This window comes from Siphateles boraxobius, unplaced genomic scaffold, assembly GCF_051911475.1.
Source record: "Siphateles boraxobius isolate OS27281-9 unplaced genomic scaffold, OSU_SipBor_1 8, whole genome shotgun sequence".
NCBI lineage: Eukaryota > Metazoa > Chordata > Actinopteri > Cypriniformes > Leuciscidae > Siphateles > Siphateles boraxobius.
This window is the reverse complement of record NW_027509208.1, coordinates 28,981,753-29,053,841: the sequence shown is the minus strand read 5'-3', so window position 1 is coordinate 29,053,841 and position 72,089 is coordinate 28,981,753. Positions and strand designations below refer to the sequence as shown.

The following is a 72,089-nucleotide window of genomic DNA, read 5'->3' as shown; positions in this document are numbered from 1 at the left end:
ACAGCAGAAACAAACTTTGTTGCATTATTTTCCTGTTATGACTGTAAAGCTCCTTTGAAACAATCAGTATTGTAAAAAAGTGCTATATAAATAAAGGTGACTTGGACAAATACAGGAAATACAGCATGTAAATAGACAAGTGGTCGAGTGCAAAGACCACATATTGGTACAGGCCCTGTATATGAGAGCCATTTGTAAATCAGGAAACATTAAAATAAGTTACAGAATGAGAATTAATGTGACATTTATGTCAGGAAGTTCAAATCTGTTTAATTGAAATTACCTGTTGGGACATAAAAATGTTTAATTCTCTCATTGCAGGCCGCAGTTGATCTGCCCCATTAAGGTCAGAATGCCTCCTGGTGGTGTGTCATGGGAGACTCCTTTACATACGTTGCAGTACAAACACGCTCATCGTCTCAAGCTGCACAGAACCAACAGCACAAGGGAGAAACTACACATGCACCTCCTAATTAAGCAGCTGCTCAGAGCCATCATAATTGGCGTAAGGAAAGGTGGAACACGTGCGCTGCTGGAGATGCTCAATCTTCACCCTGATGTTTTCAAGGTCTCCAAGGAGGTCCACTTTTTCGACATTGACCAGAACTACGCTCGCAGCATTGACTGGTACCGCAAAAAGATGCCCTTCTCTTTTCCTCACCAAATAACTATTGAGAAGAGTCCTGCATATTTCAACACTGAGGAGGTGCCTGAGAGGATCTTTAAGATGAATTCCTCCATTAAACTGTTGGTGATTGTGGGTGAGCCCACCACCCGCGCTGTTTCTGACTACACACAGGTCCAGGAAGGGAAAGAGCGCAAGAACAAAATGTATGACAAGTTTGAGGAACTTGTGATTGATACCAACACTTCTGAGGTGAACACAAAGTACAAGGCAATACGGACAAGCATCTACACCAAGTACCTAGAACACTGGTTAAAGTTCTTCCCTGTGGAGCAATTTCATGTAGTTGATGGAGACCGCCTCATCATAGACCCACTGCCAGAACTAAAGCTTGTTGAGCATTTCTTAAACCTTCCATCGTGGATCAGCCAGTACAATCTGTACTTTAATGCCACATGTGGGTTCTTCTGTCTGTGACATAACTTCATATTTAACAAGTGCCTAACGAGCAGTAAGGGACGGATCCATCCGGATGTAGACCCTTCCATCAAGGAAAAACTGCAACGCTTTTTCCACCCATTTAACCAGAAGCTCTATCAGATCACTGGCAGGACATTCAACTAGCCCAGAGGATTCCAATAAAAACAGACTTTAAAGCAACACTAAGTCGTTTTTGCGGTTTTTGCTCTCGGGGTCCCCCTACAGTTGGGAAACAGTATTGTCTTCTACTACTGTCGTAAAATCTGTCATGGTTACACCAGGCGATACACATGTGCATTTGTTGACAAGCCGATACTGTCTTGAGTTCTCGCGGGCAGACTGCCAGCGTTGCATGTGAAATGTCTTCATCCCAGGTACATTGGCATATACACTCACCTAAAGGATTATTAGGAACACCATACTAATACTGTGTTTGACCCCATTTCGCCTTCAGAAGTGCCTTAATTTTACGCGGCATTGATTCAACAAGATGCTGAAAGCATTCTTTAGAAATGTTGGCCCATATTGATAGGATAGTATCTTGCAGTTGATGGAGATTTGTGGGATGCACATCCAGGGCACGAAGCTCCCGTTCCACCACATCCCAAAGATGCTCTATTGGGTTGAGATCTGGTGACTGTGGGGGCCATTTTAGTACAGTGAACTTATTGTCATGTTCAAGAAACCAAAATGAAATCATTCGAGCTTTGTGACATGGTGCATTATCCTGCTGGAAGTAGCCATCAGAGGATGGGTACATGGTGGCCATAAAGAGATGGACATGGTCAGAAACAATGCTCAGGTAGGCCGTGGCATTTAAACGATGCCCAATTGGCACTAAGGGGCCTAAAGTGTGCCAAGAAAACATCCCCCACACCATTACACCTCCACCAACAACAGCCTGCACAGTGGTAACAAGGCATGATGGATCCATGTTCTCATTCTGTTTACGCCAAATTCTGACTCTCCCATCTGAATTTCTCAACAGAAATCGAGACTCATCAGACCAGGCAAAATTTTTCCAGTCTTCAACTGTCCAATTTTGGTGAGCTCTTGCAAATTGTAGCCTCTTTTTCCTATTTGTAGTGGAGATGAGTGGTACCCGGTGGGGTCTTCTGCTGTTGTAGCCCATCCGCCTCAAGGTTGTGTGTGTTGTGGCTTCACAAATGCTTTGCTGCATACCTCGGTTGTAACAAGTGGTTATTTCAGTCAAAGTTGCTCTTCTATCAGCTTGAATCAGTCTGCCCATTCGCCTCTGACTTCTAGCATCAACAAGGCATTTTCCTCAGGACTGCCGCATACTGGATGTTTTTCCCTTTTCACACCATTCTTTGTAAACCCTAGAAATGGTTGTGCGTGAAAATCCCAGTAACTGAGCAGATTGTGAAATACTAAGACCGGCCCGTCTGGCACCACCAACCATTCCACGCTCAAAATTGCTTAAATCACCTTTCTTTCCCATTCTGACATTCAGTTTGGAGTTCAGGAGATTGTCTTGACCAGGACCACACCCCTAAATGCATTGAAGTAACTGCCATGTGATTGGTTGCACAATCACTATATTAATAATTGCATTAATGAGAAATTGAACAGGTGTTCCTAATAATCCTTTAGGTGAGTGTATATTTCAGCATGTCATATGAATATAATTTCATGGGTTTTATTTTTTTCAAACGTCAAAAGATCGCGTAGCTTACGTTTACAAGACAGTGTCATTATAGTAGCCTATTGTCTACTGTTTTACATAACGGATATTCTAATTCAAATCAATGTTTGTGTGGTAGGTAATAGCCATATATCGTCAATATTATAATATCAAGCTACCATAGATGAATCTGCAAATTTGAAAATCGATTTGCATTATAGCCAGAGGCAAGACACTTTCACCAGAAAAATAAATACACAAACATATTAGCCTGTAAACATTAGGATAGTTATCCTGAAAGATTATTTATTATAACCATCGTAAACTAGCATTTTAGTGTAGCTACCAGATTGATAATTCGCTACTCTACTAGCATTACTTGATTCATGAAGATAAATGGAGGACCAGATAGATTCCGTAACATGGCCAGGCCATGTTATTCAGCCTTTTACATTTCGTGCGATAGTCAGCTCCCTGACTCCCTGATTTATTTATAAATGTATAAAGACTTTACAGATTACTGACTGCTGCGCTTTGGACAGGGTGCATGTTACTGAAAGAATGAGCAGAGAGAGCCGGTCGCGCGCGCGCACACTCTCACCGTCTTCAAACTGTCTTGCTCTCCCTCCAATAGTGATCCTCGTCCGGTCTTTTAATTTGTCACTCTCTCTTTTTCTTCTTTTAGTGTCCTCTGACAAAACCTTTGCCTTCTTCCTTTTAGTTGTTGGTTCGGTCATGACAACAACATACAGACGGGTATCAAACGCTAGTTGGGCTCTCACGTCAGAATCTGAGGAAGTGGGGGAAGTGACGTATGCCATAAAGCAGTCGAATTTTGTAGGTTTTTTTTGTGCTTGGGTTCCTACCCGAAACCTGAAGTTACATAGTGCCAGTAAAAGCGATACAGACACTGTCAGGCTATGGCAGAGGTGTCATTTAACCTATTGTAAGTCAATGTACCCTCACAAGGGTCTTGGAAATATTTAATGAAGGTTGAAAAACGTCTCGGTTACGTATGTAACCCTCGTTCCCTGAGTAGGGAACGGAGACGTTACGTCGGATGACGACGAATGGGGGTTTCGCCTAGAAAGCCAATCATCTTCGTGTATTATAAAACAAGCCAATGGCAATGAAATGCCATTGGTCTGCAGAATTTGCATAGCGTATCTCCGCCCCACCGCGTGGGTATAAAAGGAGAGACGCCGGCAAAGGCAGATCATGTCTTCGCTGAGGAGCCGAGACTGAACTACCCAGCGGTACAGCGGAAGTGGCAGGGAGACGTAACGTCTCCGTTCCCTACTCAGGGAACGGGGGTTACATACGTCACCGAAACGTTCCCTTTCGTAGTCACTCCGAGTTACGTCGGATGACGACGAATGGGGGTCCCTGTGAAATCACGCCACCTTCACAGCTGTCTTCCAGTACCCTGCGAAAGTCTGATCCCCCTGTCTGGCTACATATGGAGGAACGCTGGAGTGACCAGCCCGTGGGGTGGCAACTTTCAACTCCAGGAGAGGCAAGGTGGCTTGCCGAGGGAAAGACACATGCTCAAGGAGGCTTACAGTGGGAATACACATGTGGGGGTTACTCAGGGGAGGAACCATGCACACGGAGGCACCTAGCCGACGCACAGGCAATAGACACTGGCGCCAGCGTCAACAATGCTGGAGGAACTCAGGGCTTCAGAGAGGAGGCTCACCTGAGGAATTATCGCACGTATCCAGTCCGTGGAGTGGAGTGGCGAGCAAGCGAAGACACCTGAGGTCCGCTACTAGCTGACTGGAGCGAGTACACGAGAGGACATAGGCTCCACTCGGAGATTATAAAATCTGGCGAATGTGTTGGGTGTCGCCCAGCATGCAGCTCTACAGATGTCTGCCAGCGAGGCGCCACGCGCTAGAGCCCAAGAGGAAGCCACACTCCGGGTGGAGTGGGCTGTCACACCAAGGGGGCACGGTCGGCCTTGCTGTTGGTAAGCCAAAGCAATGGCGTCCACTATCCAGTGGGACAACCTCTGCTTTGAGAGAACCTTTCCCTTCAGTCTCCCACCAAAACAGACAAAGAGCTGGTCTGAGGTCCTGAAACACTGCGTCCTGTCTACGTAAGCACGGAGAGCGCGTACTGGACAGAGCAGTGCCAAGGCTGGGTCTGCGTCCTCCAGGGGCAGCGCTTGCAGGTTCACCACCTGGTCCCGGAAGGGAGTGGTGGGAACCTTGGGCACATATCCAGGCCGGGGTCTCAGGATCACCTGAGAGTGACCGGGCCCGAATTCCAGGCACGCTTCGTCAACGGAGAATGCGTGCAGGTCCCCTACCCTCTTGATGGAGGCCAATGCAACCAGGAGCGCTGTCTTCATAGACAGGAACTTAAGCTCAACTGATTGCAGAGGCTCAAAGGGTGCCCTCTGCAAGGCATTTAACACCACTGAGAGGTCCCAAGAGGGAACGAAAGAAGGACGAGGAGGATTCAGTCTCCTCGCTCCTCTCAGGAACCTGACGATCAGGTCGTGCTTCCCCAGAGACTTACCTTCCACTGCTTCGTGATACACGGCGATAGCGGCTACATACACCTTCAGGGTGGAGGGAGACAGCCTTCGCTCCAGCCCATCTTGCAGGAAGGAAAGCACGACACTGACCGAGCATCTCCTGGGGTCTTGTCGGCGAGAAGAGCACCAGTTGACGAAGAGGTTCCACTTCAACGCATAGACATGTCTCGTGGACGATGCTCTAGCGGAAGTGATGGTAGCCGCCTCCGCTGGTGGCAGGGTACTCAAACCTGCCTCTTCCCGTCCAGGAGCCACACGTGGAGCCTCCAAAGATCGGGTCGAGGGTGCCAGAGGGTACCCCGTCTCTGAGAAAGGAGATCCTTCCTCAGAGGAATTGGCCAAGGAGGTGCTGTCGCGAGGAGTATCAGTTTGGAGAACCAGGTCCGGGTGGGCCAGTGCGGCGCAACCAGAATGACCTGCTCCTCGTCCTCCTTGATCTTGCACAAGGTCTGTGCGAGAAGGCTCACTGGGGGAAACGCATATTTGCGTAGGCCCCGCGGCCAGCTGTGCGTCAGTGCATCCGTGCCGAGGGTGCCCTCGGACAGGGAGTAATACAGGGCGCAATGGGACGAGTCGTGGGAGGCAAACAGGTCTATCTGTGCGTCCCCGAACTGGTCAGCTGGACCGACTGGGGATGCAGTCGCCATTCGCCGGAGATCCGTGACAGCTCGTCGGCTGCAAAGTTCCGATCTCCCGGAATGTGGATAGCACGAAGGGACCTCAGGTGCTTCTGACTCCATAAGAGGAGGTGGTGTGCGAGTTGCGACATGCGGCGGGAGCGTAGACCACCCTGACGGTTGATGTACGCTACTGTCGCGATATTGTCTGAACGGACTAGTACGTGTTGACCCAAGAGCAACGTGCGAAAAGGGTGCAGGGCAAAGCGTACTGCCAGCATCTCGAGGCAATTGACATGCAGAAGGCGCTGGGGTCCTGTCCAGGAGCCCGCGGCAGCATGTCCGTTGCACATGGCGCCCCAGTCCCGTGGAAGAGGCATCTGTGGAGACAACAACATGCCTGGAAACTCGTTCTAGGGGAACTCCGGCCCGTAGAAAACTGAGGTTCCTCCACGGAGTGAAGATCTGACGGCAGGTTGGAGTCACTGGGACTCGGAGCGTGCCATGATGCCATGCCCACCTCGGGACTCGATCGCGAAGCCACAGCTGAAGCGGTCTCATATTAAGCAATCCGAGCGGCGTTGCCGCGGCTGCAGATACTATATGCCCCAGGAGCCTCTGAAACAATTTCAGTGGGACCGCACTCTTGCCATCGAACTGTCGAAGACAAGTCAGCAGTGAGTGTGCACGCTCGCTAGTAAGCTGCGCAGACATGGCGACCGAGTCGATCTCCATACCGAGAAAAGAGATCCTCTGCACGGGGCAGAGTTTTCTCTTTTCCCAGTTGACCCGAAGGCCCAGACGGGCTAGGTGCCGGAGCACTAAGTCTCTGTGTTCGCAAACCTGATCTCGAGAGTGAGCTAATATTAGCCAGTCGTCGAGGTAATTCAGGATGCGAACCCCGTGTTCGCGTAGGGGAACAAGGGCTACCTCGACGACCTTCGTAAAGACGCGAGGAGACAGAGCCAACCCGAACGGACTCCAGACTCCTGCCCGCCTTGTGATGCCGCGATCGACATCGAGTCCTCCTCTGGAGCGCCGAATGAAACACGCGGGGCATCAGTAGATGGACCCGGTAGAATCACCTCAGAGCTCGCGGGTTGCAACACCGTAGAGGGGGGCGTGGTCCGAGGACGCATCGGTGGATTGTTCCACACCGTCACCCTCAAGTCACACTGTCCACCAGGCGAAGTACCACCTCTCGTGGAGGGTGTAGATCGGGGTGTGGATGAGGGGACTCTCTCTCGAATGAGATCATTGAGTCTCGACCTTAGTGTTGCAATGGCCATGTTCCCACAGAAGGAACATGAGTCATCCACAAGCGCTGCTTTAGCGTGCTCTAAGCCCAAATACGCAAAGCAGCGATTGTGCCCATCAAAGGAAGACAGGAATCGACCGCACCCAGAAGAACACGGGCGAGACATCTTTAAAAAGACGTGCCACGTGCAGCTCTTTTAGAGAGGAAAAACTCAGCGGTGCTGAGGCGACCAGGGAGAAGCACACAGACTGGCAGATCACTGCTCAGATCGCAGGCAATGTGAAACTTGCTGGGTACCGCCGTCACACCAACATCGGAGAGTTCGCTCGTCTCGAAGAAGATGATGTCACAGAAAACTCAGGATTTGGCTTGTGGAGTGAAGAGAAGCTCTTGGCTCCGAAGTGAAAACATGATCTGCCTCTGCCGGCGTCTCTCCTTTTATACCCACGCGGTGGGGCGGAGATACGCTATGCAAATTCCGCAGACCCATTGCATTTCATTGCCATTGGCTCGTTTTATAATACACGAAGATGATTGGCTTTCTAGGCGAAACCCCCATTCGTCGTCATCCGACGTAACTCGGAGTGACTACGAAAGGGAACTACATAGTGTTACTTTAAAACACTTAGCATTATTTTTCTGTAATGTGTTTTTATTATTATTATTTTTATGCTTTTTTTGCATGGAAATGTGACAAAATGTGTCAAAGAGCATTGCAGTAAAGAATTCTTGAAAAAACAGTTTGGGTTACCACTGACTTCTATTGTATGGAGAAAAAACATTGATACATTTCTCAAAATATCTGATTTTAAGTTCCACAAAAGAAATAATGGAAGGATAAAGGATTGGAGCAACATGAGGGTGTTCATTTTTTTTTTAACTATCCATTTAGTTGTAGAATCTGTATAGATTTAGTTGGTTTATTCTGTATGTGTGCATGCTATTGGACTATAGTATGGCGCCAGTATGTGTGGCTAGCCGTCTGCTGCTCCCGGTTGTATGGATGTTTGTTTTGTTTTTATTGTCCATTTTAAATACCTCAAAATCTCTTCTAGTGTACGATCGCCATACACTTCTTAGCGTTAGATCGGCTTTGGATAATACGCCGATCCATATTGTGAACCGGGCAGGAACAAACAATTCTCCCCCCCCCACCATTCCTTCGTGGATTACCTGCCTACCTCCGCCGAACCCCATGCTCTCTCGGGAGGAAGAAGCGGTTCAGACGCAATGGTAAACGAGGTGGTCTGTTGGTTAAAATAAAGTCTTTAATGGCTTTGTTCCCGAATGCCGACCCTCGCTGCATTTTTGGAGATCTTGACGTGGACTGTCGTCGGTACGCGCTTCAACGCGTTGGGGATTCTGCGTATAGGTGATTGGTACCTGTGACTGATGTGGATGTGGTCAAAGAGCCTCCGGTCATAATTTATCAGGCATCCCGTTTCAAAAGAGGTGTGGACGCAACTCTCAATCAGTCTTTGGTCCGTGATTCTCCGTCGTTGAAAGACACAACTCCTGTGAGGATAGCCGTGGTAAATGCTAGGTCACTAGCTAACAAATCCTTCATTTTGAATTACTTTTTTATTTATAAGGACTTGGACATGTTGTGTGTGACTGAGACCTGGATCGGTGTCGGTGAGTCAAGTGTTTTTTCTGAAGTCCTAACTCTGAACTGTTCCCATTTTAACTCTCCACGGATTACGGGCTGAGGAGGTGGAGTAGCAACTATTTTTAAAAAACATTTAAATTGTAGGCGTTTGCCTTCTTCCTCTTCCTCTAGCTATGAACTCAGTGTTTTTGAATTAAGCCCGAGCTATCCTGTGTTGTGCATTGTTGTTTATCGCCCACCCATATATAACAAAGACTTTATTGATAATTTTTCTGATTTTTTAGCCGGTATCATGACTAAATATGACCGGGTCTTAATTGTGGGGGATTTTAATATCCATGTGTGGTAATATCCTAGCCTTTGGTCAAAGCTTTTCTAAACCTTGTGGAGTCTGTTAATTTAACTCAGTTTGTCGTTAGTCCCACGCATATGTGTGGACACACACTAGATTTGGTTTTGACATATGGCTTGCCTATTAGTAATATTAATGTATGTGATGCCACTTTCTTTGATCATTTGCCTGTTTTATTTGAGATGTGTATTTCTCGTGATTCTAAAGTGACTGCTCCAAAACGTTGCTGTCGGGCGATTAATCCATCAACTGCTCAATTATTTTCTGAGGCTTTTAATGCAATTGAGGTTGATTATTTAATGCCCTCATGTAAGCTAAATACCGAAGAACTAACCTCATCGTTCTTTTTAGCTTGCCAAAGTATTTTGGATACAGTTGCCCCTTTTAGGACGGTTCAAGAAAAATGTAAAGTTCAACTGTGGCTGAATGTGACTAGTCAAGCTATAAGGCTGGAATGCAGAAGGGCGGAACACCACTTGAAGAAGGACAAATTACAGATCTCATTTGATATTTTACAGTACAATCCGTCTAAATGTCAAAAAAGTGTAAGATCTGAGAAATCAAAGTATCTCTCTAATATTATCTGTAATAACTCCCATAAACCAGCTGTGCTGTTCATACTATTAATACTATTTTGAACACTCCCTAAGTTACCTGTCTAGAGTCTTCTGCCGAACTGTGTGAACATTTTTTACACTTTTTTATTGATAAGGTTGAAGCTATTAGATCAAATATATCCCCTCCTTTGACTTTTTGTGCTCAGCTGTTTTTAATCAGTTTGTGCCAGCTTCTCTTGTCTCACTGAGGGAGATCTTTGTTAAAATGAAATTATCCTTATGCTGCATGGACATTGTTCCTCCACGTCTTCTAAAAGACTCATTTGAAGCTATTGGTCCTACTCTTCTTGTGATTATTAATAGTAGCCTGGCCTCGGGAGTTGTACCTAAGTCTTTTAAGCATGCAGCAGTGGAACCAGTACTCAAGAAATCTAACCTGGATTAATCAGTCTTTGCTAATTTTAGACCTATCTCGAAACTTTTGTTTCTTTCGAAATTACTGGAGAAGGTTGTATTTGGACAATCGAATGCATTCCTAGAACTATATGGTATCCATGAGGTGTTTCAGTCTGTTTTAAGTCTTTGCATAGTACTGAAACTGCACTGTTGAAGGTCTTTAACGACTTATTACTCACTACTGACTCAGGGAACTGTGCGATTCTAATTTTATTAGATCTTTCGGCTGCATTTGATACCATAGACCAGGGATGTCCAAACTCAGTTCTGGAGGGCCACTGTCCTGCAGAGTTTAGCTCTAGCCAGACTCAACACACCTGCCTGGAAGATTCTAGCCTATAAGACCTTGATTAGCTAGTGGTCCAGGTGTGTTTAATTGGGGTTGGAGGTAAACACTGCAGGATAGTGGCCCTCCAGGACTGAGTTTGGACATACTTGCCACAGACCATAAGATCTTGATTTCATGCTTAGAAAAATGTGTTGGTATTGAGGGTACTGCGTTGGCATGGTTCAAATTGTATTTGTCTGAAAGAACTATCTCAGTTCGCCTTGGAGAATTTGCCTGCTCAACGGCTTCTTTCACCTGTGGGGTACCCCAGGGCTCCATTTTGGGGCCTATTTTGTTCTCCTTGTATTTGCTCCCTCTGGGACATATGTGACCCGTCACAGAAACCAGGGACACAAGTCGGCAGCACAACTTTCGAGCAAAATGAGAAAGAAGAGTTTTTTTTCAAAATTGGTGATTTTCAATTTTTTGGAGAATCTGTTAATTGAAATCACGAAGAAGCCTCTCCATGTTTGAGATAGCAGTATTGGTATATTTAAAAGCTTACTTTTGAGGTTGAAATCGGCTTGTTTTCGGAGATTCTAGCATGCAGTAGGGGCGTGGCGTGTCATTGTCTGTGTGTATTTCCATACTGAATAACCCGGCGCTTTTGCCCCCGCCCTCCAAGTCAACCACATGGCTACTTATTATGCTGTGCTCTGGCCAGCTCTCTCTGATATCAAAATTCAATGAAGATGGATGCCGCAAAGATTGTCGCAGACGAGATGAACCGTCTGGCAGTTACACCGAAAATGTTTTCGCCGCACTTCGTGGGCTCGGGAAACTGAACCGGAGGTATGGGCGCAGCGCGCTCGCCCTCAGTGCTTCAATACGGCGGCTCGGCTCGCTGACAGCGGTGGCTGGCTGTTTCATATGTGACGGAGAATCGAAATAGAGGATGCAGTTAAGACCTTTGCTGCTGCGATGAAGGCCTGCCGTGCGTGTTTCTGAAATGTAAGTTAAGCTTCATTTGCTCTTTAGTCGTTATTTAAGATGCTGAACCTGCTGATATAATGTGCTTGCGGACATTTCATTTGTGTGTGTATACGCACATAAGAAAGTGGTGTAAAGAGATTTGCAACAGTAATTTGAGGAGGTGAAATGTGATTATTTGGAAAATTGCAGAAATGACTGCTTAAAGAAAAATGCCAGTAGGCATTTGCCTCCTACATAAACTTTAATATTGTTGACATTTTGGGCACACGAGCGTTGCGTACTATTTGCGCTATAGATATGTAGGCCTATGGCTTATTGGTCTTTGTTTGTTGTTGTTGGTTTTGCGTTATATGTATATGGCATATTGGTCTTTGTGTGTTGTTGCTGGTTTTGCGTTATACTGTATGTATATGGCATATTGGCCTTTGTGTGTTGTTGCTGGTTTTGCGTTATATGCAGGCTATATGGCATATTGGTCTTTGTGTGTTGTTGCTGGTTTTGCGTTATATGTATATGGCATGTTGGTCTTTATGTGTTGTTGCTAGTTTCGCGTTATATGCAGGCTATATGGCATTATTGGTCTTTGTGTGTTGTTGCTGGTACGTTGCAAATAGAGGGGCAGCACAATTGTTTTTCGCCTAGTGCGGCAGAAGTGCACTCATTCGAAGTGTAAAAAAAGCTGTAAAGCACATGGAGGAGCTTTACAGGGGGTATGGCTTATCTAAATGAGATGTAAATGAGCCCTATTGTCACCCCCAGCAGCAGAGACAGGTGAGAACTGCACAATCTTTAGCTCGTTTTCTCCTCTTTGAGCTTTTTTAAGTGCCTACTTTAAAATGGCCACAACTTCTCCAAATATTATCAGATTTCCACATGTTACACATCGTTGGAAAGCTTGGATATTACACTCTCAGAATCTATGAATAACTCAAAATGCCCCAGAACCGACTTGTGTCCCTAGTTTCCGTGACTGGTCACATATTTTTAGGAAATTTGGTATCTCTTTTCATATCTATGCAGATGACACACAAATGTATCTGCCTTTGAAAAGAAAAGACACTTCTATGTTAGCGCCTCTAAGTCATGCTATTTACGCCGGGTGGCACTTATGAATCTTTACAGCTGGATCTTGGGGAATTGAATCCACTAGTGAAACCCCATGTTAAAAATGTAGGTGTTATCATGGACGGTGATTTTAAATTGGATAAACAGATTAACTTGGTAAGATCCCTCTTGCTCGATTGCTCCTGTCTGCCTTGCTGTCTTGCTGCTGGTTTGTGTATGTAGCTTCGTATATATTTCTGTTTTTAATCATTATTTACTACATTTCCCTGTTGTTTATACTGCAAAATACAACTTACCCAACATCACATATTAACCTGACATCACTAACTTCAATCTTAATCGTTGCTAGACCAACAAGTTACTAATTCGCTAGCCTGTTAGTGTGCCATCCGTGCGCTCTTTATTTATTTATTTAGCTCGCGTGCTCGTGCCTTTCACAAATCCATCAAAGCTGTGGTAAGTAGAATCAGTCAACAAACACAGAGATGATGACATGACTCACCTCTTATTGTCACTTGCACTTCATGTAACATGCATAGTATAGCCTTCTCCGTCTGCATAGGATTTACATGTGATAAATGCAACCGGGATAGTCAGGCTGACGGAGAAGATTTCAGAACTAGATACACGCATCCAAACTTTAATTGAGGTTAACTGTAAGAGTGCAAGGGCTTTAGATACTACTTTGGATGCGATTAGCTTAGAGAACACTGTACATTGTTCGGTTCCGGCTGAAGTAGAGCCTGTGCAGCAGGGCAATTGGGTGACTGTGAGGCGCTGTAGTCGCGGGACAAAACACCGCTCTTCCATTCCGATTACAACATCAAACAGATTCTCCCCACTCAGTGAAACACCCACTGAGAATCCTGTTGAATGTGGTCTAGTTATTGGCGATTCTATTACACGGAACGTGAAAATAGAGACACCAGCCACTATAGTAACATGTTTGCCGGGAGCCAGAGCGCCTGACATCAAAGCAAATTTAAAAGTGCTGGCTAATGCTAATCATAAATTCGCTAAGATTATTATTCACGTCGGCACTATTTGATGTTCGACTTCGCCAGTCGGAGATCACTAACATTAATGTTAAAGAGGTGTGTGAACTCGCAAGTACGATGTCAGGAACTGTGATTTGCTCTGGCCCCCTTCCTGTTCGCAGGAGTGATGAGATAGTTAGCAGATTGTCATCACTCAATGGCTGTTTGTCTAAGTGTTGTCCGCAAAATAATATAGAATTGATAGACAATTGGAAAAGTTTTTGGGGCAGACCTGACCTGTTGAAAAGAGATGGTATTCATCTCTCCTGGGATGGCGCTACTCTTCTCTCTAGTAAGATGGCACATAGTCTTAGAGCTGAAACATGACAATCTGGGGCTCAGGTCAGGAAGCAGACAAACTGGCTAAACTGACCGTCTGCCAGCTGTCTCACGTCACCAAGGTCAGATAAATCCCATCACATAGATGCTCTTTCACCTAGATATCATCATATAGAGACTGTGTTCCCCGAATTAGGAAATACAAAAAACTTCCAAACCCATTGAAGGGTAAAAATGTAATTGATGTTCAACAGATAAAATACAGAAATAATACAAATGAACAAATGATAAAGCTTGGGTTGCTGAATATTCGATCCCTTACTTCAAAAGCACTTATTGTTAATGATAGGATTACAGACTACAACCTAGATGTGCTGTTATGACAGAAACCTGGCTAAAACCAAACAATTACATTATTTTAAATGAGTGCACCCCGCAAGATTACTGCTATAAACATGAACCTCATCTGAAAGGCAAAGGGGGAGGTGTTGCTTTAATTTATATTCATATTTTCAAAATTACTAAGAAGTCTAGTTTCAAGTATAATTTTTTTGAAGTGTTGGTGCTAAATGTAACAATATATAGTGCAAATGATAAATCACGTTTAAGATTTGTGCTGGCTACTGTTTGCAGGCCACCAGGGCACCATACAGACTTTATCAAAGAATTTGCTGACTTTTATCAGAGTTAGTACTGGCTGCAGATAAAGTCCTAATTGTTGGTGATTTTAATATGCATGTAGATAATGAAAGAGATGTATTGGGATTGGCATTTAAAGACATTCTTAACTCTATTGGAGTTATACAACACGTGTCAGGACCTACTCATTGTCGTAATCATACTCTAGATCTAATATTATCACATGGAATCAATGTTGATGCTGTTGAAATTCTGCAGCAGAGCGATGACATCTCAGATCACTATCTAGTCTCGTGTAAACTTCATTTAGCCAAGGCTGCAAAGCCGACTACGTGTTACAAATATGTTAGACCTATCACTTCTGCCACAAAAGAATGCTTTATTAATAATCTTCCTGATCAGTGTCATCATCTCAGCATCCCAGATAGCGTAGAAGAACTCGATATTGCGACAGAAACTTTAAAACTCTCTCTTTTCTAGCACTTTAGACACAGTTGCTCCGTTGCGCTTAAAGAAGATTAAAGAAAATAGATCAACGCCGTGATACAAAGAGCATACTCAGGCCCTAAAGAGAGGAGCCAGGAAATAGAGCGAAACTGGAAGAAAACAAAACTAGAGGTCTTTCGCATTTCATGGAAGTGTCACGGGTGACAAAAACGCGTAGCGAGCGGAACCCTCTTGATGAGTCATGAGCTTCCAGAGGGAACGATTTGTGCGCGACACATCCCACTCCGGTTCCGGGTGTGGCAGAAACATTGTTCGGCCTGAGAGGAGCGGTGTTCACACAGGCTTCCGGCTTCACAAGCCAAAGATAAAAGGGCTATTCAGAGAGGTTTCAGTGTGCTGGTTTTCTTTTGGAGCAGTTTCGGGCACAAGCTTACTCCGGGAAGTTGTCTGGGTGTGGAAGTCTGCTGGATCAGAGTTTGTCTGTGGGAGTCTGCTGGACTGATTTATAAATGGAATCTGCGCTCTGAAGGGAGAGAGAAAGATAAGTGAATTGATTTCATCTTGCGAACATTTGAAAAACTCGAAGAGGATGCAGTGAATGTAAATCGGACTGTTGGGGAAGCTGTGTGTTTCGGAGTGTGCTGAGGAGGAACTGAGGATTAAATATCCCCCACGGGAGTGTAACGAATGGATTGAGGCCTCTGATCAGCCCTATCGTGTGAGTGAATTGCAGTGCTTTTGCTGTATTTATATATATATATTGATTTATGGCTGTGGATTTGAAGTGAACACGAGTGTGGTGTGGTTTTGCTGAGAAGCGGCCCCAACCCCTGCTTGCACGTTTGTGAAAAGTTATTATATCTGCTCTCCATCAGAAGCCCAGAGTGATACAGCTGAGTCTGGAAGTATACAGCATCGCTGGTGAAGTAAGCTTTTAAACCACTGTCTCACAATTGTGCACTGACAAAAGTGTCCTATACTGAGCAGAATCCTTATCTTCCTACGTACCGTTTGAGTCTAGAAGTATGCAGCATCACTGGTGAAGTAAGCTTTTAAATCACTGTCTCACTGCTGTGCTATAACGAAAGTATCCTGTACTGAGAAAAATCCTTAACTTCCTACGTACCGTCTGAGTCTAGAAGTATGCAGCATCGCTGGTGAAGTAAGCTTTTAAACCACTGTCTCACTACTATGCACTGACGAAAGTATCCTATACTGAGAAGAATCCTTACCTTCCTACTTACCATCTGAGTCTGGAAGTATGCAGTATCGCTGGTGAAGTAAGCTTTTAAACCACTGTCTCACTACTGTGCACCGACGAAAGTATCCTGTACTGAGAAAAATCTTTATCTTCCTACGTACCGTCTGAGGTTAGAAGTATGCAGCATCGCTGGTGAAGAAAGCTTTTAAATCACTGTTTCACTACTGTGCACTGACGAAAGTATCATTTACATTACATTTACATTTTTTCTTTTAGCAGACGCTTTTATCCAAAGCGACTTACAAATGAGAACATTAGAAGCAGTTAAACTAACAGTAGGAGAACAATACGCACGTGCTATAACCCCTCTCAGTTTAACTTTAGTGCCTTTTTTTTTTTTTTTTTTTTTAGAATAGAAGAGAAGAGAAAGTGTTAGTACTACTGAATCAAGTGCTGCCGAAAAAGGTACGTCTTCAGCAGTTTCTTGAAAGTGGCTACTGACTCAGAAGCTCTGGTTGAGTTAGGCAGATCATTCCACCAACAGGGAACAGTCATGGTAAAGGTCAGTGAAAGAGATTTTGTGCCTCTTTGAGATGGTAACACAAGACGACATTCGCTAGCAGAGCGCAAGTTTCTGGATGGCACGTAAGTCTGAAGAGTATCATAAGATGGCATGGCACGTAAGTCTGAAGTATCATAGACTGAGAAGAATTCTTACCTTCGTACTTACCGTCCGAGTCCTGAAGTGAGCCGTATCATTGGTGAAGTCGCCGTCAGGGCGAAACTGTTACGTTCGATCAGTACCTAATCGTAGCCGAAGAAGACCTTGAGGACACTGAAGTCTATCATGTTTGTGCTCGTTGATATATTGTGTTCAATAAAGATTGTTATTCCTTTGAACTTATCTCTGGTCTGCGTTGTCCATCTGTTTAAGACCAGTGGTTTCGGCTCCTCACGGTGGTGTCTAAGTCAGGGTTGGCTGGTCATCCGAGTCCACCCCGGCAAACACCAGTGACAGAAGGAGAGCTCGATTGCATACAGAGAGACCTTAAAAACTGCTAGATCTGCTTATTTTTCGACCCTATTAGAAGAAAATAAACAAAACCCAAGGTACTTATTCGAAACCGTTGCTAAACTGACAAAAAATAAAGTTTCAAGACCAGAAGTTTGCAAGCAGCACAACAGTAATGACTTTATGACCTTCTTCACTTATAAGATTGATAATATCAGGGAGAAAATTATATCTATGCAGCCGTCTACTACAGTATCGCATCAGACAGTGTAGTCTCACTGACAAAAAATTTGATTTCATTTATTGCTATTGGAGAGGAAGAATTTTCTAAACTTGTTAAATCATCTAAATCGACAACATGTATGTTAGACCCTATACCGACTAAACTATTGAAAGAGATGCTTCCAGAGGTCATAGATCCTCTTCTTAATATCATTAATTCATCTTTGTCATTAGGATACGTACCAAAAACTTTTAAGATGGCTATGATTAAACCGCTTGTTAATAAAACGCAACTTGATCCCATAGAATTAGTCAATTACAGGCTGATCTCGAATCTACCTTTTCTGTCAAAGACACTAGAAAGGCAGTATCCTCACAACTATGTTCCTTTTTAGAAAGAAATGGTATCAGCGAGGATTTCCAGTCAGGATTTAGACCGTATCATAGTACTGAGACAGCTCTCATTAGAGTTACAAATGATTTGCTCTTATCATCCGATCGTGGTTGTATCTCGCTATTAGTGCTACTCGATCTTAGTGCTGCATTTGACACTATCGACCACAACATTCTTTTAAATAGACTCGAAAATTATGTTGGCATTAGTGGAATTGCACTAGCATTGGTTTAAATCATACTTATCTGACCGTCATCAGTTTGTAGTAGTAAATGAAGAGATGTCTTATCGGTCAAAAGTTCGGTATGGTGTACCACAAGGCTCAGTACTAGGACTGTTACTGTTCACTCTGTACATGCTACCCTTAGGCGGCTAAATTACGTCATATGCTCTCAATGAAAAATGCGAAAAATTGGTTCATGCGTTCATGACATCAAGGCTAGATTATTGTAATGCTCTACTGGGTGGTTGCCCTGCACGTTTAATACATAAACTACAGTTGGTCCAAAATGCAGTCGCTAGAGTTCTTACCAGTACCAGGAAGTATGACCATATTAGCACGGTTCTGTCAACACTGCATTGGCTCCCTATTAAACATCGTATAAATTTTAAATTATTGCTGATTACTTACAAAGCACTAAATGGTTTAGCTCCCCAGTACTTGAGTGAGCTCTTAACGCATTATACTCCTTCACGCCTATTGTGATCTCAAAATTCTGGCCAGTTGATAATACCAAGAATATCTAAATCGACTGCTCGCGGTTGATCCTTTTCCTATTTGGAACAATCTTCCTAACATTTTCCGGGAAGCAGACACAGTCTGTCAGTTCAAATCTAGACTAAAAACAAATCTCTTTGGCTTAGCATACACATAACACATTATAGAATTCTATAATTCAATTTTAGGCTGCATAGTTTAGATCAGCTTGAACCGGGAACACTTCCCATAAATCCTGATGTACTTTGCACATCATAAGAAGGATGGCGGGTGTCTACGCTAATATTAGTCTCTCTGTTTATCCCGAGGTCTACTGCAAACTGCCGGATCCAGGCCATATCCAGATCTGATGAAGGACCTGCGCCTGGACACGACGACAACACATCCCTGAAGTGCCAGCCTCATCAACCCTGTGACGGCCTCATGGACACCTCAACAAACCCGTCTCCATACCGACGTGATGACTCCAACCCAACCAGATGAACTGGATAAATATTGTGAAAGTTCTTATCTCATCTGACTTCTGACCTGATTATGCCTGAATCATAATCATACACTGTTCGTTCATTTGCCAAAGGAGGACTGGCCCCCTGACTGAACCTGGGTTTTCCCAAGGTTTTTTTTCTCCATTCTGTCACCTGACTGTCACATGCCTGTCATGTCTTGTGTTGCACATGAGTGTTTTGTTATTTTGGGCCATGTGCTCTGGTCGTTGTCTGATCCCTCCCCCTCGTTACCTGATTATTGTTTGATTTCTTCCACCTGTCCCCTCTTGATTTGTTCCCTTCTTAAGTCTCCTCTTGTTTGCAGTCTTTGTCGGATCGTTTGTTTAATGTCTCCTGTTCCCCGTGATTCCCCATTCCCCGTGATCTGCTTCATGTTAAGTTTCAGTTGTTTAATTTTCATTCATTGTGTTTTTCCCCCTTGTGGGTTTTTGCTTTGTGTTTGTTTATTTTTGTAATAAATTACCATTCTCTTGCATTTGAGTCCTCACACCTTTTTTGCCTTGCACGTTCTGTGACATAACGATCTGACCTCATGAGGACTCAGCGGAGAAGAGGGGCCATGCCAGGGACTGTTCACGTCACGTCTGCCCAGCGAGAGACTGTTCACGCATGTCTGCCCAGTCTGAAACTGATCCGGAAATGCCCATTTGTGTGGCCGCCAAGGCACTTACGGACTATCTGGAGCGTCTGGCTCAGATCCTGGACATGCCCGGGTCTGCTGTTCCAGAGCCGGAGGCAGAGCCAGTGCCCGTTCCAGAGCAAGGGGGCAGAGCCAGTGCCCGTTCCATAGCCGGAGGCTGAGCCAGTGCCCGTTCCATAGCCGCCGGAGGCAGAGCCAGTGCCCGTTCCAGAGCCGCCGGAGGCAGAGCCAGTGCCCGTTCCAGAGCCGCCGGAGGCAGAGCCAGTGCCCGTTCCAGAGCCGCCGGAGGCAGAGCCAGTGCCCGTTCCAGAGCCGCCATAGGCAGAGCCAGTGCCCGTTCCAGAGCCGGAGGCAGAGCCAAGGCCGTTCCAGAGCTGGAGCCAATGTCTGTTCCAGAGCCAGTGTTTGTTTCTGTGTTTGTGTCTGTTCTTCTGACTGTTACAGTTCTTGTGTCTGTTGTTCCTGAGCCGGTGTATGTTGTTCCTGAGCCGGTGTCTGCTGTACCTGAGCCGGTGTCTGTTGTACCTGAGCCGGTGTCTCCTGAGCCGGTGTCTGCTGTTCGTGAGCCTGAGCCACCGCCCTGGCCGCCCGAGGGGTCTTCACCGCCCTGGCCGCCCGAGGGGTCTTCACCGCCCTGGCCGCCCGAGGGGTCTTCACCGCCCTGGCCGCCCGAGGGGTCTTCACCGCCCTGGCCGCCCGAGGGGTCTTCACCGCCCTGGCCGCCCGATGGGTCTTCTGGTTCGCCCTGGCCGCCCGATGGATCGCCTGGTTCGCCCTGGCCGCCCGATGGGTCGCCTGCTTCGCCCTGGCCGCCCGATGGGTCGCCTGCTTCGCCCTGGCCGCCCGATGGGTCGCCTGCTTCGCCCTGGCCGCCCGATGGGTCGCCTGCTTCGCCCTGGCCGCCCGATGGGTCGCCTGCTTCGCCCTGGCCGCCCGATGGGTCGCCTGCTTCGCCCTGGCCGCCCGATGGGTCGCCTGCTTCGCCCTGGCCGCCCGATGGGTCGCCTGCTCCGCCCTGGCCGCCCGATGGGTCGCCTGCTTCGCCCTGGCCGCCCGATGGGTCGCCTGCTTCGCCCTGGCCGCCCGATGGACTGTCTGCGTTCTGTCCCTCCCGTCCCGCCCTGGTCTGTCCCTCCCGTCCCGCCCTGGTCGGTCCGTCCCGTCCCGCCTTGGTCTGTCCCTCCCGTCCTGCCTTGGTCTGTCCCGCCCTGGTCTGTCCCTCCCGTCCCGCCCTGGTTTATTCATTGTGTTTTTCCCCCCTGTGAGTTTTTGTTTTGTGTTTGTTTATTTTTGTAATAAATTACCATTCTCTTGCATTTGAGTCCTCACACCTTTTTTGCCTTGCACGTTCCGTGACACTGACAGAATTCGGCTTGCTTAGTTGGGGACATTTCATTTTGTATTTAACAATACTATTACAACATTATTTTCATGTTATCTCTGTAAAGCTGCTTTGAAACAATCTCTATTGTAAAACGCGCTATATAAATAAAGGTGACTTGACTTGGTAGTTAAATCTAGTTTTTTCCAATTGAGACAACTCACCAAGTTGAAATCCTTCCTGCTGTTTTTAAATCTAATCTAAAAACCTATTACAGTCTGGCATTTGACGCTATGTGAGAGTTTGTTTTATTGCCTTTATTGCTCTTATTTTTGTGTTGTTGGTTGTTTGTATGTATCATTGATAGAGGATATACGTGTAAGGCACTTTGTTAAACACTTGCTGTTTTTAAAAAGTGCTTTATAAATAAACTTTGACTTGACTAGAATCCAAGGGTATAGTGATGTTGTGGACGACTGAAAAGTTGACTAGTGTCACAGATTCTCTATTTCTCTATGAGGAACTTTGAGCTCAAGTGCTTTGTTCAGCATTTTAGTTACTAATCCCAAAGCTTTGTTGTCTTTTTTGTCAGATCAGACTTCATTTTACTGAATATAATCCTGACTTTAATCCTAAATCTTTGGGCCCTATTTTAACGATCTAATCGCAAGGCCGAAAGTACATGGCGCAAGTGCACTTAGGGCGTGTCCGAATCAACTTTTGCTAGTTTATTGACCTGAAAAATGGTTGGCACGCCCAGCGAATGGTCTAAAAGGGTTGTCTCATCTCCCATTCCCTTTAAAAGCCAGTTGCATTCGCACCAGGTCGCATTTGCTATTTACATGGTGGAATTGGAAGCAGAAAGACTGAACGTTAGCCTGACAAGCCAGACCGACATCAAGATGTTGGGCCTGGCTACTTCAGTTTGTTCACTTTGTTCTTTTCTCAAAGAAAAGCTTAACTCCAAGTTGTGAACAGTAATGTTTTGCTGATTTGAAAGGCCGCTGTTCGACAGCAGATGCAGCCATCTTCTTTGTTTTCAAGTAGCAGGGAATTCACGTGGAACCGTCGCAACTCTGCCGTCATTATGTTAAGCCCGCCCACCGACTCTATACAAAATGTGATTGGCCTGACTAGAGTTTGGTTTTTCCAGCTCGCAAGCCAACGGAGAATTGCTGGCCGTTTCCAGATCTGACGAAGGACTTTCGCCTGGACCTGATGACAATGCAATGCTGAAGTGCCAACTAGCCTCTCCCTATGGAGGATCCCTATACCACTCTACAGATAAAGCGTTGTGGAATTTTTCGGTTTGCGTACCTACCCAAAGTGATAAGATAAAATTAAATTCTGCATCAAAATTTATAGACAAGACAAGTAGTTTGTTTAGGCATGGTTTGTAAGGAATTACAAACCTGCGCACATATATTCAAATGCACATAACTATAGAATCAATTCTTAATGCGCATGTGAATGCCATCAGCGTCTATCACAGGTTCATGTTTAAAGTCTGTTTAGAGAGAACGGTGTCGTCTTAGCGGCCCCTTATTTAATAACAAATTATCATTTAGAGGGAAGTGAATCAATCAAAACTAACTTTAGCTGGAATTTTTTTTTCAAGAACCACTATAAAACCAAACCAATCTCTGTTACCTTAAATTATATGTTTATCTCTGTAAAGCTGCTTTGAAACAATCTACATTGTTAAAAGCGCTATATAAATGAGGATGACTTGACTTGACTTGCTAGACGACACTGGCTGCAAAATAAAATTCGCTGCCGCTAAAGTGCGTCTACATTTCTAAGATAACTGAACGTGTCTCCAGAGCACAAACTGATCTGCTCATGTGCGAGGTTAAAGAGCACAAGCAGACCATCTACAGGACAAGCCGGATTCCACCATATCTTTATGTACACAATAATAATCTTTTACATTGTAATCATTTTATTTTTAATATTTGGCTAGTTTGTGTGCTGCTGGGCGTCCCTGTGTGTGTAATAAATAAGTGTACGCGCGTTGTGCACCCGCCTATAGACGCATAATACTAACGTTTCAGAACAGCCACCCATGGGCGCACAGATGGGCGTAAATGCATTTGCTATTTAAACAATGTGGCGCAGGACGTGAAAATGATAACTGCGTCGGGCTGAAACTATCAAAATACACTCGCTTGGTGAAACATTGCACATGATAGGGCTCTTAAAGTTATTAGCATAAATGTAAGGGTAAATTTGGACACTTGGTGGTGCTAGAGGGATTTAGTAAGGGACTCCAAAATTGCTGTGTTTAATGTTGAGACTGTCCTCTATATACCATACTGGTCTACTGGCTGCTATAGACTCAAGAGCAGAAGACGACGAAGAAGAATACTAGAAGGTACAATGGGTACCTATTCGCACCTTTGTTGCCTGGCCCATAATTAGGATTTCTGCAATGTGTGGGTTTTGTTATGAGTAATAAAAGGTTAGCACATTATTTGAATATTTTATCTTGAACTTGATGTGAGCTGCAACCGGAAAACAGTGCAGTTCAACAGCGGTGTGACATTGGCTCTTTTAGGTTCGTTGAAGACCAGTTGAGCCGCTGCAGTCTGAATCATTTGAAGAGGTTTGATTTCACATGTTGTAAGTCCAGGCAGAAGAGCATTGCAATAGTCCAGGCCAGAAATAACAAGGGCCTGGTCGAGGTTGTACATTGCAAACTTGCATGATCGTGCTGTAGTAGCAACATGGTCTTTGAAGGTCAACTGGTCATGAAAAATTATTCCAAGATTCCTGGCCAAACTCTATGGGATTATTGTTGCTGAACCTAGCTGGTTGTTGAAATTGTGCTGAAGTCTAATGAAGTACTAATGAAGTCAGTAGGAAGACGAGAAGCTCTGTCTTTGCTAGGTTGAGCTGTAGGTGATGTTCTTTCATCCATGCCGAGATGTCTGCCAGGCGATCTGTGCAGCAACTGTGGGATCGTCTAGTTGAAATGAAATCTGTCATCAGCATAGCAATAATAGAAGAAATGTGCCTGAATAATTGGTCACAGAAGAGGAGGGGTCCCAGGACTGTTCCCTGAGGTACACCGGTGACCAGTTGATGTGTTTTGGATACCTCCCCTCCCTAAGTTCCAGTGATGCCCAGTCATGAGAGGGTGGACAGAAGGATCTGATGATTAACAGTGTCAAAAGCTGCAGATAGATATAGCAGAATGACTGATGACTTGGTATCAGATCTTGCAATCCATAGAGCTTCAGTAACCGGCAGCAAGGTAGTCTCATTTAAGAGGACGCTTTTAAATCCTGATTGGTTATCGTCCAGCTTGTTGTTCTGTGAAAGGAAATATGATACCTGAATAACACATTCAAGTGTTTTCACTGTGAATGGGGGAGAGAGATGCCATAAAATGTCTCTAAAGGTTGAGCTAGGAAGAGACTGATGGATCTGAGCGGGCCCCTCTCAATGTTTTGATGGTGCCTGAGGGGCTCAATGTTGTACACTTTTGGGAAGATAAACCCATGAATGGCACACGAATAGTAGTCAATTAACAATAACTTGGGTTAAGGGAATGTATTTTACAAAAAAAAAAACTTACATACTTTAAACCATTAAACATCCCCAATATAAGTTTGCATTTCCTTCCAAAAATCTTTAAATCTTTCCAAGGCATGCTTGACAAAAATAGATTGATGTTTGACAATATGATTTGATGTGATCCCACTGCTTTTTCTCAAACTACCTCTGGCATTTAAAAAAATAATAATAATAAAGGGGCATGTGTGTCAACTATTAACAAGAAGAAAGTGCTTGTGCAGTCAGTTGGTGGTCACACTGCTGTGGTATGTGGAAGAATAAGCAAGGCTTAATTTGAACCCAAACTGAAAATACAAGGTTATTAGTGCCCCCATGTGGTGGAGATATAAAACATAGTCCAAGATCAATAATAAGAATTAACGTTTTATTTCACTAAGTGAATACACATATGTAAACATTATTCATGTAGTGAATTACTAAAAATATATTAAATATATATTTCAACCTTCAATTACAAATGCCGATTGATTTAACCTACATAATAGTTGTAGGCCTACTTTTTTGGTCTGTATTTGTATAATTGTACACATACAATTGAATTGTAAAACATTATTAAAATTTAAATAACTGTTTTCTTTTCATGATGGCATAGCAGAATTTTCAGCATCATTTCTCCAGTCTTCAGTGTCACATGATCCTTCAGAAATCATTCTGATTTGCTGATCCCAATAAATTATAAACAGTTTGTCTGATTATTATTTTTATGGAAACTCTGAAAATGTAATAGTTACTGTTCCACAATTTGGAATGGTAGTGTATATTTTATCCTTTTATAAAAAAAAAATAGAAATAGAATCACAGTCTGTAAATTAACCTCAAAGAAACTATTTAGATCTAAACATATTTTAAAATCACTATAACTGTACAATACATCTAATAATTACAGTCTTCAATAAGCCCTGAATGAGAGTCTAGACTCAATGTGCCTTTACTGTCACAGAAAACTTAACGCTGTAAGCAAATGTACTCTACGTAGTGGATTCTGAGCATTCCTCCTTCTGAGCCAGTAATGCTGTAAGGCCGTCAGGCAGTGACTCATTCGCTGTTCAAACTTAATGTACAACTGGTTAATCCGGCTACGCTGCTACCTGATCCATATATGCGTCGCCCAGACTCTATATAATGATTCCTCAATAGTTTCAGCTTCATCCCAGCATGAGTGCAAGTAAAGTGACACTAAACTACCATGATTTCGCTGGCATACAATATACGCACAGAAACAGATAAAGATATGGCTACATAGATTGAATAGAAGAAAAAAAAAACACTATCAGAAGGCTCAGAGTATACATATGATTTAAGCTGAATTGTGTTGTTGTTTGTGCAAAATTGGTTTCAATAGTTTAAAAAAACAGAACTACATACATTCTGATTATTTTCTAACAACACCCATCCCACTCCTTCACCAGTTTTTCACTGGTTGACAGAAAAGATACTACCGCCACATACTCATGCAATTGATCTGTCTGTTTAAACCAACAGAAGTTTCCAGGCAAATCAACCAATGAAAGGGTTACCTACAGTTGTCTCTGCACATTAATCTGGGATGGGAGGAAGTATATAAACATCTAAATAGCTTCACGAATCAGCTTAAACCAATGCCGTTTGTTCATAAAAAGACTCAATGATAAGTACACTGAGTACATTAAATGTGTTCATTGAGAATGCATAAAGCCATTTTGTTCATTTTATACTACAATGGCATCTCAGGCTTGCTTGTCGAAACCCAGGACTTGACTCATCTGCGGTTATATTAAGCTGCTAAGTGTAGAAGTAGCAGTGTCTTTTAGTAGCGGCTTGCATCATCGTAAGAGCTGACATCAATATCAAAGAAGTCCTCGAGTTTCCACTGCAGAGTTTCAAAGGTAGGTCTGTCAGCAGGGACATCCTTCCAGCAATCGCACATGATTTCATACAAACATTTTGGGCAATTTGGAGGGCATGACATCTTGTAGCCTTTTTGCAACTTTTGTACCACCAGAAAGTTTGACATGGCTGGAAAAAGAGAGAACATCAACATCATTACTCTTCAATACTTTGACAAGGTCCAACATGATTATAGTATGTAACAATAGTTCTCAGTGGGGTGGGGGGTGTTGATATTGTCAAGGTCAAAAGGGGAAAAATTAGCAATGCTAAATGCAAATAATAAAATGAAACTAATCAAATAGAGAGACTTATCAACTTTTTAAAAGGAGGTGAAAACACTCCCTGTCTCTTGTTGTTGACGTCAACGGAAATGCATCCAATCAAACTCTATAGTATATTTTGGTACAAATTAATCTGTCACATGGTACAGGGCCAGGCTAGCCAAATGAAGTAGATGGACAGCATGATATGTCCTCAAAACACATGTACAACATCCCGATCACATTTTTTGTGATGCCAAAGTCGCAAGAGTGTTCACACCATGAGAGAGGCGGATGTGAAAAGCTCAGCAGTGGCGGCAGTGTCTCAATCTTCACCGGACTAGAGTAAAATAATAATGCTGGTACAAGGTATGTGTAATTCAAACTATTTTATTAAATAACTGCTGACTAGTGCTTGACATTAAAACCCGCCAACCCGCCAGATGCGAGTGTATTTCAGTGGTGGAGTGTAACGCAGTCACTCCTACTTGCCCCTTTGGCGGGTTGAATTTTATATGATATACATTTTTCAATTGTAGTCTTTTAAAAAGGCATCTAAAATAATAAACTAAGTGCAATGTAGTGTTGTCAAAAATATAGATTTTTCTATACATATCGATACTGAAAGATTTGAAACTCTTTGTTTCAGGATACACAATACCAGCTGCTCTTTTTCTCTCTCTCATCTCTCCGACAGTGAGTGACACACAAACACGCGTCCCTTACTCACTCGTTTCATTTGCTCCGGATGAATATTGTTGGTAATAAAGAACAGGTCCCAGGCACTCAGTCAGGTTAACAATGAGGAGAAGGTTAAAGTAAAAAAGCCTTTATTAAATATGGTTTAAATCATAATAAAAGTACACAAGCCAACATGTTTCGACCAACAGATGGTCTTCTTCAGGGCAGAGTAACGCACGAAATGAGAATGGCAGCAAATTATAAGTTAGGTCCCACCTCTAATCAGAAAGAGTTCAATTAGCCTAGTAAGGATTAATACAAACAATTAACCCAATAAAGCAATCAGGTCTAACAAGATAGGGGAAACCAACATAATGAGTATCTAAACAGGTGACACTCAAAAACCAAAGAAAAAAACATAATATAGAAAATTATCTCCAAAGCAATCTCCCTCAACGTAGGTTAACTGGAGAGAAAAATAGAACAAATAACATGTATTGAACATAAACAAAAAACAAAACATAAGTATAAGACAAAAACCATATCATAAGAAACACTTAAACTCAATGTCCTCATTAAGACCTGGATAACAGAGCGCATCCAGCTGATGAATCAAAATGACTCACGCTGGTTGAGTTTGTGGATCCTATCCCCACCTCTATCCAAAGGTTTGACATGCTCCAAGACATTTTGGATTCATCAGCTGGATGCGCTCCGTTATCCAGGTCTTAATGAGGACATTGAGTTTAAGTGTTTCTTATGATGTGGTTTCTGTCTTATACTTATGTTTTGTTTTTTGTTTATGTTCAATACATGTTATTTGTTCTATTTTTCTCGCCAGTTAACCTACGTTGAGGGAGATTGCTTTGGAGATAATTTTCTATATTGTTTTTTTTTTGGTTTTTTAGTGTCACCTGTTTAGATACTCATTATGTCGGTTTCCCCTATCTTTTTAGACCTGATTGCTTTATTGGGTTAATTGTTTGTATTAATCCTTACTAGGCTAATTGAATTCTTTCTGATTAGAGGTGGGACCTAACTTATAATTTGCTGCCATTCTCATTTCGTGCTAGCCTGGCAAGCCAGACCTACATCAAGATGTTAGGTCTGGGAACTCACAATTGGCATACCTCAATCCGAGGGGCGTGATTAACGGTTGTCTTTCAAATTCCCTCTGCACGCAATAGGACAGCGCTACAACCAACCAGAGCAACGGACGGCTGTGGCTGAGTGAGTCCAATGTGTTTTTCCACCAGCGGAGCTAGTTGATACATTAAACTTTTGCCGTATCCGGTCGTTAAAACTCCGAACACATCTTCCTTTTTTAAGAATGACTTAAGTGACATGCTCATAACTCCAAGTCATCCAGAGTCGCGCCCAAAGCCGATTCGAAAGACCACTGTGCACCAGCAGCATCTTCTTTGTTTTCAAGTAGCAGAGGGAAATCAACTATGGAAATCACGCCGAACCGTCACAACTCTGCCATCATTATGTTAAGCCCGCCCACCAACTCTATACACGATGTGATTGTCCTGACCAGAGTTTGGTTTTTGCAGCCCGAATGCCAACGGAGAGTTGCTAGACCACACTTTGCTGCAAAATAATTTTTGCTGCCGCTAGGGTGCGTCTAGATTTCTAGGCTAATTTCGTGCGTTACTCTGCCCTGAAGAAGACCATGTGTTGGTCGAAACATGTTGGCTCGTGTACTTTTATTATGATTTAAGACATATTTAATAATGGCTTTTTAACTTTAACCTTCTCCTCATTGTTAACCTGACTGAGTGCCTGGGACCTGTTCTTTGTTTCGTTGGATCTTTTCCCTACCCCAAGAGCACCTATCATGGACTTTATATACTTCACCTGAGCGCCTGGTTGAACCTCTTACAGTTTATTGTTGGTAATAACTAATAGGGCTTGAATTTAAGCGAGGGATTGTGCATATTGAGCATAATTTTACTCCTGCAGATTTTGTGCTCACACCCAAAGTGCGCGCACATTAAGACAAGTATATTGGCTTATTAATACAAATTATGAGATGATATTAAAAATATCGGTAACACTTTACAACTAGAAAAAAAAGTTTGATGAGACAAACTTTAAGATGGCTTGAGAAAGCCGGACCAGAGAGTTTGAATAAGTTTAAAGTAGTTTGAAGTTTAAAGTAGTTTGAAGTTTGATAGATGGATTAGTTAGAAAGAAAGAATAGTTAGAAAGAAAAAACGATTGGTTAGAAAGATAGATAGAAAAAAAGATTAGTTAGAAAGAAAGATAGATGGAAAGAAAGATTAGTTAGAAAGACAGAAAGATCGATTTGAAAGAAAGATCAGTAAGAAAGAAAGGAAGAAAGATAGAGTAGTTAAGAAAGAAAGATAGATTAGTTAGAAAGATTAGTTAGAAAGAAAAAAGATAGATTAGTTAGAAATAAAGAAAGATAGATTAGTTAGATAGAAAGAAAAATAGATTAGTTAGAAAGAAAGAAAGGATTAGTTAGAAAGAAAGATGGATTTGTTAGAAAGAAAGAAAGAAAGGATTAGTTAGAAAGAAAGAAAGGATTATTTAGAAAGAAAGATGGATTTGTTAGAAAGAAAGATAGATAGATTTGTTAGAAAGAAAGAAAGATAGATAGATTAGTTAGAAAGAAAGAAATATTAGTTAGAAAGAAAGAAAGAAAGATTAGTTAGAAAGAAAAAATATAGATTAGTTAGAAAGAAAGAAAGATTAATTAGAAAGAAGGAAAGATAGAATAGTTAGAAAGAAAGATAGATAGATTTGTTAGAATGAAAGAAAGACAGATTAGTTAGAAAGAAAAAAGATAGATTAGTTAGAAAGAACGATAGATTAATTAGAAAGAAAGAAAGATAGATTAGTTAGAAAGAAAGATAGATAGATTTGTTAGAATGAAAGAAAGACAGATTAGTTAGAAAGAAAAAAATAGATTAGTTAGAAAGAACGATAGATTAGTTAGAAAGAAAGAACGATAGATTAGTTAGAAAGAAAGAACGATAGATTAGTTAGAAAGAAAGATAGATTAGTTAGAAAGAAAAAAGATAGATTAGTTAGAAAGATAGATAGATTAGTTAGAAAGAAAAAATATAGATTAGTTAAAAAGAAAAAATATAGATTAGTTAGAAAGAAGGAAAGATTAATTAGAAAGAAAGATAGATTAGTTAGAAAGAAAGATAGATAGATTTGTTAGAATGAAAGAAAGACAGATTAGTTAGAAAGAAAAAAGATTAGTTAGAAAGAAAGATAGATAGATTTGTTAGAATGAAAGACAGATTAGTTAGAAAGAAAGAAAGATTACTTAGAAAGAAAGAAAGATAGATTTGTAAAAAAGAGATTAGTTAGAAAGAAAGAGATTAGTTAGAAAGAAAAAAGATAGATTAGTTAGAAAGAAAGATAGATAGATTAGTTAGAAAGAAAGAAAGATAGATTAGTTAGAAAGAAAGATAGATAGATTAGTTAGAAAGAAAGAACGATAGATTAGTTAGAAAGAAAGAACGATAGATTAGTTAGAAAGAAAGAACGATAGATTAGTTAGAAAGAAAGAACGATAGATTAGTTAGAAAGAAAGATAGATAGATAGATTAGTTGATAGAAAGATAGATAGATTAGTTAGAAAGAAAGATAGATAGATTAGTTAGAAAGAAAGATAGATAGATTAGAAAGAAAGAAATATTAGTTAGAAAGAAATATACATAGATTAGAAAGAAAGATTAGTTAGAAAGAAAGAACGATAGATTAGTTAGAAAGAAAGATAGATAGATAGATTAGTTGATAGAAAGATAGATAGATTAGTTAGAAAGAAAGATAGATAGATTAGTTAGAAAGAAAGATAGATAGATTAGAAAGAAAGAAATATTAGTTAGAAAGAAAGAAATATACATAGATTAGAAAGAAAGATTAGTTAGAAAGAAAGAAAGATAGATTCGTTAGAAAGAAAGAAAGATTAGTTAGAACGAAAGAAAGATTAGTTAGAAAGAAAGAAAGAAAGATTAGTTAGAAAGAAAGATGGATTTGTTAGAAAGAAAGAAAGATGGATTAGTTAGAAAGAAAGATTAGTTAGTTAGAAAGAAAGAAAGATGGATTAGTTAGAAAGAAAGAAAGAAAGATGGATTAGTTAGAAAGAAAAAAAGAAAGAAAGAAGGAAAGAAAGATGGATTAGTTAGAAATAAAGAAAGATGATTAGTTAGAAAGAAAGAACGATAGATTAGTTAGAAAGAAAGAACGATAGATTAGTTAGAAAGAAAGAAAGATAGATAGATTAGTTAGAAAGAAAGATTAGTTAGAAAGAAAGATAGATAGATTAGTTAGAAAGAAAGAAAGATTAGTTAGCAAGAAAAAAAGATTAGTTAGAAAGAAAGATGGATTTGTTAGAAAAAAAGACAGATTAGTTAGAAAGAAAGATAGATAGATTAGTTAGAAAGAAAGAAAGATGGATTAGTTGGAAAAAAGATGGATTAGTTAGAAAGAAAGAAAGATTAGTTAGAAAGAAAGAAAGATAGATAGATTAGTTAGAAAGAAAGATAGATTAGTTAGAAATAAAGAAAGATAGATTAGTTAGAAAGAAAGAAAGATAGATTAGTTAGAAAGAAAGAAAGATAGATTAGTTAGAAAGAAAGAAAGATTAGTTAGAAAAAAAGAAGGATATATAGATTAGTTAGAAAGAAAGAAAGATTAGTTAGAAAGAAAGAAAGATTAGTTAGAAAGAAAGAAAGATAGATAGATTAGTTAGAAAGATATATAGATTAGTTAGAAAGAAAGAAATATTAGTTAGAAAGAAATAAAGATTAGTTAGAAAGAAAGATTAGTTAGAAAAAAAGAAAGAAAGATTAGTTAGAAAGAAAGATAGATAGATTAGTTAGAAAGAAAGAAAGATATATTAGTTAGAAAGAAAGATAGATTAGTTAGAAAGAAAGAAAGATAAATAGATTAGTTAGAAAGAAAGAAAGATTAGTTAGAAAGAAAGATGGATTTGTTAGAAAGAAAGATGGATTAGTTAGAAAAAAAGAAAGATAGATTAGTTAGAAAGAAGGAAAGATTGATTAGTTAGAAAGAAACATTGATTAGTTAGAAAGAAAGATAGATTAGTTAGAAAGAAAGAAAGATTAGATAGATTAGTTAGAAAGAAAGAAAGATGGATTAGTTAGAAAGAAAGATGGATTAGTTAGAAAGAAAGAAAGATTAGTTAGAAAGAAAGAAAGAAAGAGAAAGAAAGATAGCTTAGAAAGAAAGATTAGTTAGAAAGAAAGAAAGATTAGTTAGGAAGAAAGAAAGATAGATAGATTAGTAAGAAAGAAAGAAAGATTAGTTAGAAAGAAAGATAGATTAGTTAGAAAGAAAGAAAGATAGATAGATTAGTTAGAAAGAAAGAAAGATTAGTTAGAAAGAAAGATGGATTTGTTAGAAAGAAAGATGGATTAGTTAGAAAGAAAGAAAGATAGATTAGTTAGAAAGAAGGAAAGATTGATTAGTTAGAAAGAAAGATAGATTAGTTAGAAAGAAAGATTAGATAGATCAGTTAGAAAGAAAGAAAGATGGATTAGTTAGAAAGAAAGATGGATTAGTTAGAAAGAAAGAAAGATTAGTTAGAAAGAAAGAAAGAAAGAGAAAGAAAGATAGCTTAGAAAGAAAGATTAGTTAGAAAGAAAGAAAGATTAGTTAGGAAGAAAGAAAGATAGATAGATTAGTAAGAAAGAAAGAAAGATTAGTTAGAAAGAAAGATGGATTTGTTAGAAAGATGAATTAGTTAGAAAGAAAGAAAGATAGATTAGTTAGAAAGAAAGAAAGATTAGTTAGAAAGAAAGAAAGATTAGTTAGAAACAAAGAAAGACAAATAGATTAGTTAGAAAGAAAGAAAGATTAGTTAGAAAGAAAGAAAGAAAGATGGATTAGTTAGAAAGAAAGATGGACTAATTAGAAAGAAAGAAAGAAAGAAAGAAAGATGGATTAGTTAGGAAGAAAGAAAAATTTGTTAGAAAGAAAGAAAGAGAAAGAAAGATAGATAAGTTAGAAAGAAAAAAAGACAAAGAAAGATAGATTAGTTAGAAAGAAATATAGATAGATTAGTTAGAAAGAAAGATAGATTAAGTAGAGAGAAAGAAATAAAGAAAGAAAGATTAGTTAGAAAGAAAGAGATTAGTGAGAAAGATAGATTATTTAGAAAGAAAGAAAGATTAGTTAGAAAGAAAGAAAGATAGATTAGTTAGAAAGAAAGATAGATTAGTTAGAAAGAAAGATAGATTAGTTAGAAAGAAAGAAATATAGATTGGTTAGAAAGAAAGAAAGATTAGTTAGAAAGAAAGATTAGTTAGAATGAAAGATAGATAGATTAGTTAGAAAGAAAGATAGATTAGTTAGAAAAAAGAAAGATAGATTAGTTTGAAAAAAGATGGATTTGTAAGAAAAAAAAGATTAGTTAGAAAGAAAGATAGATTAGTTAGAAAGAAAGAAAGATGGATTAGTTAGAAAGAAAGATGGATTAGTTAGAAAGAAAGAAAGAAAGATTAGTTAGAAATAAAGAAAGATAGATAGATTAGTTAGAAAGAAAGAAAGATAGATTAGTTAGAAAGAAAGAAAGAAAGATTAGTTAGAAAGAAAGATAGATTAGTTAGAAAGAAAGATTAGTTAAGAAACAAAGAAAGATTGATAGATTAGTTAAAAAGAAATAAAGATTAGTTAAAAAGAAATAAAGATTAGTTAGAAAGAAAGATGGATTTGCTAGAAAAAAAGAAAGATTAGTTAGAAAGAAAGAACGATAGATTAGTTAGAAAGAAAGATAGATAGATTAGTTGATAGAAAGATAGATAGATTAGTTAGAAAGAAAGATAGATAGATTAGTTAGAAAGAAAGATAGATAGATTAGAAAGAAAGAAAGATTAGTTAGAAAGAAAGAAAGATACATAGATTAGAAAGAAAGATTAGTTAGAAAGAAAGAAAGATAGATTCGTTAGAAAGAAAGAAAGATTAGTTAGAAAGAAAGAAAGAAAGAAAGAAAGAAAGATTAGTTAGAAAGAAAGATGGATTTGTTAGAAAAAAAGAAAGATTAGTTAGAAAGAAAGAATGATAGATTAGTTAGAAAGAAAGATAGATAGATAGATTAGTTGATAGAAAGATAGATAGATTAGTTAGAAAGAAAGATAGATAGATTAGTTAGAAAGAAAGATAGATAGATTAGAAAGAAAGAAAGATTAGTTAGAAAGAAAGAAAGATACATAGATTAGAAAGAAAGATTAGTTAGAAAGAAAGAAAGATAGATTCGTTAGAAAGAAAGAAAGATTAGTTAGAAAGAAAGAAAGATTAGTTAGAAAGAAAGAAAGAAAGATTAGTTAGAAAGAAAGATGGATTTGTTAGAAAGAAAGAAAGATGGATTAGTTAGAAAGAAAGATGGATTAGTTAGAAAGAAAGAAAGAAAGATGGATTAGTTAGAAAGAAAAAAAGAAAGAAAGAAAGAAAGAAAGATGGATTAGTTAGAAATAAAGAAAGATGATTAGTTAGAAAGAAAGAAAGATTAGTTAGAAAGAAAGAACGATAGATTAGTTAGAAAGAAAGAAAGATAGATAGATTAGTTAGAAAGAAAGATTAGTTAGAAAGAAAGATAGACAGATTAGTTAGAAAGAAAGAAAGATTAGTTAGCAAGAAAAAAAGATTAGCTAGAAAGAAAGATGGATTTGTTAGAAAAAAAGACAGATTAGTTAGAAAGAAAGATAGATAGATTAGTTAGAAATAAAGAAAGATGGATAAGTTGGAAAGAAAGATGGATTAGTTAGAAAGAAAGAAAGATTAGTTAGAACGAAAGGTGGATTTGTGAGAAAAAAAAACAGATTAGTTAGAAAGAAAGATAGATAGATTAGTTAGAAATAAAGAAAGATGGATTAGTTGGAAAGAAAGATGGATTAGTTAGAAAGAAAGAAAGATTAGTTAGAAAGAAAGAAAGATAGATAGATTAGTTAGAAAGAAAGATAGATTAGTTAGAAATAAAGAAAGATAGATTAGTTAGAAAGAAAGAAAGATAGATTAGTTAGAAAGAAAGATAGATTAGTTAGAAAGAAAGAAAGATTAGTTAGAAACAAAGAAAGATATATAGATTAGTTAGAAAGAAAGAAAGATTAGTTAGAAAGAAAGATGGATTAGTTAGAAAGAAAGAAAGAAAGATTAGTTAGAAATAAAGAAAGATAGATAGATTAGTTAGAAAGAAAGAAAGATAGATTAGTTAGACAGAAAGAAAGATTAGTTAGAAAGAAAGATAGATTAGTTAGAAAGAAAGATTAGTTAAGAAACAAAGAAAGATTGATAGATTAGTTAAAAAGAAATAAATATTAGTAAAAAAGAAATAAAGATTAGTTAGAAAGAAAGATGGATTTGTTAGAAAAAAGAAAGATTAGTTAGAAAGAAAGAACGATAGATTAGTTAGAAAGAAAGATAGATAGATAGATTAGTTGATAGAAAGATAGATATATTAGTTAGAAAGAAAGATAGATAAGTTAGAAAGAAAGAAAGATACATAGATTAGAAAGAAAGATTAGTTAGAAAGAAAGATAGATTCGTTAGAAAGAAAGAAAGCTTAGTTAGAAAGAAAGAAAGATTAGTTAGAAAGAAAGACAGAAAGATTAGTTAGAAAGAAAGATGGATTTGTTAGAAAGAAAGAAAGATGGATTAGTTAGAAAGAAAGATTAGTTAGTTAGAAAGAAAGAAAGATGGATTAGTTAGAAAGAAATAAAGAAAGATGGATTAGTTAGAAAAAAAGAAAGAAAGAAAGAAAGAAAGAAAGAAAGATGGATTAGTTAGAAATAAAGAAAGATGATTAGTTAGAAAGAAAGAAAGATTAGTTAGAAAGAAAGAAAGATTAGTTAGAAAGAAAGAACGATAGATTAGTTAGAAAGAAAGAAAGATAGATAGATTAGTTAGAAAGAAAGATTAGTTAGAAAGAAAGATAGATAGATTAGTTAGAAAGAAAGAAAGATTAGTTAGCAAGAAAAAAAGATTAGTTAGAAAGAAAGATGGATTTGTTAGAAAAAAAGACAGATTAGTTAGAAAGAAAGATAGATAGATTACTTAGAAATGAAGAAAGATGGATTAGTTGGAAAGAAAGATGGATTAGTTAGAAAGAAAGAAAGATTAGTTAGAAAGAAAGAAAGATAGATAGATTAGTTAGAAAGGAAGATAGATTAGTTATAAATAAAGAAAGATAGATTAGTTAGAAAGAAAGAAAGATAGATTAGTTACAAAGAAAGATAGATTAGTTAGAAAGAAAGAAAGATTAGTTAGAAACAAAGAAAGATATATAGATTAGTTAGAGAGAAAGAAAGATTAGTTAGAAAGAAAGAAAGATAAGTTAGAAAGAAAGAAAGATAGATAGATTAGTTAGAAAGATAGATAGATTAGTTAGAAAGAAAGAAAGATTAGTTAGAAAGAAATAAAGATTAGTTAGAAAGAAAGATTAGTTAGAAAAAAAGAAAGAAAGATTAGTTAGAAAGAAAGATAGATAGATTAGTTAGAAAGAAAGAAAGATAGATAGATTAGTTAGAAAGAAAGAAAGATATATTAGTTAGAAAGAAAGATAGATTAGTTAGAAAGAAAGAAAGATAGATAGATTAGTTAGAAAGAAAGAAAGATTAGTTAGAAAGAAAGATGGATTTGTTAGAAAGAAAGATGGATTAGTTAGAAAGAAAGAAAGATAGATTAGTTAGAAAGAAGGAAAGATTGATTAGTTAGAAAGAAAGATAGATTAGTTAGAAAGAAAGAAAGATGGATTAGTTAGAAAGAAAGATGGATTAGTTAGAAAGAAAGAAAGATTAGTTAGAAAGAAAGAAAGACAAAGAAAGATAGCTTAGAAAGAAAGATTAGTTAGAAAGAAAGAAAGATTAGTTAGGAAGAAAGAAAGATAGATAGGTTAGTAAGAAAGAAAGAAAGATTAGTTAGAAAGAAAGATGGAGTTGTTAGAAAGATGGATTAGTTAGAAAGAAAGAAAGATAGATTAGTTAGAAAGAAAGATAGATTAGTTAGAAAGAAAGAAAGATTAGTTAGAAACAAAGAAAGACAGATAGATTAGTTAGAAAGAAAGAAAGATTAGTTAGAAAGAAAGAAAGAAAGAAAGATGGATTAGTTGGAAAGAAAGATGGATTAATTAGAAAGAAAGAAAGAAAGAAAGAAAGAAAGAAAGAAAGATGGATTAGTTAGGAAGAAAGAAAAATTAGTTAGAAAGAAAGAAAGAGAAAGAAAGATAGATAAGTTAGAAAGAAAAAAAGACAAAGAAAGATAGATTAGTTAGAAAGAAATATAGATAGATTAGTTAGAAAGAAAGATAGATTAAGTAGAGAGAAAGAAAGAAATAAAGAAAGATTAGTTAGAAAGAAAGAGATTAGTAAGAAAGATAGATTATTTAGAAAGAAAGAAAGATTAGTTAGAAAGAAAGAAAGATAGATTAGTTAGAAAGAAAGAAAGATTAGTTAGAAAGAAAGATTAGTTAGAAAGAAAGATAGATAGATTAGTTAGAAAAAAGAAAGATAGATTAGTTTGAAAGAAAGATGGATTTGTAAGAAAAAAAAAGATTAGTTAGAAAGAAAGATAGATAGATTAGTTAGAAAGAAAGAAAGATGGATTAGTTAGAAAGAAAGATGGATTAGTTAGAAAGAAAGAAAGAAAGATTAGTTAGAATTAAAGAAAGATAGATAGATTAGTTAGAAAGAAAGAAAGATAGATTAGTTAGAAAGAAAGAAAGAAAGATTAGTTAAGAAACAAAGAAAGATTGATAGATTAGTTAAAAAGAAATAAAGATTAGTTAAAAAGAAATAAAGATTAGTTAAAAAGAAAGATTGATTTGTTAGAAAAAAAGAAAGATTAGTTAGAAAGAAAGAAAGAAAGATTAGTTAGAAAGAAAGATAGATTAGTTAGAAAGAAAGATTAGTTAAGAAACAAAGAAAGATTGATAGATTAGTTAAAAAGAAATAAAGATTAGTTAAAAAGAAATAAAGATTAGTTAAAAAGAAAGATTGATTTGTTAGAAAAAAAGAAAGATTAGTTAGAAAGAAAGATGGATTAGTTAGAAAAAAAGAAAGATTAGTTAGAAAGAAAGAAAGAAAGATTAGTTAGAAAGAAAGGAAGATAGATAAGTTAGAAAGAAAAAAAGAGAAAGAAAGATAGATTAGTTAGCAAGAAAGGAAGAGAAAGAAATATACATTAGTTAGAAAGAAAGATAGATAGATTAGTTAGAAAGAAAGATAGATTAAGTAGAAAGAAAGAAAGATTAGTTAGAAAGAAAGAAAGATAGATTAGTTAGAAAGAAAGATAGATTAGTTAGAAAGAAAGATAGATTAGTTAGAAAGAAAGAAAGATAGATTGGTTAGAAAGAAAGATGGATTAGTTAGAAAGAAAGATAGATAGATTAGTTAGAAAGAAAGATAGATAGATTAGTTAGAAAGAAAGATAGATAGATTAGTTAAAAAGAAAGATAGATAGATTAGTTAGAAAGAAAGATGGATTAGTTAGAAAGAAAGAAAGAAAGAAAGAATGTTGGATTAGTTAGAAAGAAAGATTAGTTAGAAAGAAAGGAAGAGAACGAAAGATAGATTAGTTAGAAAGAAAGAAAGAGAACGAAAGATAGATTAGTTAGAAAGAAAGATAGATAGATTAGTTAGAAAGAAAGATAGATAGATTAAGTAGAAAGAAAGAAAGAAAGATTAGTTAGAAAGAAAGAAAGAGATTAGTAAGAAAGATAGATTAGTTAGAAAGAAAGATAGATTAGTTAGAAAGAAAGAAAGATAGATTGGTTAGAAAGAAAGAAAGATTAGTTAAAAAGAAAGATAGATTAGTTAGAAAGAAAGAAAGATTAGTTAGAAAGAAATAAAGATTAGGTAGAAAGAAAGAAAAAAAGAAAGAAAGAAAGAAAGATTAGTTTAGATTAGTAAAGAAAGATGGATTAGTTAGAAAGAAAGAAAGAAAGAATGTTGGATTAGTTAGAAAGAAAGATTAGTTAGAAAGAAAGGAAGATAGATAAGTTAGAAAGAAAGAAAGAGAACGAAAGATAGATTAGTTAGAAAGAAAGATAGATAGATTAGGTAGAAAGAAAGATAGATAGATTAAGTAGAAAGAAAGAAAGAAAGATTAGTTAGAAAGAAAGAAAGAGTTTAGTAAGAAAGATAGATTAGTTAGAAAGAAAGAAAGATAGATTAGTTAGAAAGAAAGATAGATTAGTTAGAAATAAAGAAAGATAGATTAGTTAGAAAGAAAGATAGATTAGTTAAAAAGAAATATAGATAGATTAGTTAAAAAGAAAGAAAGATTAGTTAGAAAGAAATAAAGATTAGTTAGAAAGAAAGATAGATTAAGTAGAAAGAAAGAAAGAAAGAAAGAAAGAAAGAAAGAAAGAAAGAAAGAAAGAAAAATTAGTTAGAAAGAAAGAAAGATAGATAGATTAGTTAGAAAGAAAGAAAGATTATTAGATAGATAGATAGATAGATAGATAGATAGATAGATAGATAGATAGATAGATAGATAGATAGATAGATAGATAGATAGACAGATAGATAGATCTAGTTCATCAGTACATATAGAATGGTTGTTTAATTGAATCTAGGGCTTCAGGGAGTTTAGATTTGAGTTTTTGTGTTGTACACTACTGGGCCACCGTAGCCTTGGCTCAATTTGAACTGTTGCAATGAAAGTCAATGGGATTTTTATGGTTTTTAATATTAATTTTTAAGAAAACTGAAAGTCAAATCAGTCTGAAAAGATATAGCAACTCGAGTCTGAACGTCTGACCCGAGTTTGGAGTTTGTAGAGTTAAAACTCTAGGAGGAGTTAGAGTCAGAAAATTTTGGTTAAGAAAAAGAAGAAGAAGAAGAAGAAGAAGTTTAAATAGGATATCAGTAAGTTGGCTTTCACAAGCCAACTTAATAAGGTTCATTAGTTAACATTAGTTAATGCATTAACTAATATGAACTAACAATAATCAATACATTTGTTACTGTATTAGTTCATCTTTGTTAACGTGAGTTAATACAAATATAGCTGTTCATTGTTTATTCATGTTAGTCACAGGGCATTAACTAATGTTAACAAATACAACCTTTGATTTTAATAATGTATTAGTAAATGTTGGAATTAAAATTAACTAAGATTAATAAATGCTGTAGAAGTATTGTTCATTGTTCTTAGTTCATGTTAACTAAGGTAGTTAACTAATGTTAACTAATGAACCTTATTGTAAAGTGTTACCAAAATATCTATATGGCAGTTTTTCCCCATGGTATCGATGTCAAAATTGTGGCCAGTGAAAATACTGAGTGGCTAGTTATTTTGGAAAACCACTAGCCACAGTGGCTGGTGAGCAAAAAAGTGAATGTCAAGCCCTGCTCCCGACCAATCGGCATTAACCTTAGCTACTCTTTAGTCTGCATGTTAATCTCATTAAAGTTCCCGGTGAACGGTTGCCAGATCACAAAAGAGTATCCTCTAATAAATAAATTGATCCCAGTTATTGTGCTTTGGGCGGGAGATAGTATTTTTAAAATACGCCTTAAACGCAATATAATATGCAGACATGGCACAACTGACCCAGGAAAACCAATGTAAGAGAAAATAATTTTTACCAATATCCTACAAAAATGTTAAGCCAGGAAATGCAATTTACATGTATTATACAATAATTCATTATGAAATATTTACATATTATTACAAATAAATGGATGAAATCTAAAGAATAAAATTACATAAATTATTAGTTTATTTGGGCTTTAACTTTAATTATACCTATGGGCTGTATCGTTTATAAATTTGATAACTGCAGGGGTGATGAGGACCTCAGGGTTTATTATATTTTAAGAGGGGGCTTCAAGACCAAAAAGTTTGAAAAGCACAGTATTTGAAAATAATAATAATAATAATAATAATAATACATTTAAGAATACACCACAAATTATTTCAAGGGGCCTTTTAAGGGACTTAATTTTAATTTACATGCTGTTAGTAGTTTCAATATGCCATTAATGGAGTGTCTATTTAAACCAAGAGCAAATAGCCCGTCTTGTTGACAGGCAATTTACACAAACCCTGGACAACATTTGTCTGATTGAGCCAGACAAAATGTCAAAAGAAACCTATCTGATAGTAGGAGCAGTGGTCTGGAGAGTAAGGATTTAAGGATAAAATTGGAATCGTCCTCACGTTGATCGTACGGGCTGGCACATTGACTGTGATGCGTGCAGCTCATATCAAACATGCTCTAAACAATGACTCCCATCCTGGACCTTCAAAAACACCTTTACTGATCAGCAGCTTCAACATGGTTAGGGTTAGGGGTCGGTGTAGGGGAGGGCTTTGGGGATAGGGACAAGTAATGTCAGAATATCACAAATCTAAGGAGTCAAATAAATATATCTAATTTCAGAGATGAATCAGACTTATGTATGTCTGAGTCCGTTTTTTTATACAAGACTGTATTATTCCAACAAAACTTTGCCTCAGCATTATCGACACCCCCAAATGTGCAATAATATAGCATAAAGACGTACTTGGGTAAGGCATTTGACCAAAAGTCACAATTTCATACAGTAGGATCCCAAAAGACCAGATGTCAGATTTGATGGTAAATTTGTTCTCGAGCATGGCCTCTGGTGCAGTCCATTTCACTGGAAACTTGGCTCCTTCTTTGGCCTCATAAACGTTCTCACCACTCTCCTCATTGTCCATCTAAAGGGAACATGCAGGGGGGAAATTTAAAGTACAGTTTCTTTGTATTCTTTATATAAAATCAGGGCATACACTATTGCAGTGGTTCTCAACTGGTTTGCATCAGAACCCAGATTTCATATTGGACATCAATTGGTGGTTTGTTTAATGTATAAAAGTAAACAATAATATCCTTCAAAAGAATTGGATAGAGCCAACAGCATGCAAATTTATTGTAATGACATAAGCTGAATAGGGAAATTAACCGTTTTGTAAATGAATGAACAGCAGAATTAGATTAGCACTGGGCCAAATATTGAAATATACAACGATGTCACAGCAAAAGGTTTAGGAAGCATTAACTTTCCTTTTTAAAAGTTGCTAAAGTTATTAATATTCCTATGAATTAGTTGCTTGTTATTCTTTGCATGTACCCTACATTTCTATTTTCCCTACTGTCCGCGACACTATCATGACAGACGTGTGAGCCATTTGAGGTTAGTCATGGCCTAATGGTAACAGAGTTGGACTGGTGAGCCAAAGGTTGCTGGTTCGATTCCAGTACCGGCAGGAATATGACTGAGGTGTCCATGAGCAAGGCACCTAACCCCCAATCGCTCCCCAGGCGCCACTCAATGCTCTGGGTGTGTGTATCCACGTTTGCAGTGTGTGTGTGTGTTCACTACTCTGCTCCTAATGTGTGTGCACTTACTTGGATGGGTTAAATGCAGAGGTCAAATTCCAAGTATGGGTTACCATACTTGGCCGTCACTTTCACTTTCATTTTTGGGTTGTGACCCCCCGTTTGAGAACCACTGCCCTACAGGCAAGCAAAGGAAGTTAAGCCTTCTTGTAAAAATTGAGAGTATTTCTCACATGAATAACTCGTGCCAGGCCAAAGTCGGCGACCTTGCAGACATTGTTATCTCCCACCAGAACGTTTCGTGCTGCAAGATCTCTGTGAATGTAGTTCTGCAACTCTAAGTATGCCATGCCAGCAGCCACTTGTGCTGCCATTTCTATCAGTTCAGACATCTGCAGAGAAGCACCTCTGTCTTCTGTATGAGAGAAAAACAGAGAGAAAATATGCAATAAATACAATTGATGTATTACCGAGGCACACAGTTAACACACATCAAATGAAGAGGCTGCAGACCCTCCATCAGCATGTTTGTCTAAAATGAATCCATGACTGTGATGTGGGTCATCATAACCTCAGCAGCACTGTCAAAGAGAACAGCGTTTTGCATGCTTCTTTAGTCAAGTACTCTAATGCATTAAAAATGAAATATTTGACTTCACAAAAATATGACATAAAAAGTAGGACATGTGGTGTGCGTAAAATTAATATTTTGTTTTATTCACAAATTAACTGCAGCTTTAAATTAAGCTAACCTCAAGAACCTATTGATTATTAAAAAACATTATGAAATATGCCATTTATATAATATAATATGGATAATTCAAATAAAAAAAGATTTTTAAAATAACAATAACAAAACAAACAAAATACACTTAACTGTAAACTCACATTATTTAACATCTTAAACACCTCTAAACATCTACTTTTCTGCACCTTTGATTATATGCATTATTTCATGTTTCATGATCATCTGTCCAGGAACTTTAGAAGAGGGTTTCATATTTTTTCAAAAGCAGTCATTTTGTTTCTAAGTGAGGCAGTCATTTTCTCAACCAGAAATTTCTCAAGTGTTAATGTGTCTACTAATAGATTCAATGTTTTTGTTGTATCCTTCCAGTTTAATAGTATTACTTTTTTGCTAATATGGATGAGGTAAAGATAAAGTGTTTTGTATTGTAACAACTGTATTCTGGAATTACTAGAAGTGACAAAAATATCTGAATATTCAGTATATTCAGAATAAAGATCGTTATTTCATTTGTAGGTAGAGAAATTATGGAATCATTGGAGGCTAGGATATTATATATTCGTGATAATTTGATAAAAGGTAAAGATTTTTTATTTTTCTAAAATAATTCATGATTATGATTCACAAAGGTATTGATATTAAGTTTACTTTTTATAGCTTCCTTTGATTGTATGTATTGGTAGCGTGTGTTTTCTGGAATATTAAATTTCTTTTGTAATTATCTCATTTATGACTTTTGAACATTTTCAAAATTATCTTCTAAGTTTAATATTCCTTTCTCTTTCATTTTTGGGAAGAGAAAAGATTTTTTGTTGATAGTAAACATTGTTGTTCCATAATGGTGTCAAACTGGTGAGAAGGTGTGATGAAAAAGACTGTTCGTTTTCCACCACACTGATAATGTCGTACTCATAGTAAGATATTTAAAATAATTAAGAGACACTACATCAAATGTAGTTCAAACCTTAGAGAGTTGGCGCTTGCAACACCAAGGTCATGGGTTTGATTCCCAGGGAAAGCAAGAACTGATAAGAATGTAAAAAGTGTACCTTGAAATGCAGTGTAAGTCGCTTTGGATAAAAGCATGCGCTAAATGTTAAATTAATGACTGTTCTATATTTTTCCAAGCTAAAACTAAATCACTAGACCCATATTTAATTTACTGTAACTGTATTGCTAAGAAATAGTAGTAAAAATGTGCTGCTAAAGTTAGTTTTGATTGATTCACTTCCGTTGCAAAGATCATTAGTTATTAACTTAGGGCCCGCTAACACGACACCGTTCTAACAGAAAGCCCTTAACGCGCTCCGGTCGCTCATCCGCACAACATTGTCTGGTGGCTCGAGAACACAAACCTTGAAAGTGCAAGTGTTGAACATTTTTGAAAAACGTTATCATCTCCACATAAACACAAAAGCTGCAAACATTAACTGATGCTCAAGAAGGCAACATGATGCATTAAGAGCTGGCGCTGTAAACCAAGAATGTGTCCATTTTTCTTATTTTGTTTTAAAGATCATATTTTTCCAATTACTACATTTACTACCCTTCAGAAGTTAAAGGGTAACTAAACGCTAAAACTACTTTTTTTTAGTTAATGATCTGTAAGACTGTTTTTTTTTTAATGCTGTTCATTGATTTGAGTAAATATTTTTGACATTTGGGTATAAAGTGTTTTAATTCTACAATACATGTTGTAAAAACGTCTGGGAGCTGCCCTTTTCAGGTTGAACGGTGGCTACTGCAGTTGAATTTTCCTATTGGATGTCATGGTACTGCGTGACGTAAGCAGGCACCAGCTCACCACGCCCTTGCCTAAAGAGAGACGCGGGTCTCAGGTGCATGCAACTGTATTATACCTGCTACTAACTGCATTCATTATTGACATTTAAAATATGGCAATAAGGAAGCATCATAGCCTGTATAAACTGAGTTCCTCCCTCTCTCCAACACCGTGTCTGTAAATGATCTCTTCTGCCATCAAAGTAGTGCTTTACTGGTAACTAAGCCACTCATAGGTTGATTTCTCAGAAAAATTTAAACACTGTGACTCAATCAAAACATTTGTTCTGTTTGTTTGAGCGCTCGGGCCAACCCAACAAGCAATGTTAACTCACCCAATTGTAATGTTTGAAATGTGGAAGTCTGACCAATGGAAAACCCTGTTTTAACAAACAAACTTGAATGGCCTATTATTTTTATAATATGACAGCAACAACAATATTATATGTTTGGATGAATTATCCATAATGATCACATACAATCATCTTCCTATATTCTGTGTATCAGCTTAAAAAACACAGAATTCAACATCAGTTATTGTGTAAATCACAATTAAAACTGATTCTATAACTAATAATGAAACTTATTAATTAAAGCCTGCTCCTGTTGTGTCAACATTTTGTATTTCATTTAGTTTTTTTAATTGTGTATAATTGAGTCAATTTTCCATAAAATTTCATCCAAAAACCTGTTTTGGGTGTGTACTGTAAGAATATGGTACACAGTTACCCTACATAAAAGGTGGGATATTTTAATGTAAATTCTATTAATCCAAATCAATAATCATATTAAGGGAAATACCTGACAATTATGATTTTTGTCATGTAGACGTGTAGCACATGCGAGTGTGTCTTACTTTTCAGATATTCTAGGAGGCTTCCGTGGCTCATGAGCTCTGTGATGATGTAGATGGGCTCTTCCATAGTGCAGACGGCATAAAGCTGGATTAGTTTGGGGTGACGGAGTCTCTTCATCATTTGAGCTTCTCGCAGGAAGTCTTTTGGATCCATAGTTCCTATAACACATACAGAAGCCCTATAATCAAGCCATGTGCATGTATGTTTGCAGTTGTATGTCTATCATATATATGTGTATCCTTCTGATCTCTGTGTGTACCTGGTTTGAGTGTTTTGACAGCAACTGCTGTTGTGTCATTCCATATGCCTTCAAAAACCTCCCCAAACTGCCCCGCTCCCAACTTCTTCAGAAGTTGTAAAGAGGAACGTGGGATCTCCCAATGATCCACAGTGTTATAAGACAGACCATGAGTTTCTGGAGCTATTGTCTAGTACACACAAACCGATACAAGGAAAAATGTATTGGATCGAATATTCATTTGAAAATTGAACTGAATAGCTCCCTGACGTACTATTCTAATAGGTCAGTTGCTGTATTCTGAGGTAAAATATTTTTGTATAATTTCACCACTGTATCACATTTCTCGAACAAAGAATTACCTCAAATTAATATATCAGGTAATTTTATTTATGTATGTATTAAGTAAGAGAAAGAATATTTTACTCAATTAATACTCACTGATTATTTTTTGCAAAATAAACCTTTCAAACGTTTTTCTTTGACAAAACAAATTATCGATGTAGTAGAGAATGTTACACACTTTTTTGCAGGGTTCTCCCAAACGAACACAGAGGCCATCTTCATATCGGGAGTAGTGATCCACTAGATCTCTCAGTGTGGTAAAATTATGAGTCCTTGACACATAGTAGCCACCATTATCCAACTTTCTGATCTTATAATGCTTCACTTTTCCTTTGTCCAGCACTACAAAAGAGACAAAGAGCACATCAAGAAACCCAGTACAGAACTCATGTTGAAGGATGGACTAATAAGAAAACATATTTAGCTTTTTCAACTAAACCAGTGCAGGGAAAAGCTACTTTTAAATGTAATGCGCTACAATACTGCATTACTCCCTAAAACGTAACTGATTGTGTTACTTAGTTAATTTTTATGGAAAGTATTGCGTCCTATTACTTTTTCTCAGCTGGGCTGGGCTTGCTTGCTTGTTTTTAATAACAAAAACAAACCAATTTTAAACAACAAAAAATAACAAAAATAAACAAAATATTTTTTGGCAAATGTAAAGGCCCTTTCTAAACATAATGAATAAGCATCAAATGAATAAGCATCAGGCTGAAGGAAATGCAACTTCACGTCTGTACAGTAGAGGGGGCAGCTCAAACAAATAAAGTTTAGAACTCTTATTTTAGCAATAAAAAAATGAAACACAAATGTGATGTTTAACTAAAGTCATTAATTTTTGCTTATTATTATGGCTGAATTGGATCATCAAGGGTCATCAGCAAAGACATTGGTCAATAAAGTGAGATTAAATACATAAAGTATATTTGTGTTATTTAACATTTAATTATTGCAGGTTTGCGTAATATTGTGAATTTGCATTTCACTGTTTTTATTCATTTTTAAGAACACTGAATGTTTTTGTGCAAACAAGATGAGTAAATGCATGCTATTAGTCTAGAACTACAATAACATCATGTTTACTCAGTGCACACAACAACACCTGTGCTCTTACTCACAATTTCTCTCAACATGGGGACAAGAGGTGTCAGTCAAATAAGGGGAAAACAAAGTAACTGGCGTTGCTTTTTTGAAAAAAAGAGTATTTTGTTGTTAATTTAAAAGTAATGCTTTACTTTACTAGTTACTGTGGAAAAGTAATCTGATTACAATTACAAACCATACACAGATATCTCAGCATTGTTGACTGACTGTGTTCAGGACAGGAACACTGGTGGAATTTTATAGTGACTCGGGATTGATCACATACATTCTAGTCCTGATTTTGTTGTATCACAATAGAAAAATAAACTGTTATATCTAAGGGCATTAAAATGAATGATTGCAACCATGGGATTGTAGATTGAGATATCTGTTCATTGTGGGAAGTGTTGAGCCTTATAGTAAAAAATGCTTTTGGACTTGTAATAATTACCTTTACTCTATAACCACAGTACTCCAATACTGAACTACACAGACCAGTATACCAGAAGTTCTCACACTTTTAGATGGCAGATCACTTTAACAATAAAACAAATATTGTGATCTACCCAACCAGGCATTCAATCCACTGTTAAGGTCCTTCACACCAAGGGCGATAGCTATAATGGTAACAAAAAAGAAAATAGTCTAAATTTAAAAGAATAGTCCACACCACAACTGGCACAGTGGAACAATATTGTTGGAATCACTTTCAAATCTATTTTTTTTTTTGGCTGATTAAAAAATAAAAACATTGATAGCAATCAGAACCCATACTGCTTTAATGCGCTCGCTCAATAATTTTCCCGTCAAGTCACCTTTATTTATATAGCGCTTTTTACAATACAGATTGTTTCAAAGCAGCTTTACAGAGGTAACAGGGAATTAATGTTGTAATAATATTGTTAAATATAAAATTAAATGTCCCCAGTCATTGTCCACAGTCAAATGTCCTCAGTCATATAATATGTAGTACAAGTAATATTTTATTTTTTAACAGTTTTTATAGAAACAAAACAGATTGAAATCTCACAAAAAGTACATACAATAAACAAACAAGGGGAAAAAACATTTTGCAGTTTGCACTGTAAACTGTGCCGAAAATACACGTATTCAAAGTCAAGCAACACAAACTATTACCAGTTAGATCATGCAGAAACAAATTTTTTTTTTCTATTTAGATATTTATTTTGTAAGGATAAAAGACTGAAAAATATTTTACTTAACTCATGCATATTTGATGTATATTTTTTTTTAGTGCATGTGCACATGAAGGGGGGTGTGGGGAGTGGAGGAGAGAGAAGCATGAAGAGGGAAGTTAGCTAGAGGAGAGATGTCCTAGACAACGACAAACGTTAGAATTATTTTCTCTTGAATTTTGATATGGCCGACACATACGGAGCCCCTAAAGGGACGTGGTGGTGAAAAAAAAATGAGGATGGGAGAATTTAAAAAAAAAAAATCTTTTGCGTTCCCTCGCAAAACTTTTGCGTTCCCCCGAGAAACTTTGCGTTCCCTCGCAAAGATATTTGTGTTCCCACGCAAAAGTTTTGCGTTCCCTCGCAAAGTTATTTGCGTTCCCACGCAAAACCTGTTGTGAGCTCGGACAGACACTTCCTGTTTAATGTCCCGCTGGCAGTGCTTCAGAGCGTTTCATAGTGTTTGAACTTGGACTCAAATATAAAGAAATGCGGCCCGTGCTTAACTCAAGGAACTTCCCGGATCAATATTCTTGAGATAAACGTTATTAAAACACAAACGACACCTATTTACAATCACTGTAACCTAGACAACGAGCTACAACCCAATTTTCCTCAAAACGAGCTTTATAATATAGGCTAAATAGATCTTTATGTGCAGGCGGCTGAGAGACAAGTCAAGGGACCATCTGCAAAGTGCAATATAACCCAACAAACGACTACAGCATCAACTCATATTCAAAAATACAAAAATAGTCATTAACTTCAATGTTACAAACTGTAGTGCCACCCAATTCAGCTTACACATCAATGGTGACCCACTGGTCATACTACACTGCTTTTGCACATTTTATATTATGAAAAATATTCAATAACTCCACTGTAACACACCAAATTTAGTTCACACATCACTGCTCTAATATTGGTTATACAACACTTTGTCTTCCAAATGCATAACTGTAAATGTAACTCTTTTATCCAAAGGAAGAGAAAGAACTCATAAGAATGTAAATGTATTTACATTCTTATGAGTTCTTGCTCTTCCCTGGGACTCGAACCTATGACCTTGGTATTGCATGCACCAACGCTCTACTGTTTGAGTTACAGGAAAGCTAGTATGGGAAGTAATTGCACATAAAAAATAAGTAGGCCTATTATTTACACAAAATTATATTGGTACTGTGCGCAGCTAGTTACAATCATAGCTTATGCATTATATTTGCTTACTGAATTTCAATGGTATTACACATAACAGTGTGAAGTTATTGATTTTATTTCATAAAAAATCATAACAACTATGCTTTTTTAAAATCAAACTAAGTATTGTAGTATAACCAGCAGGAGAGTGGTGATGTGTGAACTGAATTTGGACACAATGTCATAGTGAAGCTATAGAATATGTTTAATAATATAAAATGTGAAGATGGGTTTGGGATTTGAACTTTGCAGACGGCCCCTTATTTGGACTTGTCTCTCAACCGGCTGTTTAGAGATAAATTTATATTATGAGGAGAATTAGCTCGTTGTCTAGGTTCCTGTGATTGCGTTTGTGTTTTAACAACTTTTAGCTCAAGAATATTGATCCGGGAATTTCGAATAGCCTATTTGAATATTGCCAGCATTTCTTTATATTTGAGTCCAAGTACAAACACTATGAAACGCTCCATTAACGTACGGAGCTCTGAAGCACTACCAGCGGAATATTAAACAGGAAGTGTCTGTCCGAGCTCACAACAGGGTTTGCGTGGGAACGCAAATATCTTTGCGAGGAACGCAAAACTTTTGCGTGGGAACGCAAATAACTTCGCGAGGGAACGCAAATAACTTTGCGAGGGAACGCAAAACTTTTGCGAGGGAACGCAAAGTTTCTCGGGGGAACGCAAAAGTTTTGCGAGGGAACGCAAAAGATTTAAAAAAAAAAATTCTCCCATCCTAAATTTCGGTTTGTATGTAGAGACCCTCATTAAGCTACCGTGTTAGCGTGGGGCTATTTTGAGCCTTGTTAGTGGTATTAACTAGCGATCTCTTTTTACTTATTATTTGCCCCATATACTAGCGTTATCATTCCTGGGATTCGGTAATATTTCAGTCCCCTAGATTTTTGAAAGTGGTGGTTCACCAAAATGAAATGTTAAAAGCTTTTCACAATACTTTGGTATGTCCTTTATAATGAATACAAATAATTATTGCATTATAATTATTGCATAAATAATTTTTATCATTAAAAAAAATTACGTAGAAACACATTTGTGTTTCTTATTTCTGTCTTACAGCAAAGCATTTTGTCATGTCCCTGAGGTTCTACGCTGAATTTGTACTTTGAATATAATTAATAAAATGTGCACAGTGTCTATAATTTTCGGCAATAATGCAAGTATTTATTTGTGTTCTTTGCTTTTGAAAATAAAAATTTAAAAAAAGCAAAATATTTGTAAAAAACAACTTATAAAGTCACGTCCCCCAGTCTGAACTCAACCCCGTCACGCCAACCATTCTCCGCCCATAATAATTTAGACTCCACCCATATGTGACATCATTCACTGGAAGTTGCATCATTCAGCTCTCTTCAACAGCATGGTGCAGAAGAAGGTGAGTGATATCACACTTTTTGTTCATTTTTTGAGGTGTATTATAGTCAGGGAGCGTACTGTCAGGCTTAACAACTCAACCCCATCACATACAATTAAGATGGAAAATGAAGACTTTTCAAAATTTTATTTTAATCCATAAAAATCTAAAATATGCTTATTTCATTGGCTGCCATGTGGCCCACTCTTCTACACCACATTAAGAGCAGTGGCCATTTTGAGCAAAAAAACTCAACCCCATCACACTCAACCCCGTCACATATGTCATCGTTTCGGGCTTGTAAACTTTGTGACAGGGTTGAGTTATTCACTTAATTTAATCAATGATTTCAATTTAAAAGTTTAATTTCAGTAAATATATTATTACCAACTCATATTTTAAGTCATATTTTTGTTATAGATAAAATATTTGATGTAATGTTTCAACTTAAACTTCAACAGGCATCCTAGTCAGAAATGGCACCCACATCAACAGCAGAGAGGCAAAGGCAGTTTCGTGCACGCAGATATGCTGACCCAGAAAAAAGGGCACAGTACCGTGAGAGAGAAAGGCAGAGATGAAGAAGGAATGTTGAGGCGAGAAAGAAAAAAACAATTAGTGACCTAAGTGAGAGAGCACAGCGCCAGAGACGTAAAAAATGGAGAGCAGCATACACAAGAAGCAAGGAAAGAAGAGAAGCATTAAGAAACATAAGCACTCCACCACAAAGTCCTGAACATATGCCAGAGCTGCCACGACAGCCACTGTCAAGGTGAAGTGCAATATTGAAAAGTTACTAACGACCGTACTGTCTGCAGTAGTTTTCTTTGTTTAAATTCTCACTGCAGTTCAGATAATAAAGTAAAAATGAAAAAAGTAAATATGACTATGTCTTTATTACATGGTTGCCTAAAATAAAATAGTGTTTTGTTTGAGTCTGAAAGAGGGATTTTCGTATTAAACAAATACAAATTAAAAGTAGGCCAATGTGTCCTTTCAACCCTGTTACAGTATTCAACCCCATCACAGTATTCTCAACCCTGTCACATTAATATTTTTGGAAAATATTTTTGGAAAATAAAATAAGGAAGACAATTAAAAAAATTATCATAAATGTTACATTTGAAGTCATTGAATTGGTATGAGGGACACATGAGCAGTAGGTAGATGTTTGTTTTATAACAAGTTTTGTGTAAAATCCTGTTTAAACTAATTCAATTTAGTCCGTTATGGGGTTGAGAATAAAAGGTGTACAAATCTGAAAAAAACTGAAAATAATAAAAAGTCTTTAATGCCTGAGATGGGAAAATATGATGTTTTGAAGGTTTGATATGTACCTAATAATGTGGGGTATTTATTTAGAAATGTAATCATATGTAGTTCAAAAATTAAAAAAGTCCAAGTTGAAATATTACAGAATCCCAGGAATGACCCATAAGCTAAACAGTTTTTAGAGATAAAACTCTTTACACTCGATTATCATGAAAACAAATCCAGAGAACAGTCGACTCGGTACCAATGTGTTATTACACCCCAGGTTCATTTTGCGCCGGAGATCTCCTTTAACTGTCTACAACTTTCACTCAGCAGAAAAGAATAAAGAAATAAAGATTTATTTATCGTGATAATTATCGATGTCGACTGATATGAACAATTTTAACATGAAGATATTTTTGACTATATTGCCCAGCCCTAATTTACAGTTATCTTTATAGTTATTGCTCTTGGTGTGAATGGCCCTTCAATCAATAAACATTATCTGAGAACAAAGTGCACACTCTCAGATCTAGAAAAATAGTGACAATATTTAATTGGTGGACTGGGGAATTAGGCTGTGCTCCTCCTGTAATTTGAGATCGAGATACAGGGAGTGGCACTGAAAGCTCAGGACACATTCCAGTGTTTATGAGTTGGTGAGTAGGGCTGGGATAAACGATTATTTTTTAAATGATTAATCTAGCGATTATTTTTTTCGATGCATCGATTAATCTAACGATTCATTTTTTCAGTCCGATTCGATTTCGATTCGCTTATCGATTATCCCCCCATTAATTGACTAATAGCAATTTGTACATGTTGATTTACAGATCTGAATAAAAAAAACATGAATTCCTTAACATTGCAATATTTGTTTATTGCTCTTAAAATTCCAAAATAAAAGACTATACAAGTGCTGCTACGTGTGGGTTTTTGTTGTGTCTTGTATATCACGTGATCCCTTGTTTGACATGTGATCCTGCCATGTGTCTTGTCTTTTGTTTGTTGTTGCTCAGTGTCCACAGGTGTTACTCGTCCATGTTTATTAGTCTCCCCAGGTGTTTCTCATTAACCACGCCCCCTTGTTATCTTGTTTAGCTTGTTTGTCTGTGTATTTAAACCCCTGTGTTTCAGTTGTTGGCTGTCGGTTGTTGTTTATGTTACTTCTGTACCTTGTTCTGAGTTCCCTGGATTTCCTGTTTATTAAATGTGCTTGCGATTGGATTCGTTCTCCGTCTCGTTTCTGACTGGTTGTAACAGAACAACCGACCTCAAATGAATCCAGCAGTTCGAATCTCGCCTGATCTTCCCAGCATGAGCATGGAGTTCGACAAACAGGCCTTTGTGGGAACCCGCAAAGCGATTTTCCGGGGGTTCCGTGGAGGTCACAGGGGAGGATATGGGTCCAGACAAATTTCTCAGCGTCAACATCTCTGCGTCCAGCCCAATCCTCATCACGTCAGCCACGTCCAGCCAGAGCTTCACCGCTGGTCCCGTCCAGCACAGAGCCTTTACCGCTGGTCCCGTCCAGCACAGAGCCTACACCGCTGGTCCTGTCCAGCACAGAGCCTTCACCGCTTGTCCCGTCCAGCACAGAGCCTTCACCGCTGGTCTCGTCCAGCACAGCGCCCTCACCACTGGTCCCGTCCAGCACAGCGCCCTCACCGCTGGTCCCGTCCAGCACAGCGCCCTCACCGCTGGTCCCGTCCAGCACAGCGCCCTCACCGCTGGTCCCGTCCAGCACAGCGCCCTCATCGCTGGTTCCGTCCAGCCCAGCGCCCTCTCGCTCTCGGAGACGGAGGAGGAAGAGGACTTCCCGCGTCCCGCAATGCCTGGAAGTCCTTCCTGCACTTCCTGTCAGCCCAGAGTCCTCGCCGCTGGTCCCGTCCGATCCAGAGACTGTTCAAGTCACGTCAGCCGATCCAGAGACTGTTCAAGTCACGTCTGCCGATCCAGAGACTGTTCAAGTCACGTCTGCCGATCCAGAGACTGTTCAAGTCACGTCTGCCGATCCAGAGACTGTTCAAGTCACGTCTGCCAATCCAGAGACTGTTCAAGTCACATCTGCCGATCCAGAGACTGTTCAAGTCACGTCAGCCGATCCAGAGACTGTTCAAGTCACGTCTGCCGATCCAGAGACTGTTCAAGTCACGTCTGCCGATCCAGAGACTGTTCAAGTCACGTCTGCCGATCCAGAGACTGTTCAAGTCACGTCTGCCGATCCAGAGACTGTTCAAGTCACGTCTGCCGATCCAGAGACTGTTCAAGTCACGTCTGCCGATCCAGAGGCTGTTCAAGTCAGGTCTGCCGATCCAGAGACTGTTCAAGTCATGCCTGAACCTGATCGCTCTATGTTTGTTTCTGTGTTTACGTTTGTCCTTGTGGCTGTTTCTGTTCTGGTGTCTGTTCCTGAGCCGGAGCCAGTGTCTGTTCCTGAGCCGGAGCCAGTGTCTGTTCCTGAGCCGGAGCCAGTGTCTGTTCCTGAGCCGGAGCCAGTGTCTGTTCCTGAGCCGGAGCCAGTGTCTGTTCCTGAGCCGGAGCCAGTGTCTGTTCCTGAGCCGGAGCCAGTGTCTGTTCCTGAGCCGGAGCCAGTGTCTGTTCCTGAGCCGGAGCCAGTGTCTGTTCCTGAGCCGGAGCCAGTGTCTGTTCCTGAGCCGGAGCCAGTGTCTGTTGTGTGTGTGTTGTCTGTTCCCGAACCAGTGTGTGTGTTGTCTGTTCCCGAACCAGTGTGTGTGTTGTCTGTTCCCGAGCCAGTGTGTGTGTTGTCTGTTCCCGAGCCAGTGAGTGTGTTGTCTGTTCCCCAACCAGTGAGTGTGTTGTCTGTTCCCGAGCCAGAGTCTGTGTTGTCTGTTCCCGAGCCAGAGTCTGTGTTGTCTGTTCCCGAGCCAGAATCTGTGTTGTCTGTTCCCGAGCCAGAGTCTGTGTTGTCTGTTCCCGAGCCAGTGTGTGTGTTGTCCGTTCCCGAGCCAGTGTGTGTGTTGTCCGTTCCCGAGCCAGTGTGTGTGTTGTCCGTTCCCGAGCCAGTGTGTGTGTTGTCCGTTCCCGAGCCAGTGTGTGTGTCTTCCGTTCCCGAGCCAGTGTGTGTGTCGTCCGTTCCCGAGCCAGTGTGTGTGTCGTCCGTTCCCGAGGCTGTGTGTCTGTGGTCCGTTCCCGAGCCAGTGTGTGTGTGGTCCGTTCCCGAGCCAGTGTGTGTGTCGTCCGTTCCCGAGCCAGTGTGTATGCCGTCCGTTCCCGAGCCAGTGTGTATGCCGTCCGTTCCCGAGCCAGTGTCTGCTGTTCCCGAGCCAGTGTGTGTTGTCCGTTCCCGAGCCAGTGTTTGTGTCGTCTGTTCCCGAGGCAGTGTCTGCTGTTCCCGAGCCAGTGTGTGTTGTCCGTTCCCGAGCCAGTGTGTGTGTCGTCCGTTCCCGAGCCAGTGTGTGTGTCGTCCTTTCCTGAGCCAGTGTCTGCTGTTCCTGAGCCGGTGTCTGCTGTTCCTGCTGTTCCTGAGCCGGTGTCTGCTGTTCCTGAGCCGGTGTCTGCTGTTCCTGAGCCGGAGCCAGTGTCTGTTGTGTGTGTGTTGTCTGTTCCCGAGCCAGTGTGTGTGTTGTCTGTTCCCGAACCAGTGTGTGTTGTCTGTTCCCGAGCCAGTGTGTGTCTTGTCTGTTCCCGAGCCAGTGTGTGTGTTGTCTGTTCCCCAACCAGTGAGTGTGTTGTCTGTTCCCGAGCCAGAGTCTGTGTTGTCTGTTCCCGAGCCAGAGTCTGTGTTGTCTGTTCCCGAGCCAGAGTCTGTGTTGTCTGTTCCCGAGCCAGAGTCTGTGTTGTCTGTTCCCGAGCCAGAGTCTGTGTTGTCTTTTCCAGAGCCAGAGTCTGTGTTGTCTTTTCCAGAGCCAGTGTGTGTGTTGTCCGTTCCCGAGCCAGTGTGTGTGTTGTCCGTTCCCGAGCCAGTGTGTGTGTTGTCCGTTCCCGAGCCAGTGTGTGTGTCTTCCGTTCCCAAGCCAGTGTGTGTGTCGTCCGTTCCCGAGCCAGTGTGTGTGTCGTCGATTCCCGAGCCAGTGAGTGTGTCGTCTGTTCCCGAGCCAGTGTCTGCTGTTCCCGAGCCAGTGTGTGTTGTCCGTTCCCGAGCCAGTGTGTGTGTCGTCCGTTCCCGAGCCAGTGTGTGTGTCGTCCGTTCCCGAGGCAGTGAGTGTGTCGTCTGTTCCCGAGCCAGTGTCTGCTGTTCCCGAGCCAGTGAGTGTGTTGTCTGATCCCGAGCCAGTGTCTGCTGTTCCTGAGCCAGTGTCTGCTGTTTCTGCGCCGGTGTCTGCTGTTCCTGAGCAGCAGCTGAGGGGTCGTCTCCGCCCTGGCCGCCCGAGGGGTCGTCTCCGCCCTGGCCGCCCGAGGGGTCGTCTCCGCCCTGGCCGCCCGAGGGGTCGTCTCTGCCCTGGCCGCTCGAGGGGTCGTCTCCGCCCTGGCCGCCCGATGGACTGTCTTCTCCGCCCTGGCCCTCAGTGTCCACAGCTGTTCCTCGTCCATGTTTATTAGTCTCCCCAGGTGTTTCTCATTAACCACACCCCTTGTTATCTTGTTTAGCTTGTTTGTCTGTGTATTTAAACCCCTGTGTTTCAGTTGTTGGCTGTCGGTTGTTGTTTGTTACTTCTGTACCTTGTTCTGAGTTCCCTGGATTTCCTGTTTATTAAATGTGCTTGCGATTGGATTCGTTCTCCGTCTCGTTCCTGACTGGTTGTAACAAGTGCAAAGTAATGCTTTCTTAGTCAGAGGTAGCATTCAATAAAACCTTGAAGCCTTGAAAACATATAGGCCAAGACTAGTTTACTGAAAAAAAGTGCAATCTGTTTTTTTACAGTCTATGGTCAAGACACATTAAAGACATATTAAAGAGCCACAAAATAGTAGGCCTATTTATGGTTTAATTTTCTTTGACTGACCAAATTTGAAAGTCGTGACTTTATTAAATGTTACCTTCTTGGTCCTGTCTGTCAGCACGTTGTCAGTGTCCTCTATGTATTTTTCACAACAATAATGGCTATAAGCGCATACTTGCAGCAGTCTCGCACGCGCTTAGAGCTCGTGTGAATTGCACGTATAAAATGAAGTTAAGGAACAACCTCGATCCATCAGGAAACGCCACAGGTCGCTGCATTTCATGACATTTTTTCCTTTTGCGTGAAGAAGCCGTTCGTCGGAGATGTGTTAAAAGATAGCGGAGTGCCTGCTTTCATGATTATTAGGCTTTTCCGGTATAATGATCCTGCCGCCGGGCCTGAGTGAGTAATTTACTCTTTAAAATAAAATACTTTATTTTACTCATTTAAGACTGCTCTTATGAGGACACTCGACAATACGGACAGTTTGGCATAATTTGTGTGTGTTATGGTTCGTTCAAGCCCGAAAGAGAACTCGATACTGACGCACATTTTTCTGTGGGTTGTGTGTGTGTACTTTAGAGGAACGAGTGCGTGCCGCCTTGCACTTCTGATAGTCTGAGGAGCCACTCGTGTTGCTACTACTCTCCGGCGCCGCGATCATTGTTTTGGGTCTGACGAATCAACGCGCATATTTTGCGTCGACGTAGCCCTATTGGTGAGTAATCACTAATCAATTACTTTCAGTCACGTTGGTTGATGACATTAGGCTTGTTTGAGATCAGCAAAATCTGCGCAGAACCGATCACCGGTGATCAGCGCGTAATGTATGCCGGTTAGAAATGTGTCCGAGTGCGGTCCGCCTTGCGCTTTTGTCATGCTGATGTGTTAAAAAGCTCTCGCGAGCGCGAGGCGCACGTGTCGGATTCTGCAGTCGCGCGCAGTTGCTCTCCACCGACTGCGCTGATCAAAAGCATGATGGGAAACGACTTGCTGACGACACAGCTTAATGTTGATTGGTTTAAACAACCGTGATGTATTGTTCTCTTTTAAAATGTTTGATTTTAAAACTCGGATATCATGTTTTATGTGTGTATGTTATGTGTGAATTCCCAAACTCTTGGACAGTGCGATCTCTGGGTTATGCAATGTCGTTTTATTATATATATATATATATATATATATATATATATATATATATATATATATATAAAACACATAGCCTATGTCTGTATTAAAGGAAAAATGATTGATAAACACTTATTTGGAATGGAATTAAATAAGTACTTTGGGTGTCTTGTTCATTATATTTATTTTCATATAAAAGCAACAGAACTTAAATTACATCCAGTTTATTAGCAACACTGTGCACGAGCGTGAATCCCGCAATATCCATCATTGATCTCGCAGGTGTCAGATCCACTGCGAGAAGAGAGAACTGTCCGGATTGCCTGCGCTTTTTTCACTCCTCCTCTTACTGCAGCCGCCTACTCTCGACTACATTACAGGCGAGGCAAGGCGCATCTCAAACAAGCCTTTTGAATGTTGCTATGAACAGGCACCTTGAGCAGAGTGTACATCACAAGTTTACCTCTCATGATCTTCAAATGTCAATTTTTTTGAAGATTATGACCAATTAAAAAAAAACATTTGAAATGATGCTAAGACTCTGCAATGAGGAAACACTTGTTTCACTATTATTAATATTTCTAATATTTATTTTCACTAATCAGGAAGCAGATATACCAGCCTTGGTTTAAAAAAAACATTTCAAATTCTTTAACTTAAGTTGTGCTTTTGATGACAGCTAAATCTTTTAACCCAACATCCACAGTTAGCATGAAATAAATGAAAATTACTGACTGGAAAAATTCTCATACTGGTAAGATTAGATGAAAATAATGATCACATCATGTTGATTGCTGCAGGCACTGGCGGCCTTACCTATGTTTCACCCGTTTCAATTGAAACGGGCCCCACCCTTCAAGGGGGGCCCCAACAGACCAGCAAAATCCCATTAATTTTCTCCATTTTCAGCCATAATGTCTAAAGTAAACCATCCAAGGTCGATTGACCATGAGCTACGAAGTTGTGAAATTAACGTTTCTGGGCCGGGTTTCCCAATAACGATGTATCTCACTCTCTATGTGCAAGGTTACGAACGCTCGCCGGAATTCCACGAGCGTTTCCCAAAAATGCACGTAACGTGAACGCGCGAGAACGCATTCTACGTGCTACCTAAGAGTCGCTGTCCATTTGCGAGGTGCTGAAATATAACCTTATATGTAATCGTATTCTGAACGTTTAACCTAATAATCGTCATATGTTGTGGATTAGCAATCAAGACAAGCAGGGTATGCGCCACGAGGGGTCCCCAGGGAGCATGGCCTGGCCCGGCCACCTATGTCACTGTGCTGCCTCACCTCTGGTCAGCACACCACCCTACCTCAGAGCGCGATTTCAGCCGCTGAGACTTGGCAACAGGCATCCTACCAATGTACCCTCTTAATCCTGACAAATTATATATATATATATATATATATATTGTATATAACTATTTTGTAAATTAATATAGTTTTACCATGATTAAATCGAGCTTTGCATTTGCACTCGCGACAGGCGATTAACTAAATAACGTCACTAGCAGCTTGTAATTTATTGTAAAAAATCCCCATGTTTTCGGTGCTGATGCGGTTATGTAACATGTAAGGGTGGCGCTGCAATAAAGAACCTAAAAGTTGTCACAAAGAACCCTGCAAAAGTAATGATTATGCATATGTCGAATATAGCAAGGAGACATTTTAATTGTTTATAAATAAGTGTTTTCGGTGTCACTGTCGCCTGCAAAGATGAAGTTGACTATGCTGATCGTGATCTTCAAAGTAGTGAACGCGCCAGAGAGAAATGCACTCATACGGATTACATACACAGAGAGCAGTCTGTTTTCTTACGTTTTGAAATGTTCTTTTTAGAAGTAGACATTTTAGATATATTTCTCAGGTCTGTGAGGCAAGTAGGCTACCTTATGCTGAGTTTTGGTTAATTTATGAGACAAGCTCCAGTTCACGCGTGTCGTGATTATATAGCCTATCTGCTATATTTACTTCTTATTTATTAAATCCAGGCAATTGGTTGATGAAACATTGATTAAAATTAAGAAAACAATTAATACAAAACGAAATTCCCTTTAAAGAAAGGTTTTGTGCTTTCTGTTTGAGGTCTCTGTGAAAGTTTTAAAGCATTCTTTTAGTGCCGCTTTCAGAGTGCTCTGTAACGGATTCCCCAGTTTTAAAGAATTTATCCTCAACTAGTTTTGTGGTGTAGGGTCTACGTATTGTATAATGTTAACTTCAAATAATAGTAATTTAAGGGCGAGGCTTAATCCAACGTAAAACGCTGTATAATTGTAAATATTTTTAATCAAATAAGGTTGGATTATTTATATGTTGAGCTGCCTGTTCATGAAGCTGAAAGTGCACGTAATAAAATAATATACAATTGATGCAAACCAACAAAAATTCTTGCCTTTTCTGCTCCATGTTTATGTTTTATGTGGGTAGGGCCCCATATTAGTTATTGAAACGGGCCACCAGATGCTTAAGGCCGCCACTGGCTGCAGGTATGTATATATTTAATTAAAAAACAAATGACAATGAGTCATTACATGGGCAATGTCCTGCGGTGGCTGTATAAAGCGCACAATGACAGAGAATCCAAAGAAAGACTTTATTATAAAAGACAACACGTAGGAGTTCACGGAGAAACACAACCACTCTTCCACTATACTAGACAAAGAACTAAGGAGAACTTATATATACCAAGGAAGACTCATATATACTTGTATACAAACAAGGTAATCAGTGTAGAAACAGAACAGGTATGGGGAACTAATTAACAACCATAGAAAAAAACAAGAGGTGGGAAAATGAGAAAAAAGCAAACAAGAATTATACCAAAACAGAGCATACACATTTGGGTGGTGCTATTCTGCCTAATGTTCAAATAGGATCTTGCTTTGAGTATTTCCTGTAAACTTAACTTTTTTTATTTTAAAGCTAAAGTGTTATCAAAGATATGCTCTTACATATGAAGGTCCGAGAAATAACAGATCATGTAGCCATACCCAACAATTTCTGCAGGTTTGAGTTCTGAGCAAAACAAAGGTATGTAGTATGTACTAGGGCTGCACGATATGGGAAAAAACAGACATCGCAATATTTTGCTTTTCTGCAATATATATTGTGATATGAAAACAGTTTCACCAGATGAATAGCTCTATTTGGAAATAATTCATGATTCTAGAATGATTGGGGTGATTTTTTAGGAGAGTGAATCTGCATAGAAATAATAAACAAATTACAATCATAGATAAATACAATAGATACAAATGGAATAAACAGTGCTTTAGCCAATGTTTTTCAGCTTAGTCTAACAGTATTCAGGTACAGAAATTGAATAATCAAATGTAAGATAAAACTGCAAAGTCTTCAGTGTATAAATTAAATGTAATTAATCGTTGTTAAAGCTACAAAAGTGATTTTCTCTTTGTATTTTGTTGTTTGATTAACATTAATGACTCAGACAGCAGCAGCTATATTAGGATGCTGTCACTTTAAGCCTGAATGCACGGATCCAATATGATATGCATCCGTAGTCTTTCTCAGTTGTTTACGTTCACATAAGCCATGGCCGACTGTTTATAATGACACTCGCTGAGAAAGGCATTTCAAGATAATTTTGCGTGTATGTGTTACGGATTTCGGTTCAGAATTTAGTTCCCTTATGCATCTTTGTGTGCTCAACAGTGTTGGGTAAGTTACTCAAAAAAAGTAGTCCACTACAAATTACCAATTTACTACTTTAAAATTGTAATTTGATTACATTACTGATTACGGCATGTAAAAAGTAATCAGATTACTAATTACTCTAATTTCAAGTTACTTTGAAAACCTATTAAAACTACAAGAATACACTGCAAAGTGAAACTCAGTTCTTTCGTAATTTAATATTACAGACATCTCAACTCTCCCAGAAGTTCCGGGAGTCTCCCGGATATTGATAACGGCTCCCTGATGCCCGCAAATTAGTTAAAATCTCCCGGGATCTAGAGCGAGCGAGCAAGAGCGCGCATGCAAGACAGAAAAGACTGTGCTCCAAACCGTGTAGCGCGCGCACGGCAGAGAGGGAGAGAGCGAGTGGCCTTGCGTGTGTGTGCGTGTGTGCCTCATGAAGCGTGCTCTCCGGTAATTCTTTAAAGCGCATGCTCATTTACTGAGCCGGGCCAAACGTGATTAGAAATGCATTTTACTAAATATTCTTTTCTTAACAATACATTTGTAACGCAAGTATAAACTGACAGGACCTAAAACAATAAACTTTAACTCTATATTTAAACACGTACATTTCGAACCTTGGTGCCTAGTCTGTACAAATCACAGCTCAAATCCCTATACTTGACGTGACTAACAGGGAACATTCTCATAACTTTGGCTAACGTTCTGGCAAGGTTCTCTGATACGCACTTTATGGCGTGTAATACGGACGCACTCCCAACCCTAATCCTACCCAAGTGTTTTTAGTGCGTAGCATACACACGCTAAAACCATTTTTGGCGTATAATTGGCATGGGAAATAACATTCGTGGTATAGATACGCACTTTCATTGTGATTGTGTTTTTTAAATGTCCTCGTAATGTTGGGAGACAACGTTCTTAGAACAACATTCTTTGAACATCCTTTAAACATTTAGAAGGTTGTGTATGCTATTGTAAAAGAACATCTTGGTGGGAAAGTTTTGTAGCCTGTCCCATAGTTATTGTTCCAAGCTTTTCTCTTAAATTTATGTAAAGGTTATGAAAGTGTTAGAATAAACACTTTCAAAACAATGTTCATAAAATCACCATACATTGTCAATGGTAGAGGTCGACCGATTCATCGGTTTAGCTGATATCGTTACCGATAGTTGATTGATGGAACTATTGTTATCGGCAAAAATCAATACTGATAGTTTTTCCAGGTTGCGTCTGTTGCTGGAGCGGCTGAGAAGTGTGCGCAGTCATTACACAGTACGAGAGCGCTGAGAAGAGACTGCTGGCATTATACAGAGTGAGAGCGGAATAAAAACTATCAATGGCACCGCATGTTGTTTATTGTAACAGTTAAAGGCTGTGCGCTGCACAGAGAGCGCTGACACTTCAAATGCGAGTTTAAAACACAGACAGCGAAACAGTATGAATACAGAACAGTACAGGTTGCCATATCATTATAAACTAATTATTTTGTTGACTAGATGCTGCATTAGAAGAGAAAGAACAGCAGTATCCTCCTATGTATGTTTGCCGTCGAGGCTGTGAGGACTCTTAACATTAGTACCTCTAGCGGTTAAAACAATGTGACAAAAACCCACGCAGACCTGACCCAAATGTTTAATGATGCAATTGTTACCATCTATTTGCATTAGTTTATATCCAGCTGGTCACTTTTATGCATTCATTAGCCAGAGAAGTTGCATGTTTAAAGCTAGTGACGTGACTGCTTTCTCAACTTTGATATGTTAATGTAGCCGACAGAAACATAAACAAATCAGAAATGCATTTGATTCAATTCTTTTTTTATCACTGCAATAAATATTGTTATTTTGATTAGATAATCATCAAGTGTTCTAATATAGAAGCAAATAAAGCGAGAGACTATACATGTAATATACATTTATGTATTTTTAATGCCCTGGCCTTTGCAGATTTTAAAGATGGCCACCTTTAAGCATAGCAGACTCTTTGGATTTATATCAAATGGTAACACTTTACAATAAGATGACATTTTTAGCATTAACTAAGTTTAATAAATGTTGTAGCATTGTTCATTGTTTGTTAATTTCAACATTTACTAATACATTTTAAATTGAGTTTTAATGTATCTGTTAACCTTAGTTAATGTACTATGAACTAACATGAATGATCAAGGTATAATTGTATTGCTCAAATATTGATACATGCTGTAAAAATATGTATATTGCATAATGCATATAGTGTCAGGGTTCTGTCACTTCTGTCTAATCTATTTCTTGATTTTGTGACAGAGCCCTGACACTCCTGTTTTGTCTTGTACTGTGTAGCACACAGCTTGTGTTTAACACTAGCTGTGTGCTTTCATGTTGTCATGTTTTGTGTGAATACGTGGCTTATGAGTGTTCTCATTCGCTGCATGTTTATGTCTAATTTTGTGTTAGCACATGGCTTGTGATTTGTTTTACTGGAGATGTGCTTGTTTTAGTCATGTTTGTTGTGAACACATGGCTTGTCATGTATGTTTCCTTGTGCCATGTGCACTTCTGTCGATTGTCTAGTCCCTCCCATCTTGTTACCTGAATATTGATTAATTTGCCCCACCTGTCCTCCCTTGTTACCCTCTTTTGTTTGCTTCCCTATTTATTCTCCTTGTGTGTTTAGTCCTGTGCTGGTTTGTCATCGTATCTACACATTATTTACATTGTTTCCCTGCAGTCAAAGTCAAGTCAGTCTTGTTTTCCCCCTCAGGGTAGTTTTTGTTTTATTTTTTAAAAAGCCCATCAACTCTGCACCTGAGTCCTCGCTCCTTTCACCACACCTTACAAATAGTTCATGAAAGCTAATACATCCTTGTCAACAAATGGGACTTGCAAATTTACCTATGAAATTAACGTATGTTTCTACGTTATAGCTAAAGAAACCTGCTATGTTTGTTTTTAATAGATTATCCATTTTAAAAATATCGGTTGATTAACGGTTACCGGCACGAACGGTCAAACCTAGTTATCGGTATCGGTAAAATCCACTATCGGTCGTCCTCTAGTCATTAGTATTTGATGAATGTTCTCATAATGTTTGCAGAACGCATACTTTAAAAATGCTTAAAAATGGCTTAAAGTTGGATTTTACACAGCAAAATCCCCTTTGGACATATGAACACTGCCACAGTACAGAGTGTTAAATGTAACACTGAAGCAGTGTTCATTTTAAACGAATCTTTAATATGACTCGTGTACAACGAGGTGTCTCAGAAAGCGATTCCTTAATTTTGTGATGACCGCTTTTGTATTTACACTGTCTGAATCGTTCCCTATCCCCTATATAGTGCATCATGTGCCATTCTGGGGCGCTTTAGATTCTAGGGAGCATTTGATTGTTCCAGAAAATCTGATGAGAAGCTGAGTGATGTCATTTATCCATATTGGCGGAAGTGAGAGACTATACGTTTTGAATGCTTATATCTTCTAAATGTGAATTTTGTCATTGTTTTGGAGCACACTAGCTTATTGATTACTTTCATAGGAAAAGCCAAAAATCTTTTTTGATTTCATGGTGACTATAAGGAAACTAGGCATTTTTATGATCTTGGAATGTTACAAATAAACATTCATACAAAGTTGAAAGAATGTTTCACGAACATCATACTAACCTTAAAAAAAATTCCACTAACATCTGGTCATTGTAACATTCCCATAATCAATACCGAATGTTTGAAAAACTTTGTAAGCTGGGCACTTGCATTTAGGGCTGTAATGATTCCTCAATTAAATTCAAGTACTCGTTTTCAAAAAATCGTTGATTGCAATTTGCCCTTGCTAATTAACTTTAAAAATACCAGAAGTGTATTTTTAGAGCGCATTATTAGACCGTGTTCAAAGACTGCAGCTCAGTTAACAAACTCCATCTCTGCATTTGCTGTTATAACGTTCATCTGGAAACGCAGCGTGCACTATTTCACCAGCACCGGAGAACACATCAATGTTTCCTAATATGCAAACTGTTGTTCATTGCGATTTACAAATTAAAGTTTAAACCCTTGCTCTGAGTTTTGATGTTCAAGAAATTACAGTGGCTATTACATTTCTATTGTAAAGAAGTGGCCACATATTGAAGATGGACGTTTGAATTAAATGTTGTTTGGCCAATGATTTGATTATGCTGTAAGTGTAACAACAACAATCACCAGGCTGTTGTCGCCCTCTGCAGGGATATAATACAAAATGTACATTAGTTTATTATGTTTATATTATGTATATTACATTATGTATTTTAAAAGTGTTGTTCAATTAAACCATAAGATTACTTGCTTTTGATACTATATGTGAACCAATTATTATTGCCTGTTATTATACCCATGCATTTTAAGTAATTTTAATGGTTATTGTTCACTTAGGTCTACATTTATTACCACAAAAACAATCTAATTACTCGTCAAAATAATCAACCGATTATTTGATTACCAAAATAATCATTAGTGACAGCCCTACTTGTATTGCCAAACAGTAACTTTGACAAAACATCTTATTTGAGAGCAATAGTTCTTTTTAGAGATTTTTTTTTTTTTTTTGACGTCAAAAAACAACCCCATAATAACATTTATAGTTTCACAGCTGCACATGTGAAAAGTACTAAGGAATTAAAAATAGGTTAATGTACCTGAGAGTGAGAGTTCTCCTGCCTGGCTTTCACAGTTTCTTATTAGAAAAGCTCCATTGTTGTTTTCTGGAGACATCAACATCTTCTCGGAATCCAAGCGTTTCGTTTCTGGAAAATACCATCTGCGGTGGAAGAGCAGCACAACGTTATTTGAGCTTGATATCATCCAATATTAGTCACACAATAAAATTTACTTTCCCCTTTCCCTTTGGTGTACTGAAATCTTTGTACAAAAAAATGAATTTTTAAAAATTGAAAACTAAAAATGTATTTAGTAATGCAATATTTAGCCCAGTGTTTGCTTCATATGTTAAGACTGGTAATTCACACTTCTGCTGTTGTTTATGAGTTTAAAGATTGTTACTTTTCCTATTCAGCTTATGCCATATTAAAAAAATGGCAAATTGCTAGGCCTGTGCCATTCCTGATAATGTTAATATATTTCAATGTTTGATTTTAAGGAAATTTTAGTTTACTTCTGTATGATTTATTAATGTGTTGGATGCCAGTGCCACTTCATATCCAGTGTAAGGCCCTGTTCACACCTGGACCTGTACCATGATGGTAGTTGAACAAACTCAGAGTTACAGGATTAGTTTCGAGTTGACAAAACCAAACCAATTCAACCAGGCTTTGTTGGTACCATGATGCTGATCATCAACTTTCTCTGTCAACTCAGGCTTTGATCCTGAGTTTAGGAGTGTAGGAGTGACATCAGTAACGAACAGCCAATCAGATGCTGATAAAGAGTGAAACTGCGATTAATTTCCCTCTTCTCCGATTCATTTCTCTCTTCTGCAATATTACGAGATGGAAAAATATTAAAAATTTAAACAAATTTTACACAACAAGAAGAAAATAACTGCCTATGAAATAGGACAACTAAAAGAAAAAGTCTTGCTATCAGTGCAAGTACAAGTTGTGAAGTTAGTTGATATAGGTACATGCAGTCATTTTATAGCTTTTTATCTTATTTATTGATTCTAAAGTGTATTTATATTACCTTTATATATTTATTCATTTAAACTGTGCGTAATAATAATAATTGATAAAATAAAATTGTACATGTGTGATCGATTAAAGGTTTAATAATAACATAAATAATATCTAAATCATACAAAATGATTATTCTAAATAAGCATTACTAAAAGCCAGTCGATTTTGTCTTTAAAAATCATTTGCCATGTAGTGACCTTTAATTTGGTGTAGAAACAGGTGGAGTGACTTTATCCTTTGCTCACAGCTGATTGGTCTAAGTTTCGGTTTGCAACCTCTTACTGGAGCATAACCTGTCCCGGACCTGTTAGTTACTATGGCGATGAACACTGCTAAAAGCCAAACCACTTCCATGGTGCCTAAAACCCAGGGTTGGCGCAAACTAAACTGAAATATACCCGGCTAGCCACCTAATCCGGCATCATGGTATAGGCCCCAGGTATTAAAATGCGTTTTGGTCGACTGGATCACAAGTGGACGACGCTAAAGACAGGATAAATACTTGCGTAGTGTAAACGCTCATGTGGTCGAATGCGTTCAAACAGCCACAAAAGACCGTCTACTCTCTGCCTACTGAACTAATGCGTGAACATTATGGGAAGCGCGTGCTTGCCAGATGGGAAAACTTTTTCGGCTGAGGAACCAAGTTTTGTTTGAAGATGAAAAACGTACCAAGCACAATGTTCTCGCAACATTCCTAATTTCTAACACACACTCACAGTGTTCAGTTGCTCTCGTGTCTGTCAGAACAGAAATTAAAGCTGCTGTTCTCCTAAATTGCTCAAGCTTTATTTGTCCATCAGATTGAAAGATCTGAAAAAACCCATACATGTATCCGCCCATAGACCCTTCCCTCGAAGAAATCAGGACAGAAGTGGTTGAAAGTGGACAAACGAGACGGATTAAACACCAGGTGTAAACAGGGCCAAATATCATGCGTTCTGAACTTCTCAAGTAAACCCAGCTGAGAACCACTGCAGGTCTACAATTGGGCAATTTCAAACAAAAACTATGAAATTATTATTATATCATAAACTAACCTTTGGTTTCCTCAATGTTAATGGTTGTTGACATGCACACATTGCAGAGACCTTGGGCCCTATTTTAACGATCTGAAACGCAAGTGTCAAAGCGCAAAGCGCAAGTAACTATGTGGGCGGATCCCGGCGCTGTTGCTATTTTCCCGGCGGGATAAATGCCTCTTGCGCCTGGCGCAAATCTAAAAGGGGTTGGTCTGAAGGTGCAAAATAGGAATGATACATGCGTCAGTGTACAAAGTCATTTGCGCCGGGTGCAAGATAGAGCCCCTTGTGTCCAGCAGGTTCTAATAATGTCTGAATCTTCAACATGGATCAGACAGCTAAACATTTGCTGACACATGTTGCTGTCACGCGCCAGCAGTACAATGAACTATAATAAAGTCTTGTCAATAGACTACATTTGACTGAAAGTATGTCAAATAGCTACTAAACAAATTTACACTCAAACACATTACGTAGTTGGTGGCAGAGCTGGAAAAACTGGAAAGTACGTACATACGTCAGAAACTATTCAGTGTGCCAAGTGACAAAGCATACTAGCCTTAAGTGAGAGATAACATCACACACAACAAATGTTGATCATTATCAGAATAACTAGGCTAATACTGACCGAGAAAGAACCCTCTTCAATAACTCAATTACAAGTCCAGCATAATAAAATAAAATAAAAATGTTAAACAATTTATTTCAATTTACTTATTTTAGAATGTGATTTTTTTATTTTTTTTATTATTAGTTTATCATGGCACTTATAGTGCACAGAGCTTAGGAATCATTAACAGGCTCAATACTTCCTGGTTATCCACTGAACATTAACCAGCTTCCCTCAAAGAATCAACAGAAAATAGAAATAGAATCTGCCACCAGGAATCCTCATACTATTGCTTTTGCTGAATGCAGAGTTGGTTACAATTACTCTTAGGACGTCCGGGGTGTCTATGCATGCATTACAATACAATACACTCTTATACATTACAAAAGCACTTCTCAAACCTGTCCACATATTGCACATTTTGGATGTCCCCCTTATCAGACACACCCAATTCAAGTCTTTCAGTCTGTTCTAATGTGCTGATGAGTTGAATCAGTTGTGTTAGATGAGGGACACATTCAAAATGTGCAGTGGTGGGGGTCCATCCCTATTATACAAGGTTTGAGAAGCACTGCATTACAATACCGGTTACACAATTAGGCTACTTCATACAGTGCAAGTTGTTTGCACTGCTGGTATGAATTAAAAAGAGATGACTAATTCTGTTTGAGATTTTCAGGAAGGTCATAGACTCTGGTAAATAGCCAATAATCATCATGCTCATGTCATGTGCGTTGAGAAAGGCATTTCTGACTAGGAGTGTAACAATATAGCCTATTGTGTCACAATATATCGCAATACAAAAATGCATCAATATGTATCGTGGATAGTTCACCCAAAATGACCATTTCTGTGTGAGAGTTTTAGTGTCCATTCTACATTAAACTGATATATAGGCTACATTGTTGAATATAATGGATAATAATGCAATGGGGGAATATTTGTGGGTCCTGACAATGTCAAATGTCTTATGTTACAGTAAAAAGTAGCCTGCTTTATTTTAATATAGCTATTCAGTGACGGGGTGCAAGCATATTCTTCTAAAATAATTCTGTATAGCTTCAGAATCATATTTTTATTCTGGTGTCACTATTATCGCAATAATATCGTATCGTGAGTTCAGTATCGTGGTCGAATCGTGACATATCGTTACACCCCTATTTCTGACCATGACTCATTCAGGGAAATCCTTCCTAACAACCCACACTGTGATCCCCTGTATCCCAACTAATCTTAAAAAACATGAATTAGATACAATCACACTACTTCTATATTTAATCCATTTAAAGTTTTTTTAAGACTGACAAACAGTTTCAGGGTTTCCACAGAAACTTACGGCTCAGCATCGAGGCTTTCTACGGGTACAACATAGTTAGCAGGAATGTATCCCTCTTTGTTTGCCGAAATCCCGGTGATTCCTCTCGCGGTCCACCAGTCACCGCCTTTAGTGAGAGGCTTCAGTTTATCCCCTGCGTTAAAGCTCAGGTCATCATCCGTGCGCGCCGTGTAGTCGTACAGCGCGACGTAAACGTAGCCGGGTTTCTCCACAGGTGTCGGCGGTAACTGCCAGCTAGGCGCCTTCGCAAACTCATTCTTTATCACTTCAATACGCGGTTTCTCGGCGGCATGTGAGGTGTCATCCGCAGGGTCTCTGAAACACGAGAAAAAGCTCTGACAGCACAATAAAACCCTTTCTCTGAAGTCTGCCATCGTGAAATTGTGTATCAATCCCGTACGTGTAGCCTAGATCGAGTTAAATTAAAGCAGTGTATCGCATTTCAGTGATCCATAGGGTCAGTTTCATTCTAATGAATGTTGAGTGGACTTGAGACGAAGCGTTTCGTCCATTCTGTGAGCTTGAGGAAACACGACCGGTGACACGAGATGGCACAGCCCTGTCGACAGGGAAGAAGGCGATTTATTGCTTGCAGTCAAAAAATCTGTTCGCATTTCCTGGTCACATTATTCTCCGCGATCCTGTCGAGAAACATATCGTTTTACACAATATTTTTTTATGTTAGAGTTAGTGACACACATTGTCGTGCTTATAGGATTAATTTCTGAGACAGGTTGTTTCTTCAAAACAAAACGCCCTCAGGACAGAGTCTCCAAATGCCATTACGCAATGAGTTATAGGTTTAAGCTAAGTGAAAACACGACAACATTAGGCTACTATATTAAATCAAATGTCGTTAAATTACATCAACTAATTCTAAAAATCAAGTCATTCCTTGGCTGCAGTTTGCATGCCTTTGTTATTTAGAAACTCCTGATTCAAATATCACATTGAGACGATTAGGTAGCCAACTTCAGCAAAGCAAAATAAGGGACATTCTTGGTTCTTTATAGGAAAAAAGGGACACTCAAAATATTTGTAGCCTACCACAGTTGAGGGGGAAAGTCTATTTTTTTTTACCTGAAAACACATTTACACGCTTAAAACTTAATTACACAAAAATAATATTAATGTCACACTTTTTCACTATAGAATCTGCCCTTTTAATGTTGTCCTTTT

General features: G+C 38.7%; 2 protein-coding genes across 2 annotated transcripts in view; one reads left to right on the top strand and one right to left on the bottom strand.

The window, feature by feature from the left end:
* Positions 1-1,274, top strand: part of LOC143728707 (heparan sulfate glucosamine 3-O-sulfotransferase 5-like) — a 2,512-nt gene extending 1,238 nt beyond the window's left edge. Inside the window, 1 exon segment of the mRNA XM_077219552.1 lies at positions 322-1,274. Within this exon segment, the coding sequence (XP_077075667.1) occupies positions 322-1,249 (928 nt within the window). The 3' untranslated portion in view covers positions 1,250-1,274.
* A 23,541-nt stretch (positions 1,275-24,815) lies between these two features.
* On the bottom strand, positions 24,816-71,691 carry frk (fyn-related Src family tyrosine kinase). Its single transcript, XM_077220249.1, has 8 exons — positions 70,911-71,691; positions 66,947-67,068; positions 46,734-46,897; positions 46,232-46,400; positions 45,972-46,130; positions 42,819-43,000; positions 41,786-41,963; positions 24,816-26,460 (listed from the first exon to the last, which is right to left on the bottom strand). Exons 1-8 carry the CDS (start codon positions 71,282-71,284, stop codon positions 26,252-26,254), a joined length of 1,557 nt encoding a protein of 518 aa, XP_077076364.1. The 5' UTR covers positions 71,285-71,691; the 3' UTR covers positions 24,816-26,251.
* Positions 71,692-72,089: the final 398 nt, after the last annotated feature.

What these genes read in the sequence shown, in the direction of transcription:
- frk (XM_077220249.1), bottom strand. Translation starts at nt 71,284, where the DNA reads ATGGCAGACTTCAGAGAAAGGGTTTTATTGTGCTGTCAGAGCTTTTTC. An exon ending in AGGAGAACTCTCACTCTCAG is followed by an intron (nt 46,898 to 66,946) that starts GTACATTAACCT and finishes TCTCTTTTGTAG; the next exon opens with TGCTGGACAAAGGAAAAGTG. An exon ending in CCTCCTAGAATATCTGAAAA is followed by an intron (nt 43,001 to 45,971) that starts GTAAGACACACT and finishes TCTCTCATACAG; the next exon opens with AAGACAGAGGTGCTTCTCTG.